This window comes from Bidens hawaiensis, unplaced genomic scaffold, assembly GCF_021521415.1.
Source record: "Bidens hawaiensis isolate Kalapana, Puna unplaced genomic scaffold, B.hawaiensis_p1.1 tig00059715_1, whole genome shotgun sequence".
NCBI classification, from domain to species: domain Eukaryota; kingdom Viridiplantae; phylum Streptophyta; class Magnoliopsida; order Asterales; family Asteraceae; genus Bidens; species Bidens hawaiensis.
In genome coordinates this window covers 1-65,000 of record NW_027506443.1, presented here as the reverse complement: position 1 = coordinate 65,000, position 65,000 = coordinate 1, and the positions used below count along the sequence as shown (strand labels likewise).

Genomic DNA, 65,000 nt, shown 5'->3' with positions numbered 1-65,000 from the left:
GAACATTAAATATAACCGGTGTAAAATGTAGATTATATATTATAACAAAATATTTGTTATTTAAAAATATTATAAAATGAGACTAGTCGTGTATGAGAAATTTGTTTAGTGATAAGAGACATATCCTTTCAAAATGGATATGCAAGTTTAATTCCTAGTTATGCCACATACTTATGCCACATCTGTGTAAAAGGGCGAATCAGAGCTTTAATCATGGGTTTTAACCTGACATGGGTGAAGATTTACGGATTTTATCTGATTCTCGTACATCAATGGGATACGATCTTACGACAGCCAGTAGTCGACCTTAAATATTTATACGTGAGATTATCTGTGGTTTAAGAAGTAAAAGAGCATGAAGTAGATGGATTGACTCAAATAAAAAGACATTTTAATGTAAAAGTAATATTATTCACAAGATAAGAATCATGCAAGTTTGGGTTGTACGTTGGGCTACAGTATATAAAAATATAAGGTGCATGTGACGATTGCAGGTCCATCATAAGACTGAAAGAAAGAACGGCCCCCAACAGATCTGACGCATAATCAACCCCAGACATCTTACCATGTGATTCCGTCACGTGTCACTGGGACCCACTTTCTTTCCTTTTCCATCGGTATTGAAAGGACACTGAAATTTCCATTTTTACTTTTTGATTTGTTGTTTAAAATTATATAAAATAAAAAATTCAAAACAGATTTATTTCACACGATTTAATCATTTATATAGGTTTGCTACATTAACTGTTGCTTTAGACCACGCATTGCGGTGAAAACTCAGTCGGTATCGTTTTTTTTATGACATCGGTTTCGGTACATAACATGTTACAAACTTATAAGATTGTTTGTGTAACTTATAAGTTGTGAGTATTATATGTAAATAAGTGTTTAAGGTTAGTTGTGTAAGTAAATGAAGTCTTTGGTGTACAAATTACAATAGGTAATAATTTGGCACAAAAATCACAACTATATTTCAAATATGCTATGGGTTCGGATATAATAAGACCATCTCCAATGGAGTAATGTGGCAAATGTTTGTGACGGTTTTTCAAAAAAAAAGAAGATGATGCGGAGGTGAGCTCGAGAGGATAGAGAGAGAAAGTAAAATCCTTTGTGAAGTGTATGAATTTGTAGAGAGAATAATGTTGGTGAGTAGAGGTGTATAAAACCGGTTTAAAACTCAAAACCAGTTCGGTTTGGTCAATAAAAGTCAAAACCGGTTTATAATCGGTTTCGGTTCGGGTTGAAACCGGTTTCTTACCATGTTACGATCCGTTTTGTTTCAGGTTTGACCGATTTCCGTTCGGTTAACCGGTTTGGAACTGGTTTTGGTGGAGAAAATTACAAACCGGTTTCTACATGCATAATCGGTTTCAAACTGGTTCGGTTTCGGTTCGATTATTGGGTCGTTTCAGTTAACCGCTATATTCGCCCACCTCTATATGTGAGTAGTGAAGTACTGAACAAAAGGAGAGAAATGAAATAAAGTAAATTGTTAGATGATGTGGCAAACACAAATGTAAAGATTTTAATCTTGCATTGGTGATCGTCTAAGAAGTTTTATTTTTCTTAAAGCCTAAAAAGCTACCATTGAACGTTATGTGTTCATGTAAAGGAGTAGGGCATAAAGGAAAAAAAAGTTAATTTATTCCCTGCATGCATATTACATGTCAATTCTCAATTATTTTAAAAATTATGTAAATTTTTATACAACATTTAGAAAAAATACATCATAAAATCGTGTATTTTTGTTTATCTTTAGTATGAATATATTATTGTTATACTTTTGAAAAAAAAAATTCAAAAAACCCATTTACGTAGAACACATTGGACAACAACACACTGAAACACATCATGGAAAACACAATACACTAAAAATACAATGATCAAAACATATAACACATTGTATTGCAGTATGAAAACTCATTTGAAAAACACAACGACCATAACTTATAACACAATTTATAAAAAAGCTCACTATTATATTTTTAATTTTATGTAGCAATAATATACTCTTATTAAAGATAAAATAAACCGTTTATAGTACAAATACAAAAATTATTGTATACAAAGTTATGACCGTTTTAAAATAATTAAGGAAATGAACATATTCTTTACGTTTGGAAAAAGAAATGTCAACAAATATGTGATATTACTTTTATACTTTTTCTCTATATTTTTCTTAAACTAATCTCAACCCTCTAAATTTGAAATATATTAGAACCCTTATTACGCTTCCTAACAAATAAAACTTAGTTCCTATTTAACCCAACCCATACGGTAGATTGGTAAAAAAAATCATTTATACCCATATTTGTCTTCTTGAGCCTTGCAGGCTTTTTATCTTCTTCACCAACGAACAAACAAAATCAAAATTATGATATTTTTAGACAAAACAAACTCTTGTGAAATGCTGTTAATTGGAACGCCTAACTAACTAGATTTACAAGATACTATATAATTATAATTAAAACTTCATTTTGGTTCTTTAAATGCAGTTTTGTATTCTCAATCGTTGTAACATTCTATTACATTTGATAGTGTGTATACACACACACGCATGATACGGTTGTAAATAGTCATCCATAGATATGATTCATAACCAAGTAATATAACAACACTATGAGAATTATATAAGTGGTGACTTTTTCTTGAATTTATGCACGTGTATAAAGTAGATAATGTATGTACATAAATGTTTAAAATTATATAATAAGTATTATATGTATGTATATTTACAATTAAAAGAATAATAATCTACATATATATGTATAATTAAAAAGAAATGATAATGTATATATATGTACATTATATAACTGCATATATGAATAAACTTAAAAAAAGGCACAAACGGTCTGTTTTTTTTAACGTTGCTTGTAGAGACACGAGTTGTCCAAAATGATTGTTAATTCCCAAAAGGTTATCGGACGATTCCAATCCTATACGTGCGTGATTACTCGAGAAAAAGGTGTAGATATAATATTAAGTACGGGTGAGTATCTTTCTGGCCTGAAACTGAAGGCAAACTTTGTGCGCTCATAATGTATGTTGTACTTGGTCCTGGAATTTTTATGTAATCTACTTTGGTTTGATCTAAGTTTGCATAATCTTAATTAAACCCGATAATCAAACATCCTTTACCCAATAAGAAATAACCTAATATAATTAGAGGCGGGAGCACATGGGAACTAGAATGCTATATCAAAATCTTCAATTCCGTGTTCCAAATAACTTCTTCGGTTTGGTATGAATCTTATTCAGTTTATTCATCATTAATAAACGATAGACAAAAGCGACTCAAGCATTTTGAGGTCTTAATTATAAGTGAAAAATATAAGGCTTTAGATTATATTTTTCCTTTTCAAATTACCTAATTCATTCTCTCGATTGTGATTTAACATGAACATATATTGGTTCGGGTTATGCAGATATCTAACAAATCAAATGAAAAATAACTTAAACGAACATGCACCGGGTCATGTTATCTTTTTTTTTTTGAACGGCGGGTCATGTTTTACTACACGGCTTTTATATATGAGTAATTAAAAATTCTATTAACTAATAAATGCCGGCTTAGGATCCTATGATTAACATAACTTCCCACTTCAATTAAAACTTTATATAAAATTTGTTGAATTAGTGGATCAATTATTGACAAATTCATCACATCACAATGGTTATAATAATTCATTTTAATTTGTGGACTCAAGAGAATCATTTTGCCGATCATGAACACGACAGTTTTGTGAATATTTGTATAGAACAATATTTTATTATCGCTTTTTAATAATGAAATTAAATTCCACTAACAATAATTAAATAATATGCCGACCAATCGTTATTGAATATTGATAGATTCAAACAACGTTTTAATTTACAAAAACTATCTTAATATAATTTGCAAACCTTAATTAGACGGTATATTTATAGTTTGCTTGTTTATTTATTTAAAACTAGTAGAGTGCCTGCGCGATGTGACGGCGGCGACAATTTACAATGTTGTAATCATTGGACATCCAATCTTCAATTGAAGTTTATGAGACGGAAACCACTAACATTTAGTTAGTTTAGGAACTCGGTCGGATAAAAGTTGAGGTTATCGCCCTCAACTTCGTAGAAACTAAAATAAAAGTTTCTTTAACTTAAAAATTGTCAATCATTTGATATTAATAAATTTTTGGTATATACTAATACGTGGATAATTTTGTGATTCCACAACTAAATAGAAGTTTATGTGTAGATTGAGTTTATTTTATTCTAATGGTTTTGTAATTGAATTATATAATTGGGTGGGTTGGTTTTGAAATTTCATAGCTGATAATGTAAAATAAAATAAGGGTGTTTATAAACATTTTATAGGTTTCTAGTTGCATAACTAAGTTGTACTTTAATGCTTCATTGACTTGTACATTATAATCTACAAATCGGTTTTGCAATTTTTTTATATCGAAACTTCGACAAAAATAAACACGTCATAAGGTTGGTTCGGTTTTTTTAAGAACATTATATATTTAAAAATATAGACGAAAGCAAAAAAAATGTAAGTTTGTCATTTTTTTTTGATAAAGATGAGGGGTAGTATGTGTAAACATTTCTAGATATTACAAAACTTAACAAAAGTTTAAGGGTATATAGTGTAAGTTTTATGGGGTATATATTGTTAATATAGAATCACAATTAGAAGTTAGTGATTGGTGTAAAGTCAAAAATGCCCTTATTTATTTAAATTTTATACATTTGAAACTTGTACATGTTGCAATATAGATTGGATCTCTTAAAATTTAAGAGTTCAGTGACTCTTATATTATATATAGTAAGTATAGATAGATAACATTACAAAGTACTTGACTACTTTCTCCGTGCATGTGTATAAGTAAAGTCCCTCTAAATGTATAATATTTATATATTGCAAATAGTTGACTAGAGTCACTAAACGGTAGATATTCAGGTAAACTCAAATTTGGCCTATTCAAAATTGACCTAACTCTCTTTTCTAACAAAAATCCATGCATCCGTCATTGTACATATATACTTAGACCAAAGGCATATACGTTTATATAATACATTAGGTTATAACCCCGTGTGATATACGGGTGTGTGTACCAAACATTTTAAAGTTATAATAAATAAATAGAAATTTTTGTACAATGTTTCATTTACAATTCCTATCTACTTCTAAATAGAAACATTTACAATTCCTATCTACTTACTCATTCAATCTAAATACTCATTCAACCCCAAAAAAGTAGTAGCAAATTATATTTTAAACCTAGAAATATATGAATGATATTGATAACTTATAAATTCCCGCCATTGATCGGTGATATAACAGTTGCGCTAAAAGTTCCATGTTTGAATTAGTCACTCCAAAGATACGTGTGTACAATGTACATACATAGTCGAATCATAATTTTGACTCAATATTCAAGGATATAAATAAACATGAGATATAAATAGCATAACTGTAATAAATATGAGATAGAAGTGGTAAACATGTAAAATTATTCAAAACACATATATGTATAAATAAAATATTTTGTAAAGGGTCAATTGTCATATTTCTGACAATGGGATTGTTCCTATCTTCGTCTATTTTTACTATTGATTAATAAAGCTAGCTGGTGGTTGTAACAAATGATCCATTATTACCTGTCACTCACAACCAAACATGGTAATAATAAGAATAAAAAATAGAATATGAAATTCATAAAAACAATACTAAAGACTAAATATACCTGATGCATTCGGTAGAGCTTACTAATAGTTCTTTCCTGCAAAGACGCAAATCTGTCGTAGCAGTTAAGTCACACACACACACATACACACACACACACACACATATATATATATATATATATATATATATATATATATATATATAATTGTAAACAAAAGGTTGTTATATAATCTTTCTGCAAATTCAAATGAACAAAAAAATTATTAAAATCTAAAAACTTAAGTGGAAATATATAGAAAATATAATGTCGCTTACTTTGGCACCTTGCCAATGTGATCAAATGCGTTGAAATTGAACTAATCCATCACATAAAAAGTTTTAAGACAATTATCTTATACAAAATATAGTTTGTATCAATTGAGGTATATAACCATATCATGCTCTGCATTATATAGCCTACACTCCCCACTATCTTGATATCATATCTTGATAACATACCTGAGTAACTGGAGCTCTAAGGCTTCTAGTATCCAAGTGTTAATTTATAACACTGCAACATAAAATTTTAAAATTTGAAATGACCAAAAATACAACATATTTGAAATAACTTGTGAATGATAACTGGTGGATATTAAAGAGTAAATCCAATATATACAGAATTGTAATATCTGGTTTAAATCGCACAAATTTTTGAAAGAACTAATTGCAAAGAGCTATACTTTATCAGCCGTTTTCATGAAAAAAAACTCCTGCACAAGCCCAACAGTCAAGATTATCACATGAATTCCAGTAACCTGTATTTGAAAATTTTATCTGTCAAAATTCCAAATTGGATGGCTGGTTAAAAAATGGTAAATAACCGTAAAGTTATTAGGGCCAGGATTAAAGGAGATTAAGAACATCTATCACTATCATGTGGTCAGCAAGATTATCACATAAATTCAAGCTTTAAATTTCCCCATACTAGTTTAGCTCCTCAAAGAGACGTTCACTGAGATCCTTAAATTTTATTAAAAAAATCAAAACTGTAATTGCCCCTGCCAGTACCGGAAGTGATAATAAAAGTGGGAATGCTGTCACTAGAACGGACCACACAAATAGGGGTGATCTATGCATAGTCATTCCAGGTCCACGCATGTTGGAGATAGTTGTTATAAAATTAATAGAACCTAAAATGGATGAAATAAATTTTAACTTTTAATACCAACAAAAGCCATACCTAAATTACAACCCACAACCCTAGAAGGCAAAATAATGGGTAATCGTGGCAAACACAACAGCACATACATCATTACCACTAACATTGGCAATTGGAATTAATCGAACAACTAAATTAACCAATTGAAACAAACAACATGTAATGTACCAATTTTGGATATCCCAAAACCACCTTATGATTAGGAGATCGATCATTCGCTTTAGCGTGGATTTATATCGCACGAATTGAAGATCAAAATATGAAAGATAAATAATTAGGGCAAACGATGATGAATGATGTGGACGATGATTTACCAATTGTACATATACACTTAGACCAAAGGCATATACGTTTATATAATACATCATATGTAATTATGTATATAGTTGCGTAACACATCCATATTACTCCGTATTATACACAACATGTCTATGCTATAGACGTTTACATACACAATTGTGCGTGGTTATGTATATAATTGTGCACCATATATATACTAGAAAGTAGAAACAATCTAAATTATAAAGAATAGAAAAACAAATTATAAATAGATTTTATTTATTAAGGGTGTAGAGCCTGAAAAAAGGGGGGAGGTGGGTATGAACCTTATGGTGGAACCGCCTAAGGTTTCCATAGGGCCTAACTGTATAAAAATATGTATATTTGTTCTAACTATATTTATAACATAAGTTTACAAAATAGGTTTTGGTATGATGGAAAAAGTATTGATATTTAAAACAAAGATTTTAGGTTCAAAAGGTAGAAGTAACATTTTTTTTTTTGAATAAAAATTTTGGAGCCCATTTCTTTTTACAAATCTTAGGGCTAAACGCAAGAGTTTTTAGAAATTCTTTGAAACGGTCCTGATTCAAAGGCATAGTAGCATTTGAAGCAGAACTTCACTTTTTCGTCACTGGTTTTTATAATCTAATAAACCATCTTGCTAAACTACCCACCCAAATACAATATAGTATACATAATAAACGTAAAGTGACATTTAATACATAGTAACATAAGTGATTTTAATTTGATAAGTGCAATAAACCACTTATATCTATTGCTTTGATCATTACATAAAAATAGTTATCTAAGTGCATAATTGTCCCACTATCTTTCACTTTATCTTGCAAGCACAAAGGTACTTGTTTAGTTTCACACTTCTTTACATAGAATAGAACATCTATGGACGTGCCTCAATTATAAAATTTTGATAAACATTATATGGCTTTTATTTAAAATAGTAAATATATATTTACATAATAGTTATTATATAAAACAATGATAAAAACAATTAAATATTATATATTACATATAAGTAAAACTTTTAATGATAATTACATATATAAATAGTTTTGATGAAGCTTTATTTTGTAATTGTATAACTGTATTTGTATCAAAATGACATGATAGTACGTGCTATTAAACAAAACAAATTTACATGATCACTTAACAAAATATTTTAATATTTGAAATAATTTAAATGGAGAAATTTTAAATTTCCAACTAACATGAAAAAATATCGTATTATTAATGCTTAATATAGAAATCTCTATATTGAGATATAAGTTCAAAGAAAAATGTCTTTTGTAATAATTATGATTTGCATCAAACTTAACTTTCATCACATGCTTGCTTTGTGTTGGTCATTAGTCATTACGCATAAACTAAGTCCATTAAAATTTCAAATATCATTATTAAGATTCGTATAATCAACATTATAAAACAGTTAACCTAACCATTTAAATGTGATTAAAACTTCTTTCACTATATCTCATGTAATTTAGTAACCTTAAAAATAGATAAAAACGCGTCAATCATTAAGAGGGTGATGGATCGTTACGGCTCAACCAAAGTTAACGTAACGTATACGTTTATGCAAGATTATCGACATGCTACCTTTTAATTCGAATTTTACACATTAAAATCTACATGGGTTCTAGTTACTTATACAATAAAAAATAAAAGATAAAGATTGTGAAATGAATTCGATTGGACAATGAGCTTTAGTGAGTGCCTTAACCTTTCACGCTATTTGGAAAATAATGCAATGGCTTTGCCTCTCAAGGTTTCGCCTTAAATGGGAAAAGATAGTATCAATAAGTGAAAGCATAATTCATACATCAAATCCAATTTCCACTCATTTCATTTTCTTCTGTTTTTTAATATTATATATTATATATAATTATTATTATTGACTAAATAACAATCATTGGATCATATATTTTTTTGTAAACATGATTTATAATTTTCTAATAATTTGTTAGAATTTTTAGTTATATATAGGAAAATTGAATATTAATAATCTCACTATCAACTATTGGTCAATAATAATCCCAACTAACAATGTGACTGGTAATAATCCCAACTATCAGTTTTGTTACCAATAACAATCTCAGTTAAATAAAACAGTTAACTCCGTTAATTATTGATGACATGGCGCATGACGTGGTGATTACTTGGCGGGAGAGGTGTACTTTTTCATTTTATTTTAAATCTTAAATATACAGATCAAATTTTGATATCCTTTCAAAGAAAATAAAGCTAGTTCTATTCTACAGCCAGCTCTTCTAATCGTTCTGTATCTTTCAATCCTATCAAAGAAAATTAGCCCGGTAATTTGTATTTATATTTTTCAACATGTCCAGAAGTTTCAGGCTTAATCCAGTTTGAACAATAACCACCCTGTTTAACAGCCACATGCCACGTCACACGCCATGTCATCAATAATTAATGGAGTTAACTGCTTTATTTAACTGGGATTATTATTGGTAACAAAACTGATAGTTGGGATTATTACCGGTCACATTGTTAGTTAGGATTATTATTGGCCAATAGTTGATAGTTGAGATTATTAATATCCAATTTTCCTTATCTATATACAAATCTACAAATCATTCGGTTGTTGTATTATAACTAAATGTCTAAATCAAACAAATAACATTACAAAAGTAAATATATTTTTACTTTAATTAGTTAACACGTTTGATATACTTCTATTGAACTTTTATTAGTTTTGTAAAGCTAGTTAGATATAAATTCATATGTGAATCAAGTTAAAGTTGGAAGTTAATTCACATGTGAATTAACTATGATATGTTTACATAAAAACATTCCTTTCAATAATTAGTGACGGAACCAATATTTCTTGTCATAACTCCTCTAACAACTAATGATTTCATAACAAAAATATTGTGAATTCTAGTGATGGTGTCAAAGATAAGTGTTTATTTAAATTTGAGACAAAGATATCTTTGATTAGGTGTATGCTTTATGATCATGTTCCCCAACTGCAAATTACACTCCAATGAAGATATGTATCAATTATTGAACCAAAGACTATATAGCAGAATCTTAAAAGAGAAAGAGAGAAAAAAAAGGGGGGGGGGGGGGTGTATAAACAGAAAACACCACATGACATGAGGTCCCCAATCAACAATGGACCATATAACTCAGCTGGTGACACCCAAGTTCTCCACTCCACATTTGATGTGATATATGTATTCATCATTTAGGTCTTAGATTTTAATGGCAGCTGTCATATTTGGTAATCAAATTCATAATTTTGATCATTGATTAACATATGTAATTGTTGTCTGAAAACTGGGACTCGGGTTGCTTCAACAGCCACGACTTAACTCGTTGGTTGGTAGTCTTTCAGTTGCAAGACAAAATGTTATGACATCAAATGTTGTTACAAATATTATATAATTTCAGTTATAGTTGGGGTGTGAATTCTTAACGCGTAGCTCGTGGATTAAACCAAGAAACGTATTTAGCTAAACGGGTCGTGTTTGGTCAACAAGGGTTTACAAGTTGACCCAATTAGCCTATTAATTTTACAATCTTTTAACATGTATTTTATATATTATAACCTAAACTTATTGGGTATTTGTTTGCCAAAATTTATAAGAGAAAATATTATCATGTTTCATAGTTAAACATAATAATTTTGTTTACATTTAATTTGCTTGTAATTTCGCAAATTGGAGATTATTATGTAAACACATAAAACAATAGACAAACAAATATACTACACGTATAAATAATATTTATGCAATTTTTGAACATCAAGAGAAGTAGATGGGTACATTGTGAAATATTTTGGTCTCCATTCTTATTCTAAAAGTCAGCCATGAAAAAGGATGTTGACTACAGCTCACATGTTGACCAGAAAAAAGGAGTATAAATATAATCTTGCAAGGCAAAGAGAATTAAGGCCATATAACAGGCCAAATGAGTGAAAATGGGCTGGGCCTTCCGGAAATGGTCTCTTTTTGTTGGCTTGCTTGACGATTGGCAATTTGGCATTATCATTGTAGAGAGTTAGGGTTGTTCACGAGCTGAGCCAAACCGAGCGAAGGCTTGCTCGTTGCTTGGCTCGTTTACAACCGAACCGAAATGAACGACTGTAATTCGAACCAAGCGTAAACTAAAACGAGCCAAAATCGAATCGAGCATTTTTCTATCGAACTCGAGCGATTTTGAGCATTATTTATTTCTTTTTCACTTTAAAATTTTCAATAAAAACAAATTTGAAGGTTGTAAATAATATTTTATAAATAAATCAGTAATTTTTAGACAAACGCGTAATATATTGTAAATTTTTATTAAAAATAAGTTTGAAGTGAGATATAATGATCATGTAAGCAAACTTCTAGTATTCTAAAAACTTGAATCGAACAAATAAAACAATAAAATTGACGGTATATGGAAAATTTAAAGGGGTAAAAATATTTGTAAGCTTATATTTATGTGTTTTGTCTATGTATTTATACATTTGTTGATATATAATTATATATAAAATAAATTAAAAATATTCGAGCCGAATCGAACCGAGCAAACCTTTATTCGTTGCTTGGCTCGTTTACAAACCGAACCGAGCAGAGCGGCTCATTTTCAATTGAGCGAAAAAACGAGCGAGCATTTTCCGAGTAATTTCGGAGCGAGCAACAAACGGTTTGGACGGCCCTAATCTAGAGACTGCTTAAAACGGCTTCAAATATTATGGTAAACATGATGAAACTCTGAAAGTGCTAATATATATGCACATGCTGACAAAATAAACGTTCGCCAATATAGAAGTCTTCTTGAACCCGAAAGGGCTTTAATTAAGTTTGTCACTCATTGCAAAGTTGTAAGTATTTTGGGTTTCGATTTAATATTTTAGTCCATCTCTACAAATTAAAGGGAAACTATTTGCTCTTGCAAAATCAAGAAACTACTATACGTGCACAAACCGACTATTTTAGGAATCGAAACCGGGTATGGTTAACAAAAGTCAAACCCGGTTCGGATAGGAATCGATTCTAGGTATAATCGGGTTTTTGACCGGGTTTTTCGGGTTTTTTTTGGGTGTTGGGTTGGGTTTTGACATGGTCAAGGTGGAACCGGTTCTTGCGGGTCCGTGTCCGGGTGCATGTCTGGGGAGAAACTCAATACCAGGTCGTACCCGCGAATCAGGTACAGGTAGAAATTAGTTCCGGGTCGGGTCCGGAATCTGGTATTTTGTGCACCTCAAGCAACTACTATTAGAGGTGCACAAATCGGGTTTTTTCTAATACCCGGATTCGGGTATGGACCAGTTTCGGGTTTGATCGGGTATTGAGAGAAATTGGGTAGGGTTCGGGTAGGATATTGAGGAGAAAAACTCAACCCTATGTACCTGGGTAGGGTATGATCGGGTTCGGGTATTGGAACCGGGTCTGTGTCCGGGTACGACCGGGCATTAATACCCGGTTTTGAGTTTATAATTTTTTTATATATTTTTAATTTGTTTAAAATTTAAATTTGCTTATTAACGTATAAAAATAATTAAACTATACTACAAAAACTTTAAATCCACTTAATTACAAATTATTTACTTAGGAATATACATTTTATAAAAACTTAAACATAAAAGTTGTGAAGTAAACATAAAAATATACTATTAAAACTCACGTATTATTTCGGGTATTAGAAAATTGGTATCGGGTATAACCAGGTATCGGGTATAGGGTATGACCGGGTCCGGGTATTTACGGGTATAAATAAGGTACGTTTCCGGGTACGAGTATTGATCTCAAAATGCATACCCTATCCATAACCCTACGGGTAGGTTCGGTTCCGGTTTCGGATATTGAATACCCTGGTATAAAAAAAACCGGTTCCGGATATTTTTTTTTAGGTCCGGTTCCGGGTAGGGTTTTTTGTGCACCTCTAACTACTATGCGCACCTGTCTTGTAAAAGATATTAATCAAACAATGCCTTTTAAAAGAATTAACTACTGGGCTGGGCCCAATCCACAAGGGCTATTCCCTGAAAAGGCAAATTAGCCTTCTTAAAATCAAACATATACAAATAGTCAAATACAACTAGCATAAAGTTCACAACTTCACAACACAATTCATCTAAATATTACGACCTAAATCAACTATCATAAACTCAACTAGCATAGAGTACTTACTACGATCCAAAATCAAACATTTATAATCAAAGAACCAGGATATACTATCATAAACCAAAAGAGCTAAAATAACATACATTCTACACTCATGATTCATAATAATCAAATACAAAAGTGATACAATCAAATTTTCAAACATTATTTGGAAACTAAAAACTTTTAATAATAAACACTAATAGTTCTTCAATAGTCATAATATAAGAGGTACATTACTAGACAACCATGGAATTCTCATGCAACGTCACCTTTAACTTGTAAAGTCAACATCTCCTTTATAGTTCAAATCAATAAAACATACATTTAAGAATGATTATCTCACACACCTTCTAATCATGCTTGGCTACTTGTAATCTACATCTTTTGCCTATCACGGCAATTTAACTCTCACCACTTAAAGACATCTATTTCAACACACTGATACTAGAAAACCCCGTTTTTCTTGTGTATAATGGTTTTTACTGATTTATATGAACACGTGATGTGAAGTCCTATCATCCTATGTGATTTTGAGCTATTAGATATTTGGCTGTATAATAACAACATAATATTATCATTTAACCTAACGTAGTTTACATTAACACGATTTCAACAACAAGAAATAAGTGCGCGCCAATATAACCTATTATCATGCCAACTCATTTTTTAATGGCAACCAATGCCTATTCATTTACACAACAAAATAATACACACACATAGGTCATTTACAATTACAAAAACATTTGCCATTAAAGTTTCCAATTAAGACACTTCCAAGCCTCTTAACTACTATACATGTTTTAATCCTAGCACTAAAAACTTTTAACACCTTTGTCTTTGTGGGTCAAACTCCACCAAATTATGAAAACATTGAGTTAGATATATTAAATAAAAAGAAACAAAAGATAGAAAACTTGTTTAGTAAGTAGTCAAACTACTAAAGCCAATAACGGTGAATGATGATTAACTCAATTTTTGTTACAATAATGGTCCAAAAAATGAATTTATATTTAAATTTTAATAAAAGAAATTCATTTTCGGAAATCTTAGATGATGAGTTTAAAGAAAAATTATTTTAGGGTATTTTCTCAAAATTCATAAAATAAACATGGATGAACTTTCTATCTAAAATTGCAATTTACATCATAGCATCGAGCAATAAAACACATTTGATTGAACATTAACATTGGGCCTGCGCAATGACACATGGGTGTTGGGATGTGACGTGGTGGGATGTGACAACCTTCATTGTCACGTATTTTTATTACACTTACAACAATGATTATACATGTAATATGGATGTTATGCGAGAAGAGTGACATGAAACAACATAATGAATAAGATTTCATATTCTTGAAGACTCGTATTTATGAGAATTAGGTATAATATAAAAATGATTTTCTTAAAGTCTAATATGCATTTCAAAATTTTCAACGACTTGCTTACTCTAATAAATGATCCTTAGACGTTACTCCTTTATGTGATAGAAAAATAATAAAAATGTGGGAAGTAATATAGAGTGTCGAAGTTTCTTTTGTTAATTAATGCGAGCACATGATGTTTGCCCCACATGATTACAAGCTATTAAAGATATGATAAAGATCTAACATTATCATTTGATTGAGTATGTCTTACGTGAATACGACTTTGAGTTATTAGATATATGTAAAGATAAATACGGTAGTACGAGTGTATATGTACGATAAAGACCGACAATGATTTGTTGCATAACACACAAATCATTTAAGACCGTAGAAGATTGTGCCCTTATTGTAGCTGATGATTGGGAATAAACTTAACAAACTGAAATAAGTCATAGTTGAAGTGTGAATAAACCGAACTGAGTAGCTTGATTGATTTCATAAAAGAGATCTGGCCAAGTCATGGTAAAATATTAAACACATGCAATATGTCGATTGCTCCAAAAGGAGAGCCCACGGATTTTGAGTAAGGTAAAACGACTCGGGTAAAGTGTCCTCTAGTTTTCATGCAAATCAACCAATGCTCCTAAGGTCTATCATCTTTACATTTCGTTTTAGCCCATTCATATACAACATCAATGATCTTGACTAGTTCGACTAATTTAGCCCATGTTCTAGTGAAATCTTTAGCTTAACGATATATGAGTTGCCTCCTTATTTCGTATCTATTTGGACCATTTTGAGGAGTAGGTAGAACACCAAAGACGACGTTAGCCGAGTAAATGTATATGTTTGGTTATATATCTGTTGACATGTAATTAAAAGTACATTGCATGATCAAGTTGAATCTATTCACAAAGTCAAAGTCAAAACAAAGTCAAAATGGAAGCAAATTGACCGTTTCTATATCTATTCACGCGTCTCTTTGTTTGGCCTTTTTGTACTTTTTCAGTTTGGTATAAACTTGTCTCTTTCTAGTTTCTAATTTCTAATGTGCCTCTTTTTAAAACCTGATTAACCCAAATAAAAATGATCATGTTTTAATTCGACCAATTCTTATTCGAACTTGTCCTGACCCATTACTGTTGGATTAATGGGCGGTTCGGGTCAAGTCAACGCGGACCGACCCGAATGTGACCCGGTATCAGTTACACTGGGGGTAATGAGATATAAACCCACTTAAATGTTAATTGTGCCCGACACAATCAATTAGATGGACCGGATGGTGGTTAAAGGCTTTGTTTTGTTAATTGGGCTCAAGCCCAATTGGTTTAACTTGATTAAACCCTAAATATGTTCTTATATACAGTGTTGCAAAAATCGCTAGTCGGTGGTCGGGCGGTGGGGTGGGGACTAGCGATTAATCGGGATTAGTCAAGATTAATCGGATCGGACTTTAATGTATATTTTTCAGTTTTATACATACACACACATTTTTATATGCAATTTTCTGTTTTATACATACACAAACATATTTTGGTAGGAAATTGGCTATAATCTCGCTAGAAGCCACTAGTTTTTGCTGCAATCTCGCCGAAAATAGTTGATTTGGGTCGGAATCTCGCAGGAAACCACTGATTTTGGTCGGAATCTCGCCGAAAATCGTCAATTTTGGCCGGATTTGACCGTTAACCGATTAATTGGCCGACTAGCCCAAAATTAATCAGTGAAGTAGGGACTAGCGATTAATCGGGGATTAATCGGCGACTAGTCGGGATTTTTGCAACACTGCCTATATAGAGTATAAGTTGACATTATTAATAATAACACCTTAAAACAACAAACCCTAGCAGCCACCTTTATTCCGGCGCCGTTTTTCGGCCAAACCGTTTTCCGACGACCCTATTCCGGCACCCAAATTGACCGGTTTTGTTTGCCACTGCTTCTGTTGCACCTTCTTTGCACCCGCACCACTTCAGCAAACCCTAGACGTGAGCCGCCGCCTTCAACAGCCGTTTTCCGGCCAAACCGGTTTTCCGGCGAACTCGTTCCGGCGACCTGTAGCTGCTGTTGTTTACTGCTGTCCGCTGACCACCATAGCTGCCGGATCTGAGCCGCGTCATCTCCTGTCGCCGCCACCCACCTGCCGGAACATCCGCCGCCGCCGGATCTTCTGTAGGTCGTTTGATTGTGTGTGTCATCTCTAGCTTGTTTCGTTAGCCTTCGGTGTCTTCCCGGTTTCGATAACCGAGGTATATCGACAAACTAACCAATGGTTGTTTATTATTTGTTTAAACGTACTCGTTTAACGTTGTAATCGGATCCGGGTCTTGGGTTTCGGTTTTGGTTCGTTTAATCGTTTAATCGTCCGTTGCGTTTTATAGTTCGTTTATATATTTATATATTAATATTGATTAATATTTATCGAAACGAAATAATTAACTAAAACGGGTTTAAAATATTTGACCGTTTTCGTTCCGAACCACCGTTGAAACCCAACAGTGGTATCAAAGCCGCGGTTACAACGTACGTGTCGATTCCGGTTCGTTTAAAACCGGATCTACATCTTAAACTTTAAATCGTTTAAAGTTTATAGATCTAGATTTATTTTCGGGTGATTTTGATTTGGTCAAAATTTTGTTTATTTTATTTGACCAAGTTAAAATGACCCGAAATTTTATTTATTTTGAATATGTAAATCCGGCCCCGACCTATGTTTGTTTGGTTGTGTTTGATTGTTGAGCTTGTTTTTGGCCATATTGGATGGTTCAAAAGTTGTAAACGGTTATTATTTATTTTTCAGTTTTCTTTTGGCCATAGAAATGGTTCAAATTTGTAATAGGTCAATTTATTGTTAGTTTATAAATTTGTAATTAAAAAGACGCGAAGATAACCGAGGACGAGCTCAAGGATTTCTTGGAGTTAGTGGGAGTTCGGGCAAGATGACGGGATGCACGAAGAAGTCCATCCTTGTGGTTGTTTTGTGTTGTGAACCCCTTGACCCGATCGGTCTCCCTGATTGGCTCTAGCGACACCGATCACCTTTTGGCCATAAGGATTTACATATTTTTATTTGCTATTGTGGTTGCTTTGATTGTTTATAATAGGATTATAATATCACCGACCTAATACCAAATAAATTTGAAAATAAACATTTTATTAACCAAGTAAGTTTTGCAAATTAAAATCGTTTTGATTTCCAAAACTAATAACTTAATAGATTCTCTATTAACTTAAAATTGGTTAGTTATATCACGACAAACTTAGTTTTAAATAGGTTATTTAAAACTAAGTGTCATGAGAGATGAAAGGTTTCATCAATTCGTCCCGATAATAAATACAGTAAAATTTGACTTTTACTCTATTTGGTAATTTTAAAATTAATCCCAATTTAAAAACCAATAGTTTATGCCAATCCTACTACAAGTCACACTTGAGGCATAATGCGAAATTTCGAGTGTTTGGAGCTACAACACCGCACTTGTTTTCTAGCCTATCCCATCAAGGTGAAAGCGTTTCGTTGACACATCCGGCCCTTTCACACGTCACTATACTAGGAAAACTATTACTTTACCCTCCTGTTACGTGCTAAAGCTGTCTGGAGACTTAAAGTGGGCAAAGATGAGGCTAAACGTATCTATACAGATAATCGTTGTCTCTATAGGCCTCATAACCGAGAGTTGTGCTCTATTCACAATTGGCAATCGTTATCAGTCTGCCTAACCACTTATTAATGTTGTGTGCTACAGCTGCCTTTAATGACTGGAAGTCGGATTCTCGTGCTCCTATTTCATTAATGTTATTGGGTCATTAATAATAGGACTACAACGTCGAAAATACTAATTAAATTTACTTTTGCTTAATTAATCAGATGTCGTCAACGAAAACTCACCCTACGCCCTTAAGACTATCCTTGAGAAGGATAAACTGAACGATACCAACTTTATCGAATGGCACCGCAACTTGAGACTTGTTCTCACTATGGAAAAACGCCTGTATGTTCTCGATTGACCTGTTCCAACCGAGCATGAAAACAACACAGCCGCTGCTCGAAAAGTTCTTGAGAAGCATAAGGATGACTCGGCTGATGTCTCCTGCATAGCCACCATGACTTCTGAGCTTGCTAAAGGCTTGGAAGACTTTGGTGCCTATGAGATGCTTGAGCAACTCAAGGGCATGTTCCAGAAACAAGCCCGTCAAGAACGTTTCGACACCATGAAACAACTCATTAGTTGCAAGATGGCAGAAGGGTCTCTCGTCAGTGCGCATGTTCTTAAGATGAAGGGGTACATCGATCAGCTCAAGAAACTTGATTATCCCATGCCTGATGAGATGGCATCTGATTTCATCCTCAACTCTCTCCCCAACTCATACGACCAGTTCGTAATGAATTTCAACATGAATGGTTGGGTGAAGACAGTACTGGAGCTTCATAACATGCTCAAGACGACTGAGATGAACATTCCTTCAAAGAACCAATCAAGTTCTGATGATTCGATCTGCTGGTGTCAAGAAGCCTAATCCCAAGAACCGGGGTTATAAGGGTAAAGGCAAGAAGAATGTTACCATTGCTGCCCCTCGTGCCACCAATGCTAACAAAGGGGTTCCAAAGATACCGCCGCCGCCTCCTGAGGAGCGCCAGTGCTACCGATGCAACCAAATGGGACATTGGATGCGAAACTGTCCCGAATATCTTGCTGAGATCAAGATGAAGAGAGCCAATGGTGAAGGCTCTTCTCGAGGTATTTCCAGATATACGTTATTAAACTTTTCACTGTCTCTAGCAACACATGGGTATTTGATACCAGATGTGGTTACCGCATCGTTAATGTCTTGCAGGAGCTTGAGAAGTGGAGGAAACTGAATAAAGGCAGCATGGAACTCATTGTTGGAGATGAGAAGAGAGTACCAGTTCTGGCAAACTGGAGTATTTCATTTCACTTGTCCATCTAGCCTGGTTTTTCTTTTGAATAATTATTTGTATGCTCCTGGCTAGACCAGCAACATCGTTTCATTTTCTTTACTGTTTGAACAAGGTTTTAAGTACGTGTTTTAATGGCATAGCTATTTCTGCTTACTTAAATGACATCTTTTATTTTGAGGCTAAACCTTGAAATGATATATATTAGATTGATGTTCAAACTAATAATAACGTATATATAATCTTTCAAAACATATCAGATATGGCATCAATGATACATTTCTATGGCATTGCCGACTTGGCCACATAAGCAAGGCAAGAGTTAAAAGACTCCAATCCGAAGGGATTCTTGAATCCACAAGACCGGACTCTTTTAACAATTGTGAGTCTTGCTTAGCTGGCAAACTCGCCAAAGACTCCTTCACTCATAAGAATGAACGAGCAAATGATCTGTTTGGACTCATACATACTGATGTATGTGGACCTTTCAGGACCATGCCTGGAAACCATGAAAGATACTTTGTTTCTTTTATCGACGATTATAGTCGATACGCTTATGTATAGCTTACGAAACACAAGCATGAAACTTTTGAAAAGTTCAAAGAGTTTCAAAACAAAGTGGAAAACCAACTTGGTAAAACCATTAAGATACTTCGATCAGATCGAGGTGGAGAGTATCTCAGCTCAGAGTTCATCACTCATCTAAAAGAACGTGGAATTGTTTCACAGCTCACTCCACCTGGCACACCCCAACATAATGGCGTGAACGAAAGGTGGAATCGAACGTTGCTAAACATGGTTCGATCGATGATGTGTAGAACTAACTTGCCTCACTCCTTTTGGAGTTTCGCCCTTATAACCGCCTCCCGCATTCGTCAAATACTACTACCAAAGCGGTTATTAATTCTTTCATCCTGATACAAATATGATTTCTATCAAGAGGAAATGCCTCTTCCTCGAGAAAGAATTTCTCGATCGAGGAACTGGAGATAACATTGTAGATCTTGAAGAAATTCAAGAACCACTATCAACCGCTGAGGAAGTTGGAGCGTCTGATCAACAAGTTGTTGTTGCTAGTACATCAGAAATGAACACGAGCGTTCGCGGAAGTAGTAGGACTTCCGTACCAAATTCTAAATACCTATGGCATTTAGATGGTCCCGAACTCTTATTAGTAGCCGAGTCTAACGACCAACCTACTAACTACAAATCTGCAATCTTGGATCTGGAATCTGAGAAAAGGCGTGAAGCCATGAACGCCGATATGCAATCTATTCATGACAATCAAGTCTGGAACTTGATTGAACTACCCCTCGAAGGTCGGGCAACAGGAGCAAGTGGATTTTTCAAACAAGCATCTCGTAGCTGGAGTCTACATTTTGATGTGAATAATCTAAGGGTTTGATTTTTCAAATGAAGATGAGCCTTGTGTTTACATAAAGGCTAGTGTGAGCACTATATCATTCCTCATGTTGTATGTGGATGATATACTGATAATTGGAAACAGCATTCCTATGCTTAAGGAAGTTAAGCACTGGTTGAAATCTTGTTTTACAATGAAAGATCTTGGAGAAGCTTCTTATATTATGGGAATCGAGATCTACCGAGATAGATCTAAGCGGCTTCTAGGGCTAAGTCAAAGTACATACATAAGCGAAGTCATGACACGCTTCTCAATGGACAACACCTAGATAGGAGCTGTTCCATTGCTAAAGGAACCGTATTAGCAAATCACAATCTCCGGAAACGGACATTGAGACAAAGCATATGCAAGCAATTCCATATGCTTCATCGATTGGCTTTTTCATATACGCTATATTATACACTAGACCTGACGTCTCGTATGCGTGTTTGGAGGAGTGGAAGATGAGCTCACTATAAGATATTACACTGACGCTAACTTCCAGAATGACCGAGATGTTTCTCGCTCATAATCTGCTTGGATGAAGAAATTCATAGCCAACCTCGATCTAAGTCCAAGTTTAGGAAAATGATCGACGTGATATGTGATAACACAGGTGCTATTGCTCAAGCCAAAGAGCCCAATATTTATCACATGGCCAAGCACATTTTTAGTTCCACTATGTACGAGAAATACTGGAACGAGGTGACATCATAATAAGCAAAGTAGACACAGATCAAAAACTAGTTGACTCGTTCACTAAGCCGATAACTCGGGACAAGCATACATATGCTATCGGTCTTAGACTTGCTGGTGTTTTATTTTGATTTAGTATTTGGATGTATGAACGTTTAATCAGTTGTACTTCTCTGTTCACTTTTGATTTAATGGTTAAATGCAAATGTTGAATAATACAACCGTGTTCATTTTAATACGTTTAATCCGTGAATATTGTATTCTAAATTATCCGTAGTCGGTCAGACTCGTGGGAACGATTCTGAATTAAGACTATTCTGATTTTGGACTCAAGCAGTTGACTTCCAAACTCACAGACCTCATTATGAATGACGTTGGATGTAACTCGCATCAAATCATCTTCATGGATCTTGATCATAAGATGTTTTGATAATAGTATGCTCATTTAGTATCCTAAGACCTGAGATAAATATTAGAACTTTCGTTTACCGAGGAATATTCTTTGATCATGTCAACCGTTGTTGCGTAACTGTCAGCCATAAAGGCATTGATTGGGAATGTTCTGGAGTTCAGTGGGAGTTGTATGTAGTCAAGATGGGATTCTGTACTCTTACATGAAAATGTAATAGTTAGACATATTGGCGCACTCGTTGATTCAAACTGGTAAAGTGTGAGGCCTCACCCAAACTTACTGTGTGTTTGAATGGACCACTTTGACTCTATATCGAGAATTACAATAATTGGACTCTTTATGAGATTGATATGATCCATGTCTCATTGTTCAATTAATGTCTAATACAGAAAGGATAGATGACAACGATTACTATAAATTCATTATTTTGCAATAAGGTATTCCAAGATACTTTGGTTATGGATTTAAAAATGTCATATTTGGTTGGGACAGCTACGTGTAGCTAGAATGCCTCTAGCTGTTAGCGTTGTGATACTTGACCCAAATCCGTCAAAGTGGGAGACTGTTGGATTTAATGGGCGGTTCGGGTCAAGTCAACGCGGACCGACCCGAATGTGACCCGGTACAGTTACACTGGGGGTAATGAGATATAAACCCACTTAAATGTTAATTGGGCCCGACACAATCAATTAGATGGACCGGATTGTGGTTAAAGGCTTTGTTTTGTTAATTGAGCTCAAGCCCAATTGGTTTAACTTGATTAAACCCTAAATATGTTTCTATATATAGTATAAGTTGACATTATTAATAATAACACCTTAAAACAACAAACCCTAGCAGCCACCTTTATTCCGGCGTCATTTTCCGGCCAAACCGGTTTTCCGGCGACCCTATTCCGGCACCCAAATTGACCGGTATTGTTTGCCACTGCTTCTGCTGCACCTTCTTTGCACCCGCACCACTTCAGCAAACCCTAGACGCGAGCCGCCGCCTTCAACAGCCGTTTTCCGGCCAAACCGATTTTCCGGCGAACTCGTTCCGGCGACCTGTAGCTGCTGTGAGCGGCTGCTGTTGTTTACTGCTGTCCGCTGACCACCATAGCTGCCGGATCTGAGCCGCGTCATCTCCTGTCGCCGCCACCCACCTGCCGGAACATCCGTCGCCGCCTCCTTCAGCCGCCGCTGGATCTTCTGTAGGTCGTTTGATTGTGTTTGTCTTCTCTAGCTTGTTTCGTTAGCCTTCGGTGTCTTCCCGGTTTCGATAACCGAGGTATATCGACAAGCTAACCTATGGTTGTTTATTATTTGTTTAATCGTACTCGTTTAACGTTGTAATCGGATCCGGGTCTTGGGTTTCGGTTTTGGTTCGTTTAATCGTTTAATCGTCCGCTGCGTTTTATAGTTCGTTTATATATTTATATATTAATATTGATTAATATTTATCGAAACGAAATAATTAACTAAAACGGGTTTAAAATATTTGACCGTTTTCGTTCCGAACCATCGTTGAAACTCAACAATTACCTCGCCCAATCTTGACCCGCACATTTTACCGTGTACACAACTCATATTCACCTAAGAAAACACATGACCATGTCTTGTATCTATGCAATCCATGATACAACATTACGAGGAATTTAAGGAGACCAAATTGCTACCCGTGCCTCGTTTCGGTTGGGCCTCCAAACTATGGGTGTTCAATACCAGATATCAGATATTTTCGAATAGTTGATATCACTATCCGAATCCGTATCCGAAATTCGGACACCCGACATTTCGGATTCAGATATTCGAAAAGTATTTAATATTTAAGAATTTAAAAAAAATATATTTAAGAGTTAAAAAAATATTTCGGATAAACGAACTATCCGAAAATTATCTAAGATTAAAAGGTTACCCGAAACATCCGAAAAATATCCGACATAACCAGATATCCGAAATTTGAATATTTCAGATTCAGTTTCGATTTCGGATTCATTATATTTTTTCACACAGTTGCTCCAAACCTAGTCCATAAAGATTCTCAAATCAGTTGAACCCGATTAAATGTTATAAATTTATAATAAACAAACAAATCAAGCATGTTGTGTATTTGGATTCATGGATTGCTTGCTGTCAAACTTTTTTACACGTGTTCATGAAATCACACAAATGGATTAATTGTAGTATTGAAATCGATGGGTCTGATCACACACACACACCCTTTCTATTATTACCCACTGCATAGTTTGTCGTCTGCACTTTTGATCCTATGATCTTTATTTTACAAAATGTTCCAGTACCCGTGACTTGTAGTTACTAAAAGTGCGAAAGTAACGATAATTAAACATATATGAAACAATAGAAAATATCAAAGAAACCCTAATTAGAAGTCGTGGAGAAAGATAAAACCAAAAATTATGCTAAATAGTAGAAGCGAGTCTAAGGACGTCTTTGAGGCATGGCAGGGTAGTCAACGGCCACATGCCCAACACCTCGCTAGGCACGAATTTTTTTTAAAAAAAATATTATATATATTTTTATAAAAAAACATGTGTATAATCAATGTTTCAACAAAATTACATAACCACTAGCTTGGTCTAATGGTAAAGCGGTATGACATCTAACCAAAATGTTGTGGGTTCTAGTCTTATTTTAGACAATTTTAAGCTTATTTTTATACAAAAGTTTTTTACACATTAAATCATAATCAAATAAGTCATTTATAATTAAATTGTTTAAACCCAACAAAATGTTTCTTTTATTTAAGGCTCGAAAAAAAGTTCGCCTGTGCCTCCAAATTCTTTTCGTTTTTTCGGAGCCGGCCATTATCTCCTTACCCTTTTAACTCGAATTGAAAAATCTTCTACCTAGATCAAATCTTTAAATTAGTATAGTCTAAAAATACTAAAATAGAACTTGTCATTATGATTTTGTTGTATTTAGTCCCTGTAATCTTTAACACGGCTTCGCTTATATACGCGATAGCATACTACATGCCTATGTGGCTTAAGGGTGCATAATTATGTTCTTCGAAAACTCACATGCATAAATGACACACACATCTATGTGATTTTTAAGATCGCATAGCCGTTAGTAAAATGCTTGAAAACTAAGAAAACATCGCAATACTATGTTAAATAGAGTTGCGTAGTCCGTCTTGTAACCTTCACACACTTTATGTAATGTTTACATGCATATGATGTTTTATCAAAAAAGTGTTGGGTTCGTAGGCATTTTGTTTTGACCCGGTTTATTAGTTGAAGTCCAAAGGGTATACGGGTGTAGGGTGGCCAGACCGAAGCCCGGCCTGGTTTGGTTTTCTTGTTGGATAAGATGCAAACCCTAGTTCAATCTATATTTAAACATCTCTATGTACTTGTAATTATTTTTGTCACTCAATAAAGAATATCTAGTTGCCACTCGTGGACGTAGGTCAGTTTAGACCAAACAACGTTAAATCTTCGTGTTCGTTTATTGCTTTCGTGTTTGTGTTCAGTTCGTGTGTGCGTTTAATCCTAACATAAAGGACACAATTATCTCCTTAATATCACATTAACTCTTGATTTATTTGATTTTCTCTTTTTAAGTTAACGGTTCTTATTTATTGTGTGATGTTGTGAGACTTTATACATGCAAATCAATATATGATGCTATCATGTATATAATCCAAAGTGTCTATTAGCAAAAGGCTAAACTTGTTTATTAGTAACACATACTAATAAATATTATTAGTCCAAAATTTTCCAACAACTTGTAGGTTTTATTGACAAGTAAAACTTGTTTAATTTATGCTAGCAAAGGACTTGGGAGGTTAAGGACTCTTTAACATCTCATGTCTAATTTAAATTATGGACACTTGCAACTTCAATCTTATGTCATAGAATATATTTACACGTGCCACCCTTCACGCTTTCGATTATTGGATATTCACGTGTTACTTTTTGTTTGATATTAGCACATATATTATCCTCTTATTTGTTCATATAATTCTATAATGCTAACTCGTATCTATAAAATATGAAATTATGTATACAAGGGATATAATGATGCTACATGCGTGTCAGTAAAGAAGAAGGAAACTTAAAAGGAGTGACTTATCCTATTTATTGTATGAATTTATTAATTTTTAGTCACTTATATAAAATTTCGAATAATTCCTTTTTAGTGCTTGCGATGCTAGGAATGGTATGTAACAAACACATAAATCTTATGCTTTTACCTTGCTAATTCTGTTTAAACTACAAAAAGGTATCATCATTGGAAAATATTTTATGAAATTCACATATTTTATAAATTATAGATATCCAAACTTTGGTTTAGGATTTTATTTCAATCTCTTCAAATTTGTTGATAGCATATGATAGTTACATTTGAGATTGAACCTACCATTGTTTGGACATGTTTACTTGTTTGGGTTGAGTTTCATTCTATTTAAATAGCTACATACACATAATTTCAATAACCAATTGCCTACCAAATTACGTGTGACATCTGCCCAATCCGACCCGACCCAGGTACCCGTTTTCGAATCCGATTCTTTTTATGATTTAAAATTTGATTATTAATCTTTGTAATTTCAACATTAAATAAATCATATATATATATGTATATTTTTATATTACTTACTAATAATAATAATTTCTTTTCCGCCGACCCGTCCCTTTCTTCCTTCTCTCCGCCGTCCCGCCCCTTTTTCTCTCTTGTCGCCGTCCCGCCCCTCTGCTTAACCCTTATGCCTGAAACCCCCTTTTTTCTCTTAACTCTTTGCTTGTCCTTTGGTTCTTCCCGCCTAAGGATGTCTGCGCAGCTCCACGCGCCAGACTCCTTACAAGGAAGCCTGCGCGAAGACCAACTGTTCCTGCGATACGTGAGGCGAAACGTTCCCGCAGCGCGCTAAGAATGGTAGTTCTTCCCGCGGCGCGCTAAGAATGGTAGTTCTTCCCGCGGCGCGCTAAGGATTATAGTTCTTCCCGCAGCGCGCTAAGAATTGTAGTTCTTCCCGCAGCGCGCTAAGAATTGTAGTTCTTCCCGCGGCGCGCTAAGGATTATAGTTCTTCCGGCGGCGCGCTAAGAATTGTAGTTCTTCCCGCGGCGCGCTAAGGATTGTAGTTCTTCCCGCGGCGCGCTAAGGATTGTTCTCTGTCTGCCTTCGCCCTCGCGCGCGCTCGAGTCTTCTCGCGCTAGACCTTAAGTCTTTTCTTCAGTTTAAGTCAGCCTGTATGCTTTTGAAATATCTTATCTTTTGTATAAGCACTGTAGGTCAGTTCCGACATCTGTCCGAAAAGCCACTTTCGGCGCAGCATGCGCACCAATCCTATTGGTTGACAGAAAAAGTGACTGACATAATCTTTTGAAATCTTCTTTTGCATGCATTGAACAGTGCTTTATCTGACACCTCCCATGCTTTGGTCTGAACCTGTCAGCTTTTCCCCATCCCCTGCAGCTGCCGGCATATCTTTTTAATATCTTTTGCTTTTGGATTCTTGTGCTTTTTGATATCTTTTGCTTGATTTGATAAGATCTTTTCCCCTTTTCAAGGGATTGTGTTCCCTTGAGTTTTCCTATAAATTAAGCTTTTTCTTGTTTATTAACACTACACACACTACACCTAAACACTCCCCAAATCTATCTCCCTTGCTCTCTGCCGGAGATCCTCAGCGACGCCTCCAACTCCCCTCTCTTTGCCTCCGTCTTCTCTTCTGTTCTGCCCAGATCTCGGTAAATATAAATATATATATTTTGTTTTAATTTGTTTAACTAACAAGAATCGATACTTACTGCTTATATTCAAGACATAAAAACCAATCGTTAAACCAATAACCTCTTATTTATAGGTTAACTTGTGCTTGTTTAATAATTGGATTCTTGCATTATCTTTCGACGCACCGTTTACAAGTGAGTAATCTCGTACTTAATCCCCGTTTATTTTTAACGTTTTGGGATGTTCATGTGATCGTACAACTTGAGTCTTAAACTTGTTTATGAAATTTATGTGCGCAAAACCCCATGTGTTATAGACGTTTACTTGGCTGTTTATTTGTATGTGTGAGTCATTAACCGCTTTGTTCGGCCTATTCCGAAGTTTTCATGGATCCATTAGATGAACACGGGAGACCTATCGTTTACGGTTTTTTTCTTGTTTTACCTACACATGCACGTATGATTTCTTGTTTTTGTGCTCAATTGGGAGCACGGATTGAACTATGAGCTATGATCTATTTAGGCTTGATCACAATCTGATTACACCCTATGTTAAACCCCAGTTAAGCACATGTTGCGCGCAGTGTTTATTATTATCTATTTATATCTATTAAACTTGATTTCTCACCGACACGCAAGTGTTGACGTTTTATTTTATCACATGTTCAGGTTTGCTGTAGCTGCTTTTGGGAATCTCAAGGACACGTAGGATGTTTTCTTTTTCTTTGGACCTAGGTTAAAATGTAACAAGACAAATTATGTTATTTGAATATTTTGAGTTATGATATGATTTATGTTACTTTATGTCGTGTTCTGCGCGTGCGCAATGAAATGTATTTATTAAATATGGACACCCAAATAGTGTCGCGAGTAATGAAACAATACGTGGCGCCCCGATGTATAATCCGCCATCGGTCGGGGTGTTACATTACGCGTCTCACGTCTTCATCCTACCTGGATCCGACTCTTTGAAAATCTACACCCAATAATCATCACCAAAAAGCACCACACACCACGTTTTACACTCTTCATCGGCACAACAATCATACATTTGAAATAAAAGCGAACATGTCATCACAAATACATAACAAATTTCACATGAAAACCTATTAACAATCATTAGAAACATGTCATCGCAAATAAACAACAAATTTCACGTAAAACCCTAACTATTATTCGAAAATACATAGATTTGCTTACATCTTTACAAAGCCGTAGCTGACTAAAAAATTTACGTCTTTACGCTCCAAGCTACAACCATTCTTTGCACGTAGCTTGCAACTTGTACGTGGATGCTAGATCATATTTTGACTAATAATATTAGCACGTAGTAGTATTATGTAAATAACTCTTCATATATAACCCTATGTTAGTTACAATCATCAACACAAACCACAATTGCGTAGTCTTTTGGTTTATTTCAACCGAACACACAACTAGGGATGAGCAAAAGAGATATTGGTATCGATTTGGTACCGAATCAGTGTCAAGTTTTGAGTTTTTGGAACCGTTATTTCCCGAATTTTACCTTAAATACAAGTACCAAACCTAACTTTTCGATACCTGTATAAAAATTTTTCAAATTTCGGGATTGTTTCGGTAGGTACAAGCTCATCACTACACAGAAACCTTACATGAACTCACACTAGGGATGAGCTCGTGATGATACCGGTACCGACCCCGAAAATTCCGATCCTAAAAATTTGAAATACCTTGTACCGATACCGGCACCGAAATATTCGATTTGGTACCATATCAATGCCAAAAACTCAAAACTAGGTAACGATTCGGTATCGAAAGTACCAAATCGATACCAACACCAGTACCAATCGGTACCGGTACAAAAAACACTCATCTCTAACTTACCCCTCAATTACGTCCACAAACATCCTATCAAAAGGTTTCCAACCCTTTAAAACCTCTATGTTACAATAAATTTCGTCTCAAACACCACAAAATTAGTTGTAAGTTGTAACTTAAACATCATCAAACTTACTTAATTACCATTACAATCACACACAAACACGCGTCTATCCAATCCACACCCAAAGTACAACTCTCACTCCACAAAGTACAACTCATAATACAAACACCACCCCAATCAGCCACGACTGCCGCACCTAGCCACAGTCAGTCAACTCCATTCCGTCTATAAATTAAAAACCCACACCCACCCTTCGCATCACCATCTCACCTCCATCGTATTCACCGTCAAATAATAATAACAATAACAACAATAATAATAATAACATCATCCCGATCTCACTCACCATCACCATGGACTCCGAATCCATCACCATCACCACCACCATTACCGAAGACATCAACAACACTCACGGCTGGCAAAAAGTCACATACGCGAAGAAACAACGCAAAGCTCCGGCGAACAAGCAGGCTCCAACGAAGGTGACGTCAGCGGCTAACGGATCGGTGACTGAGAGTGTGTTTACGGCGATAGAGAAGAAGGCGGAGGAACGGCGGAAGGCGATTGAGGCTGAGCGATCGGCGATGTACGATCCGGTGGTGGTGGTGAACTCAACGGCGAAGAGGAACGGTTATTCGGATTATGATGAGAGTGATGAGGAGGTAGGTGAGGCGAATGGTGGAGTGGTGGCGGTTGAGAAGAAGGTGAAGGCGAAGAAGGTGAAGGTTACTGTGCAGGAAGAGGCTGTGAAGATTGATGCGGCGGATCTGGCTAGTTATCTATCGGATGTCACTGTGAGTGATTTGTTTAATTGATCTGAATTGATTAGTTAGTGATTATTGATTTGAATTATGTGAAATGAGGTTGGAGGTTTGATTAGAGGTTGATTTAGGTATTCTGTGTGATTGAGTTTGATGATCTGTTGCTAATTCTTATATAGTTTTGTGAAATTGATCTCAAATTGGGATTAGTACATTAAAGTATAAGTTTAGGTTATAGATGTGGATCTGTTTATCTGTGCATGCAGCTGATATGGATAGGTTTCTGGCTGGTGTGACTACAGAGTGGTTTTGATTTGGTGTTTAATTGATCTGAATTGATTTGTTTTGTTATTAGTTAGTGATTATTGTTTGGAGATTTGATTAGAGCTGGATTTAGGTATTCTGTGTGATAATCTGTTCTTATTTGTATGATCTCATGAAACTGATCTGGAATTGTGGTTGTTTATAACAGAAAGATATTGTTAGCTTGTACAGTTAAGTTTAGATTACAGATTATGTTCTAATTATTGAGTTTATGTTGAAATTTTGGGAATAAGTATGCGGATTTGTTTATATGTGCATGCAGCTGATTTGGCTAGTTTTTTTGTCTGATGTGACGGTGAATGAATTGATTAGTTTCGATTGGTAATTTTAGCGATCTGAATGGATTCTTATTATCATGAGTTACTAATTATTGTTTTGAATTTTATGAAATGCGTTTTGGATATCTGATCAGAGCTGGATTTAGGTCTTCTGTGTGATTGATTTTGATGATCTGTTACTAATTCTTATATAATTTCATGAAATTGATCTCGAATTGAAGTTGGTAGTTGGTACATTACAGTATATGGTGATTTGCCTGCACAGTTAAGTTTAGGTTATAGATTATGTTAAATATATACGTGGATCTGTTTATTTGGGCATGCAGCTGATTTGGTTAGCTTTTTGTTCATGTGACGATGAGTGAATTATCGAGATGTTGATTCGTAATTTTAGCGATCTGAATGGATTCTTATGATTGCCAATTACTGATTATTGTTTTGAATTTTATGAAATGCGTTATTGGAGATTTGATTAGAGCTGGATTTAAGAATTCTGTATGATTGAATTTGATGATGTGTTACTACTTGTATAAATTTCAGGAAATTGATGTGGAATTGTGGTTGTGAATCACATGCAGAGTTTAGTTCATAACACTATTAAGAGATTTTTCAACTTTAAGTTATAGAACATGTTTAGATTATTTAGGTCCTTTTGTTGAAATTTTGGGAATAGATACGTGGATCTGTTATATTTGTGCATGCAGCTGATTTTGCTAGTTTCCTGTCCATTGTGATGGTGAGTGAATTATCGAGATTTCAATACGTAATTTTAGCAATCTGAATGAATTATTACGAAATGCTTTTGTTGGATTCCAATCGATTTGTTTACAGTGACACGATTAGAGCTGGTTTTCAGCTGGATTTAGGTATTTTGTGTGATTTATTTGACAATCTGTTTTTTGTTTATCTGGAATTGTGGTTGTAAATCACCTGTAGGTCTTATTTCATAACACTGTTAAGAGATTTTTCAACTTTAGGTTATAGATTATGCATAAATTAGTTAAGTTCTTTCGGTTGAATTTTTGGGAAAAAATGCTAATACATGTGCATTTGTTTATCTATGCATGCAGGCTTCATACGAGACCCAACAGGATATACAGTTAATGAGGTTTGCTGATTACTTTGGAAGAGCATTTTCAAAAGTCAGCGCTTCGCAGTTTCCATGGGTGAAGTTATTAAGAGAATCTCCTGTTGCAAAAGTTGCAGATGTAAGTTCTTTTCAGTCTTTCAGACTAAAACTTACACTGAATCTGTAATTTTCAATTGGTATTGTCTTTGTCTTATAAACTAGTTGTGAAATTTAAAGAACTGGTGTCTTTAGCAGCGAAATTCCCAAAACTCTAGTTTGATGCATAGTATTTATCCAACTAAAGTTGTGCCCAATTTTTATATCTGATGTGACTGAGCCCTGAGGGAGTGCGACAATAAAGATCTCTACTTGGATGCTAGAAAGAGCTTCAATAACATAAAAGGATAATATATAGTTTGTTGCACTTTACTGAAATGGATGATGATGATTTGTGATAATGATAAAGATCTCTACTCGGATTTTATTTTATTTTGTTTCTTCAGTCTGATTGAAAGTATGGTGCATTTTACTTTTCATGTGCACTTGGAAACTAAAATCGAGGTTACATTTTGTTTTAATCAAATGTCTTTTGGAGCTTACTACTTCATTACATTAACTTGCTTATGATCTATGATCTGGTTCATTTGCGCAAGGTATCAATGATGACTCAAAATTTTTTTGGCTCATTTTGTAGAATCCAGTGTCACACATCCCTGAAGCTGTTTACAAGACATCAGTTGACTGGATCAACAACAGATCTTTGGAATCCCTTGGATCTTTTGTCTTATGGTCCTTAGATAGCATTCTTGTTGACTTTGCAAATCAACAAGGCCCTGCAAAGGGATCCAAGAAAGTTACCCCAAAACCAGCCTCAAAATCCCAGGTAAGATTATGGGATCTCCCAACATCCTTTTTGACCCTGTACATATTTCGAGTGATGAATGTTATTAAACATAGAATTGCTTTCAGGTTGGTATCTTTGTAGCACTAGCAATGGTATTAAGAAGGAAACCGGATTCATTAATTAGTGCATTGCCAACTATAAGGGATACTTCCAAGTATCAAGGACAAGATAAGCTTCCAATTATTGTGTGGATGGTAGCACAGGTGATTCCATAACCCGATAGTCTTTTTTTCTTCTCAAAATGAACAATTATATTTTTTTCTTAAGGGTGTGCACTTGTCAGTTTGGGTCAGTTTTGGGTTCAAAGCGTATTAAATACCAAAAATTCGGTTTTAGAGGTTTTGAAAAGTGTTTGGTCCCAGTTTGATTTTACATTTGATTATCACACATTTGAGCTAAAATATTTGGTTACTCTATATGTTAAATTCATATAAATTACTTAACACATAAATTTGAAAATGTAAGTCTATAAATTTGGTTTTTATTACATGCAAAATCGAAACCGAAATTTGGTTTTTACTAAAACATAAAACCAAACCGTTGGTTTTTGTAAGGGTTTTGCTTGTTTCAGTTTGGTTTTTTCGGTTATGCATTGGTATTTTTGGTTTCACGCATTTATATGCTAAAAACTAATTTTAATTTATATAGGCATCACATGGAGATCTGGTGGTTGGTTTGTATACGTGGTCACATCTAGTATTACCAATCGTTGGAGGCAAATCGGGATGTAATCCTCAAACCCGGGATCTAATCTTGCAATCAGTTGAAAGGTTTATATGATTACTAGCCATTTTTGTTTCTTGAATCGATGTTAACCGAACAAACGCCTGACATGTTTTTTATTTTTTGATTTTTTTAGAATACTATCGGCTCCAAAGGCTAGGACTATTTTGGTAAACGGTGCGGTGCGAAAAGGAGAGCGGTTAATGCCACCATCAGCACTTGACCTGCTACTAAGAGTCACCTTTCCTTCATCTTCAGCTCGTGTTAAGGTAAACGAACCGAACAAACTCGAACGGAGCTTATTCGTATTTGTTTCTTTAACTTTAACCGAACAAAGGATTGAATATGAACAGTTAAATGAAGAGGGTTTTCTTGTTCAGTTGTTTGTGTTCATTCGTTAAGAAGATGAATGTGCGCTTATGTTTGTTGGTTAACTGTACAAACGAACCGTTCATGGACATAAATGAACGTTAAAATGTTCATTTTAACAAACAAAAATGAACACATGTCTCGTTCGTTCATTTCATGATGATAATGATGAAATGAACGAACGAAACATGTGTTCATGTTTGTTTGTTAAAATGAATATTTTAACGGAAGAACTCGAACATACATGAACTAATGATGATTATTTAACGAATGGCCTTAAACAAACACAAACCAGCGAACATAGACTAATTTAGATGTATGAATGTAAAGGAACATTCACGAATATAAATGAATGAATGAATGTATGAGACATGTGTTCTTGTTTGTTTGCTAAAATGAATATTTTAACGGAAGAACTCGAACATAAATGAATTTAGATGTATGAACGTAAAGAAATGTTGAAGAACATACAATGAACGAACGAGACATGTGTTTATATTCGTTCGTCTAAATGAATATTTTAATGAATGAACCGAAAACAAACATAAACTAAGGAACATAAACGGGTGTAGATGAACGTACATAATTAAAGGAACATAAATGAACTAAGTCATGAAAAAGACATGTGTTCATGTTTGTTCCTTTCACTTAACGAACGCATTTTTTTTTGTTCATGTTTGTTCCTTTCACTTAATAGACGAACATAAACAAACTTCCCAACGAACAGTTCATAAATTCTTCATTGAACGTTAATCTAATGGTTGCAAGACGGGTCAAGTTGGTTTGACCCAGTACACATTTTTATTATTTAACAAAAAAAACATTAAGATTCGACTCGCTTGTAAATTGACGGGTTTAAAGTATACTTAATTGCGTGATTATGTTATGTTGCAGGCAACTGAAAGATTTGAAGCTGTATATCCTACTCTTAAGGATGTGGCTCTTGCGGGGTCCACTGGAAGCAAAGCCATGAAACAGGTTTCTCAACAAATCTTGACCGTTGCTTTAAAAGCTTCTGGAGAAGGTAAACTTTTCAAAGTTAGTTAAAAAAGTCAACTTCTAGAAGTTTCTAAAAGATTCATTTTTCTTGTAGGAATCCCTGAGCTATCAAAAGAAGCATCCGGTATCTTTGTTTGGTGCTTGACTGAAAATCCCGATTGTTATAAGCAATGGGTGAGTTTTGTTATCTGTTTTGTGTTTTCTAATTCTGGATATGCTATATTTTTGAATGTTTGTAAATGTATTTTAGGAAAAGGTGTATGTGGATAATCTAGAAGCGAGTGTTGTGATTCTGAGAAGGCTTGTGGAGCAGTGGAAGGACGCATCTGTAAAACAGTCTTCGCTTGATGCTCTTAGTGAAACTGTCAGGCGTTTCAAGAACTTGGTAATTTACATATCTACCCTTACTTTCATGTACTATAGTATTTAAGGGTGCCAGTAAGGTGAGCCGAGCCTGAGCTTGACTAGGCTCGAGGTCGGCTTGTTTCAAGCTCTATATTTAAAGCTCGAGCTCGGCTTGTGAGTAGTTTTAAGCTTGACTTTTTTAATTTTTTTATTAATTAATTCATATACATCTATAATTATTAATTATAATTTTTTTTACGACGCAATATGTTTATTTTAGTTATTTTTATCATTACTTTATACATAATATTAATAATAATTTTATAAATATACATTTAATATGTATTATAAATAATAAGCTCGTTTGGTCTTAAGAGCCAGCTTGACTTTGATAAATGAAGCTCGTGCTCGTGCTCATTTACTAAACAAGCTTATTTTTAAGATCGAGCTCGTTTAAGTTCGGCTCAATTCTAGCTTTAGTGAGCCGATCTCGAGTCTTGCAAATTGCGTTGTTTACCTCTGTCTGATTACCCGAACCCGGTTACGCGAATTAAATCTGAGTGTATTAATAATATATATTATATAAACTTGAAAAAGGTTATCAATAGTATGTTGAAATTGTTAGTAGTTAAAAAATTATTAAAGCTATAGAGTTGCTATTTAATATTTTTTTGTCTTTTAGGTGAATTTATTAATTTCATGCACAAATTTTTTATTATTACAATAATAATGTGTTTTTTTTTAACGCGTGTGTACAGAACGAGAAAGCGTTGACTGGTGGGAAAATATCTGTCGGTGAACAATCAACCTACAAAGAAGCAGACAAATACTGTAAAGTGATACTAGGAAGATTGTCACATGGTTGGGGATGTGTCAAAGGTTTGGGTCTGGTTCTCATCGCGATCGGTTTAGGAATCGTTTTCGTTCCTCCAACCGTGTTGGAGTCATTGGATTTGACCAAGTTAGCTGAGTTGGTCAACTTCCCGCAATCCGTTTGAATAATCAGTTGGTTAGTTAGAATGCAACTCTAACATCGAGCTAGTTGACCAGTCAAAAGGGTTATAAGAAAGAGAATGTTTCAACTAAAAGTAGATGGTTTTTAAGCGGTTTTGTTTCTTGTTTTTTTTCGTTTATGTTCGTTTTCGGATCTGTTCTTTTTCTTACTTTCTCGTTGAGATAATGAGATGGATGTTTTCGTTTAACTTTCGGGTTTATCCTTAAGCTTAAAAATATGTTATATTAATAATATAATTTTAGTATGTTGACTGTTTTACCGGTTAGATATAAACATAATCACAATCATTATATATCAAGGTCAATGAAGCATGGCTTTGTGAATACAATAAATGTGTAATGTGCTGTGTAGACTTTAGACTTCATAATCATCAATGGTAGCCCAAGGGAACTTTAGGTAAGAGTTGCGGATTTTCGAAGGGTCTTTGGGTACAGACCAAGGGTACTTCATGTCTGGATCTCTTGGAAACTTTCTGAAGTTCATAAATGGAGCCCAAAGCAATACACTGCATAAAGCAAAATATGTCCCATGTTAGTCTCGTTAGTGGTGTAAACAAGTCGAGCTACTTGTAAACATGGGTGTTCCTCGAGTTGAAACTGGGTAGAATTTGATTTTTTCTTACTAAAATGTTCCATAACTTGGTTCTTACCATGACAAAACCTGAGTTTACCCTCAAAATTTAAGACCGAGAATCAAGCCTAGTATGCTTAATTGGTACCGTCTAGGGTTCGGTACCCGACTTAGCTGGTCCAACCTGAATCCATATAGCCTTACTTGTAAACTACTCAAATTCGGGTGGGTTACACACTTGAAAGTAGTCGGGCTTGAAATCAGCTCGAGTTTGAGACTAAATTCAACCTCGTTTGATAAACAAGCTTGAGCCCAGAGTTAATATACGGAGCTTGGCTAAACTTTCATGAGCATATTATTTGTATAAATATAATACTTATGTTCTTTTATGACAATTATACTTTTACATCATAAATATTACTCAGTTAAGCGAATCAAGTTTAAGCTCGGTGTAACTCATTGACACCCTGATAAAATGCGAATTGAAAATGGAGGATTCGAACTAACCCTGGGAAGAACAAGAAGACAAACATAAACTGCACATACATCTCCAAAAGATTTCTCTTATACCATCTTGTCCTCAGCCAGTTCATGATGAATGGCTGCAAATAAGCAAATTCATATCAACCATTCAATCCACTTATCCACAAGAACTAGCCAATTATTTTTGTTCTTTTATTTTTTTCTTTTAAAAGTTTCTCACTCACTGGTGCCACTAGAAAGTAGAAGAAAGCACATATGGCTAACTGTATCAACACCCACACAATATCCTCTTCATCATTTACTCCGGTTACCGCCAAAGCCGGTTCGCTAATAACAACCTATGTTTCTCAACCATATTCAAACAAGTTTATATATTATTGGTTAAATAAAATAATAATGAAAAACACAAACTTACAGTACTCAAAAGTGCTCCCACTTGTATTGCCAAGCTCGGTTTGGTCACATTTGAGCCGAACCCGCCATCATTCTGTTTCAAGTTAACGATGACGGGCTTGGAAAACCTGTGTGGATTGGAAATATGGGATTGTTTTCTAGTGAATGGAGTGGATAGAGGGTGAAATTTGGATTGAGGAAGAGAAGGCAATGCCTTTGGGATGTTGAAGCTCAAGGAGGAGCTCATATTGTTTTGTGATCATTTATGTGTTGTTTGTTTCTACTAATATATATGCTCACTTGTTATCCTTATTACTTGGATATCCCTTGCTCATAAATATTGATATATTTTCATAAAACAAGAGAGTTTATTACAGTCTCAAATAAATATTGAAAATAATGACATCATCAATGTAGAAAATAACAGCAACACTCAGTATAACTTATAATAAAAAATACAGCTTATGATTAAGGCCATATAAAGTTGGTTGGTACCAATTAGCATCGTTACAATGTTGATGCTAAATTCAAAAATTAAATTCGTAAATGCCAAGAATATTAGTATACCTTATAATACAATTACCCAAAAAACTAACATATTTAAAACAACGTTTAATCGGTCGGTAAAATGAATTTTGTTGGTTTCGGTTATGTTGTTACGAGAATGCGTTCATGTTTATTTAAATTTAAAACACAATATACTTCATTTAACTTTAAACTTCTAATTATTACATATTACAATTAACATGTTGCTAAGTCCTGATTGGGTCACTTGGCGGGCACCAAACTATTCCTAGCCATTTTTTTAAACGGAAACCGTCCGAATTCGCGTAAGCTCACAACCTCAATGCCCGGGACCGACAACGCTCAGAAATTTACCACCGCCCGGGTTTATCGACCAAATAAACGTCATTCTAATCTTTTTATATGTTACTTTGACAAAGACTGAATTCACGTCAACTCACTACCTTAACGTTCGGGACCGACAGCGCTTGGGTTTATCACCACCCGTGTTTTACCATAAAACACTAGTTCAGGATGATAACCGAGCTTTATTCGTTCGTCGTTAGAAAAGAAAAGCCTTTGGCGTTTGCAGTCTATTTCTAATTTCTAATTCTTTGTGGAGTCTTAAAGAAGACATTATCAATCTCAAAGGTGCAAACTTTACATCATCCAGAACCTTCAACAGCCATTACCATAATAATAATAAACTTCAATCAACTTCACTCACTGAGTAACCAGTCCACCACCATGTCATTAACCTCACCTCCATATTTCAAATTCAATCTTTCAATCCCACAAAACCCTAATCAATCAATCATTCTTCAATCCCATTTCAAATCATCCTCTTCAACCATCCTCAGAACCTCAAAAACCAGAAGCCTTCAGTATTCATTCAATTTATCAAACCCTAATTTACACTCTACATGTTCAATTGTCACAAGGGTCAGTAACAGTGGTAGCGAGTTTGATGACGTCACCTCACAACAAGTTTCTGTAAGTTGTTGAGTTTGTTTTGTTTCGGTTGATTTGGGGTTTATGGTGGTGTAATTGCATTAGTTATGAACTTATGAATTATGATGCTTGTATAGTTGTATGATAGAGTTTGTAAGTAGTTTAGCTGGTTGCACACCAGGTGTTTGTTGAAATGTCACCGATAGTTTTAACTTTTTAATAAGCTAATTGTTACTTGCTTGTTTCATGTGGTGGAAGATTATGTGTTTTTGAGTTGGTTTTGAACAGTATCTGTTCACTAGACTTGGTTTGGAGTATTGCACACCAAGTGTTTGTTGAAATGTCACAATGGTTTTAAGAAGCTAATTGTCAGTTTGTCACTCACCTGTTTCATGTGATGAAGGATTATGTGTTTTTGAATTAGTTTAAACAGTATGTGATCGCTAGACTTGGTTTAAAGTAGGGCTGTAAACGTACCGACCAAGGCCTTGCTCATGTTCGTCCGTTAAGGTTTTGCCGCACAAGCGAACGGTTCATGAAGACCTAACCGAACGGAATTTCTTGTTCACGAACACAAATGCACACAAACAATGTTTTATCTGATTTTGCTAACTGAGAATGGTCATTGTCAATGGTGCTGTCCGGCTACCAAGTTTGTGTTGGTATTTTTTTTTAAAATTCACGTTCATTTGTTAATTTTACATATAAATTAATCACATGGTACTCTTATACATTTTTGTTTTAAAGTTAATAATTTTGCTTAAATATATGGTAAGGTTAGAAAATTCATTATAAAGTATTAGAAATTTGCTCGTCTTCATTCATTTAGTTAATCGAACAAAATTTTATGTTATTGTCTGTTCATTTATCAAATGAACGGACACAAATGAACAGTTCGCTGAACTCTCGGTTTGTTTACAGCTCTAGTTTAAAGTATTGCACGTTAAGAGTGTTTGTGAAATGGTCACACTTGTTTCAAGAATCAACGTAATACTCATTTGTTTCATGTGATGATAGATAATGTGTTTTTGAATTACTTTAAACATTATGTGTTCTTAATTTGCAGGATTTTGAGGCAAGTAGGTCTGGTGACAGTTATGTTGGCTTGTTCATTAGAATGCTAGGGTTAGACAATGATCCTCTAGATAGAGAACAAGCAGTTGATGCATTATGCAAATACTCATTGGGTGGAAAAAAGTGCATTGATGAAATCATGAAATCTCGTGGTTCTGTTTTCTTAACTGTAAATCTCTTAAAATCAGACTCTAGCATTGCATGTGAAGCAGCTGCAGGCCTTTTAAGAATGATATCATCAGTTAACGTTTACAGAGATTTGGTAGCAGAAAGTGGTGCTATAGAAGAAATCACTAGTCTCCTTACACGATCTCCGTTGACTTCATTAACTTCTGAGGTATAAAATAGTATTCCTTTTTCCTTAACTATGGTTATCTTAACCAGTTCACTTAACATGATATTGGTTAATTAGGTAAAGGAGCAAAGTTTATGTGTGTTATCAAACTTGTCTGTTGAAGAGAGATGCCGGGTTCAGATTGCAAACTCTGATCTTCTGGTTTTACTTATTAAGTTGTTGGATGATGAAGACATGAAAGTTATAGAGGCTGCTGGTGCGGTTTTGGCTAATTTAGCATTAAGTGATGTTAATCACAAAATCATGGTCGAAGCAGGTGTTATCCCGTCACTGGTGAGTAAATTACTTTTTTGAGTAAGTTACTTTTTTCGTCTTTTAACTTCAGTAAGTACAAAAAGGGAAAAAACTAACAAATATAGTATGTAATTTAGGGCTAGTTGTTGGATCTCTGTATATACACGTGTACCCTGTTCTATTGGGGAGATACAAAAATATACAATCTTTTAAAGTATCATAGCCTAAGTGCTCCATACATGTCATTTTCATTCTGCTAACCTCACCTAACCCAGCCCTTCTCTAGTTCTCTCTATAAAGTCATGTGTTTTTCGTTAGATTTGCTAATCTAAGAATGGGAACTGCACGACACTATAAGCTCTTTTAACTTTGAAATCATATTTCAATCAGAATAGCCTTAACCATACACATCCATACGGGAACGGAGGTGTGGTTAAGGATGTTTTGATTAGAATCTGTGCTCAAGGTTAATGGTGTGGATGGTGCTATGTTCTTCGGATCGTAGATTAGCAGATCTAAGAAAAAAGATATTGACCTTTAGAGAGAGGAGGGTTATTTGAGGTTAACAGAAAGAGAAAGATAGGCATGGAGTACTTAGGTTCTGATATTATAAAAGATTATATATTTTTGTGTAGCGAAGAGGTCATGAAGGGTAGTGTTATCAAATTCTCCACCGTGGTCACATTGGAAAGATTTATTTCATGGTTAAATTGTGTTTTGAACATAGGCATAGAATGATAGAAATGTAAAATTTAAAGGTAGCATAATAAAATATTATATGCATGGAGTACTTAGGCCTTGATACCATAAAAGATTATATATATTTGTGTAGCAAAGAGGTCAAGAAGGGTAGTGTTATCAAATTCTCCATTGTAACTACAAGATTCAGTTAAAATATAATCCATTATTTTTACACAACGTAAGGACATCTTAGTCATTTCACGCACACTTAAACTGGACCATAGATATAATTTCTCAAAGTTAAGGACCATAAAATATGTTTATACCACAGCATCTGTCCAAGTTACTAACTCTTCTTTTTGTTATTTTTTAGTTTTTTAAATTTTTAATAATTTTAATTAACTTGATTAGTTATTAATATATAAAAGGAAAATTGGATTTTAACAATACAAACAATCAACTATTAGCCATTAATAATCCCAACTACAATGTGACTACTAACATTCCCAACTTTCAGTTTTATTACCGATAATAATCCAACTTTAACAATTTGTTAACTTTGTTAGTTATGCTCTTTAAATTGGAGTGAAATTACCTGAATACCCTTAGTTAAGAAAAAATAAATACAAAAATAAATTAGTCGTTAAAATAATTAATACAATAAAATGCATTTTATTAAAAATAAAAGGCTTTGTTGCTATACATCCCTAAAGTCTCCCCCGCCGAAGACAACCTTCCCCCACCGGTCGCCGGCCGGCCGCCACCAAAGACGACAATGGTGGTTTGAAACCTTGGAATCAACTTCAGTTCAATAATCAATGCTAACATCATCCTCCATGGAATAAATTCCGATTCTCGTAGCTCCAATCGCTGCAAATACTAAGCAAAGTCGTTCAACTGACCGGAAAATCTGGATCGGAATTTACTTATTGAGAAAGGAGACGATTAGTTTCTGGATCATGCACTTATACGCGCGGTTGTCTGACGATTATGAAACAGGAATGGCATGTTCTATTAGACCATCAGTTGCTTGGATACAGCGATAATTTTGCCGGCGACTCAAAAGTCAAAACGCACATCTCTGGCGTTTTACCTGCTTGTTTATCGATGGAATCAATCGGAACAAGAACAAGATGTTCAGAAGCTGGACTTTGGTGGTGGCCGAAGGGTTGTCGCCGGTGGTTGTTGAGGGTTGGTGAGACGGTGGAATGGAGAACAACCAGAGCATTTTTATTTTCTTTTTTAATAAAATACATTTTATTGTATTAGTTATTTTAACAACTAATTTGTTTTGCTTTTTTTATAAGTAATGGTATTTGGGTGATTTCACTCCAATTTAAAGAGCATAACTAACAAAATTAACAAATTGTTAGAGTGGGATTGTTGTCGGTAATAAAACTGAAAGTTGAGATTGTTAGTAGTCACATTGTTAGTTGGGATTATTAGTGGCCAATAGTTAATAGTTAGGATTATTAAAATCCAATTTCCTATATAAAATGATAAACCAAAAACTACTGAAGGATTAAGACATTATGAATAGTTTACTCGATAAAGATACCATATATAAAAATCCAAGACAGGTGCAGCTTTCCATTGTACATAAGTCTTATTTAGTTGTACAAGAACCTCTCTCCTCGTTTTTTTGAACTTTCAATTTTCCAATACAGGCAAAGTTTCTAAGAACTGAGACAGAAGCATCTAAAATCATCAAAAAAGAAGCACAAAATGCATTATTGTTGCTTGCAAAAGACGACTATTACAAAATCCTTATAATCGAAGAAGGCCTTGTTGTCGTTCCGTTAGTCGGTTTATCCGCGTACAAATCATTTAAACCATCATTATACTCGTGGCCTTCTTTACCCGACGGGTCCGAGTTAAATGTTAAACAAGATTTAAACACCCCATCACGGTTCGGTGCATCCGAGCTACTTCTAGGGTTACACGTTGAAGATGACAAAAGTACAAAACTAGAAGAAGCTAAAAAGAATGCAATAGTTGGTAGAACACAGCAGCGGTTTCTTGCACGAATTGGAGCTATAGAAACGGAAGACGATAAGAATAATAATAATACTGAGACGGGAAGTGGAAAATTTACGATTTTGCCATGGATTGATGGTGTTGCTCGGTTGGTTTTGATTCTTGAGTTAGAAGATGAGTCAGCTATTGCAAAAGCTGCAGAGGCTATTGCAGATGCTTCAGTTAGTGAACATATGAGGACTTCGTTTAAGGAAGCGGGTGCGGTCAAGAATCTTGTTCGACTTATCGATTGTAATAATGAATCGGTTAAATTAGGTGTTGTCCGCGCGTTAGAACGACTTTCGGTCAGGTGAGTTTGTTTTCTTTTTTGTTATAGTTTTTTTTTTAAAATATTTTTGGCCAAAAGTTGGTGGTATAGTTTCATTGGGGAGGGCTCCGGTACACATAAAATTAACCTACTAAACATACAAATAACTAGAGTATTTAATATTACTCTATAATTTTGAACTAGAGTAGTTACACTACAAGAAATAAAGTAGAGTAATAATAGTTACTCTAGTGTTTGCATAATTACTCTAGTTATTTGTACACTTCTCTCGTTTAAGAGTCATTTGTATTTGATCCTAACACTAGTTTCATTTATGGCTAAATCTGCTCTTGAGCATTTGAAAACCATTCGATTTCCGTTTTGATTTTACCATTTGGTTTTGGAATTATTGGGCCGATTTTTTCTTTTGTTAAAAAGTAATGAAATTGGATCTAAATCTTTTTGTTAGTAAATGATTTAACTGATTATTATACATTTGGGCTACACCACTTATGAATTTTCTATAAGTTATCTACCATTCAGAGTGACAAATGAAAATCCATAAATCCAGTTCAGTATTTCGGTTTTAATTAATCCGGAAAACTGAACTGAACATTCGGTCTTTACGAAAACATAAAACTAAACTGTAGCTTTTTGTTTGGGTTTGGCTGTTTCAGTTATGGATCAGTATTTATGAATTCCTTTTATAAAAATAACTTTTTTAAAAAGTAGCTTAAACTTAAAAATAATAATTACTAAAATATAACATAATTTCATATATGTTTCATTTATGTTATATAATATTAAAAAATGTTGAACATTAATAAATAAAAATTTACAGCAATGGAACACTAAATGAAACTGAGTGTTTTTTTTTAGAAAAAAGTGAGTAACTTAAGATTTCCCATTCCTTTTTAAAAAAACTTATATGAAAATGTGAGTTTTGTTATGTCTGAATGCAGCAATGATGTTTGCCAGAAAATTGAAGCGGAGGGTGTATTGAACCCGTTAATAAGATTACTGAAAAACTCGGATGCTTCTGGAAGTTTATCTTATATGGTATAACAAATATTATATTTTACACTTATATGCAATTTTTGTGTTCTAGTTGTATTCATGATATTATGAGAATTGCAGATCCTGAATATTCTTGGTCGGATTTTAGATCCCAGCAAAGAAATGAAATCAAAGGTCAGTATTGTAATTTCCCTTTTTACTGTTGATTAGTTTCTTGAGCTTACTTTTGTTGCTGTTTCAACAGTTTTTTGATGCACCGGTCAATGGATCTAAAAAGGGATGGAATGAAACAAGAACTTCTAACTCAAATTTGACTTTCAGGTTTGTTGGTTGACCTTAAAAGTCAAACTTTCTTTGTGGTCGTTTTATCTATATTATTATTATTAATTTATTTTTTTGAAAAGATCTATATAGTTATTTTTAATTTGATTTTCTTAAAGAAATGAGTTAGTAAATATTGGTGTTAAATGTAACAGTTCGCAAACCGTTAAAGAGGAAGATGTATCGGATTCCACATTTTTATCTCGTCTAGTTGAAATGTTGAAAGATTCTCCTCGGGTTTTGCAAACGAAAGCAGCTTCCATACTTGAATTCTTGACAGCTTTCGAGAGTTGCAGAGAGAGAATCATCTCACTTGATATTGAATCTGCTTTAGATTCCGTTTTCAGACACGAGTTGTTCAGTGGTATGACTTGTGGTCTTTCACTTGCTGAGTAATAAATGGATGTGTGTCTGGTCGAAACTGGACCTAACCCGAAATTTATGGTTAATTGAAACCAAGACCAGACTGATATTTTAACGAGCTGAGCCGTTTAACTTACGTGAAGTCGAGCTAACTCGTTTTAAGCTCGAGCTCGGCTCCTCTATTATTTGTTAATAATTTATGTACATTTATAATTATTTTTTATATACACTTATGATTATAACTTTTATATGTAAATAATATACATTTTTCGTTATTTTTAACCAGTGTTGTTGAGACCGGACCGGCCGGTCGAACCGGTCCGACTGGGAATCGGTCCACCGACCAGTCCGGTTCAATATAGTTCGCTCGGTTTTCAGGGAACCGGCCGGTCCGAACCGGTTCGGCCGGTCGGACCGGAAAACAGGATCGGTTGAACCGGTTTTTTATTAAAACAAATAATTTTTTTGAAAAATCATTTTTCCAACTCGACCCGTCATTTTTTGACCAAAGTTGTTCGGCCGATCCGACTGGTTGAACCGGTAGGCCGTCCGGTTCGGTTATGAAAACATTGTTTTTAACACACTTTTATACCATAATAATTATTATATAAATATATATCAAATACATTAAATATAGTTTATTTATAGAATAGTTTCTTTTAGACTTGCGAGCTGCCTCGAGCTTAACAAGTGAAGCTCTGGCTCGGGCTTGTTTATCAAACAAGCTTATCTTTAAACTCGGGCTTGGGCTCATTTAGCTTGGCTCGATCTGAGCTTTTAGCAAGCCGATCTTTAAGCTCGGCTCGTTTAAGCTTGACTTGTTTACAAATTGCACCTCAAGTCGGTGTCGGTCTTTTCAGCCGACTTGGGCCAGGACTGAATCTGGGTTGTTGGGCTTGCAAGTCTTAACTCTCGGAAGATTTTTGTTGGGCCAAAATTTGAGATTATTTTGTGGACCCATAAACAATTCTTTATTGAGATAATTCCTAATTAGAAAAAGCATAATTCCAATAGACACAATTCACAATTAGAAAAAAGTAATAACTTAAACATGCTGAGTTTTCAACCATTTTCAGGCAAAGAAGACATGGAAACCGAAGCTGAGTATCAAGAAATCGAACTACAAACCCTAGAACTCGAAGAAACCGGCCTTGCTGTATCTGCAGCGTCTCGTCTCCTCACACGTCTCCTCGACGTTGAACACTTCCGCCAAACCATAAACTCATCCCGACACACTGACACCCTCCGTAAAATCCTCACCTCGAAAATCCCACTCCACTACAAAGACTGGGTCGCAGCATGCCTCGTCAAACTCACCTCCTTATCGGGCCCCACCGACCTCGGGTCCGAAAACCCGATCAACACAGAAGTCATGCTCTACGAGACAATCCCAAGACTCATAGAACAACTCAAAGATTGTTACTCGTTTAAAGACCGTGAAACCGCAGTTTTAGAACTCAACCGGATAATATCCGAAGGGGTTGTGGATTCTACTCGGGCCGTGGCAGGTCAAGGCGGGATTTTCCTGTTGGTGAAGTTGATTGAAGAAGGAAATGATCGGGTGGTGGAAGCGGGTTTGGCTATATTGTATAATTTAAGTATGGATGTCGAGAACCACCCGGCTATTGTGGTGGCAGGGGCGGTGCCGACACTGAGGCGGATTGTGCTGTCGGAGAGGCCGCAGTGGGTTCGGGCTCTTCATTTGCTTAGAACATTGCCTACTTAAAAGTTTAAGTTGTGAAAAGTTTAAAGATGTTTTTGTAGGAAAATGTTGATCAAGGTTTCATGTGTAAACTAAATGAAATAGACTAGATACTTTCCGAGATAATTAATATACCACATATTGAATTAGTGATGATACTTAGGGATGTGCATGGGTCGGTTTCGGGCGGTTTTGAGTCAAATTCATAACCATAACCATAACCAATATGTCAGTTAATGGATATCCATAACCATGACCGATCCATTATGGCGGTTTCGGTTAATCGGTTTTGAATGTTATAACGAGTCGGTTTGGGTCGGTTAACCGTGAAATATTATAAAAAATGACATTATATAGTCCAACAAAATATATAATCCATAATACTAATACCAATTATTAAAAAAAAAGGCAACATATAATCCAATAATGAAATTCCAAGTTAATTCAATAACAAACATTGAGTCAAAACCATCAAAATAGTATATTCCGACCATATGTTTGGTGGAAGTTAGCCTCAAACATATTGTTGGTTAAATAAATGGGTTGGTTCTGTTATGACGGGTTTGGAATTATCTTTAACTAAAATCGACCCATATTTGGCGGTTTTTGAATATTCACTAAACAGACCCACCGGTTATGTCAGTTATCGGTTAAAGTCGGTTCGGTTATGTCTGTTATCGGTTAAAATCGGTTCGGTTATGTTGGTTATGGCTCGGTTAAACGGTTATGGCAGTTAAGTTGCTCACCCCTAATGATACTTACTTATCAATAAAAGGTACGTGTGTTATGGGTTGTGTTCACGAATTATCGGGTTGGATACGTTATAATGTAGAAAATTGTACTAGACACAACTTGTGTATTTTTTTTTATCATACATGATATGTTTAACTTTGAAAAGTATAAGTTCGTTTTATTTACCATATAAGACCATGCGTAGTCACAACCATACACATAGAGAAGTTTTACGTCATGTGGTGTTCAACAAGTTTTGTAGAGTTTCAAAAAAAAGGTGTAGTCAAAATTTTCCTCAAAACTCTGCAGCAATCATTACTTAATTATTATTTTTTAATACAAATAATAATATAAATGTGAAGGGAATTGGTTTTGGTTGGCCAAAGCTCTTCTCTCAAGCGTTGTGTACATGCTAATAACGCCCAAAACACTTGACTTAGGGGGAGGGGGAACGGTGTTCCCGGCGTTTTGAGTGAACACGTCTATCCAAAATGCCCGACTTCGCACGGTCTACATCTAAAAATTTCACCATTAAACTATTGCCCTTAAATTACAAAACTCATCCCTCAATTTTTTTAAGATAACATACAACCCCCCATCTCGCCTATGTGTGTTTTTTTCATTGGCTATAAGTAGTAGAGAAATATGGTATAAATCTCGTTTGCATGTATTTTTTTCATTAGTTAGTTTTATTTTATTTAAGAAATTCAAAAATAAAAAATAAAAGCAAGAATGGCTTTGCTAAGTCCCAAAGCTTCTTCGTATTCATTAAGATTGACTTTGCTATTTATTGCTCTTTTGTCTACCACTTTATTGTAATCGTTTTAAGGTTAATGAATATTGAGAAATTTACTTCAGAAAAAAAAACCAAGATTTGTACACGAAAAGTATTAGTGGGTCTACTATTAGTAGGCCGTTGAAGAAACACGGATCTACTCCCCTTGACGGGTCCTAGATCCAATGAGTCTACAGGGTAGGATACGGTTAACTGCGAGATTTGTACACGAAAAGTATTAGTGGGCCTACTGTAGGGGTATGGTACTAAACCCGGTTTTACGACCCTAAATTTATTATGTTTGGCTTATTTTATTATATGGACTAATACAATGTTATTGGGCTGAGGGGGTTTTGTGGAGGTAACCCTAACTGGGCTAGGCCCATTAGGGTACCATGATGGTGGCCATGAGGCTCTCTATATAAGGAGGTCTCCACCTCCTTATTAAGGGGTCATGCTCAATAAGAGCCACCACCATAACCATTTTTGTGTCTGTAAACAAGAGATCCTCAAGATTTCTTAGCAGTCACCTCCACACCCCCGAAAGGCCATCGCATATCTCAAGCAACCGGAGAAGAAGATCAAGACGTGGTTCGTTCATCTCGAAATCCGTGGAAACATCGTCATGGATCAGGTTAGATTCATTTCATGTTTTGACATTGGCGCCATCTGTGGGACGGCAACGAGCTACCCTTCGATTTTCGTCTCGGTTCTCGGATCTGTTCATCCATTATTCAGATCTGTTCATCCATTTTCTCCCAAGAAAAATCCAGATCTGGAAGTTTACAGAAAGATGCTTCAAGATTTGTTCTATTAAAGCTCAAAAAGATCCATAGATCTAGAAGATGCTTCCAGATCAGTGTTTCTAGAGTGACGCAGATCTGCGTTCACACACAATGGGTGCCGGAACCAGATCTGATTTTTCAGTGTTCAATGCTAGAATAAGTCCTTGATCTATGGCCACAAAGCAGAAAATTGGGAGTAAAAATAAATGCACAGAAGAATAACAGGCTGTGTACATCAGTGCTCCTCCATCACCACTAGAGCAACTAAAGTTAACAGTCTCGGAAAAACTCCGCCACCGCGGAAACCACCATGTGGGTTTTGCGCAAAAGACTGCCACCATGTGGGTTTTGCGCAGAAGACTGCCACCATGCATGCTCACCAGCGGGTCACCATTCCGCCTACATGCGTGAGCGCCCGCGAAAACCACCGCGGAAACCACCATGTGGGTTTTGCGCAAAAGACTGTCACCGTGCATGTTCGCCAGCGGGTCACCATTCCGCCGCCATGCACGCGCGCTCGCGGATCCTCACTCCGCAGCCATACATGCGCGCCCGCGGAAACCACCATGTGAGTTCGAAAGACGACTCCATGCTCTTCGTTTTACGTAGAAGACTCCAACGCCATGCATGTGCGCAACTCGCCGCCATGCATGCGCACGCAACTCTCCGCCATGCATGCGCGCCCGCGAGTCACCGCTCCGCCGCCGTGCATGCGCACTGCCAAGTTATGCGCCACCGCGGTTCGCCCGCGAGTCACGACTCCGCCGCCATGCATGTGCGAGCCTGATTTTGATTTTTCATACATGTTTCACACTTCCCTTTATTAATTTGAGCAATATGACAACATTATATTGACATCAAACTAAAAATAAAATGAAGTAAAACATACATGCGCGAGCTTCAAGCTCAGACGCGTTGACGAGTTTAAACTCTAAAACGTCAGGGCCTTAGCCCAATAATATGAGCCTTAGCTCAAATTACTCAGCATCCATCCCACGTATTGCGCAGCTGGGCCATAAAATACCTAAGCACAACTAAGGCAAAGCACATGCCAAAGCATAGTTGTTGAGGTTTCAGGTCGGGGCCGCGCATGGGGTTATAATGGATATAGGCAGAGTAACACATACTGACACGTAAAGGCTAAAAAACTCATTCATAATTCCCTATAATAAATGCACGATAACGTCGCGCAAAAGAGGAATAATGAAATGCCAAGGCACGTGTCAGCATATTCAAAATATCGCAAAATAACTTGAAATATGACAACTATTAAGGAGTATTTAATAATTTCCTTACAACCTTGTTCAAATTTCAACGTGTAAGCATACCTTATATTCAACAAGCACACGCGCGCGCCATCACGCATGCGCCACCGCGGTTCGATACACCGCCATCACGCATGCGCCACCGCGGTTCGCTATACCGCCATCGCGCATGCGCCACCATGGTTCGATGTACCGCTATCACGCATGCGCCACCGCGGTTCGATACACCGCCATCACGCATGCGCCACCGCGTTTCAATACATCGCCGCCACGCATGCGCCACCGCGTTTCAATACATCGCCGCCACGCATGCGCCACCGCGGTTCAGTACATCGCCATGAAGCAGCAGCGCGTCGCCGCGGATCACGATGCGCCGTCACGGGTCAGTACTCCGCCACCAAACATGCGCACAGTCGCGGATTAACATTCCGTCAACATTCATTCGCACCACGACAAGTGAACCTCGCCACCGCGTAAGGTCATTGCGCCACCACGCGTACGCGCCACCGCGGATAACCATCTGGCCGCCATGGTACATCCCACCATGCATGAGTGCTACCGCTATTAAGCAGCAGCGCGCCATCACGCATGCGCGCTGGCGCCGAGCACCGCACCACTGCGATCCAACACTAACCAACCACGTGCATTGACGATTCGTTTTAACCAAAGGGATGGAATTTCGCGCAACGCTCGTACAAGAAAAGAAAAAGAAAAAACAAGCCCTATTGAAAAAGCAAACTAGTCTAATATCTATCTTATCTCGCTCGCGCGAGACAAAACACATTAGACTGGGGGGGCTTGAAGGGGTATGCACCCGCCTTAACATCGAGCGGGGCGGGTCAACCCACAAGATATAGACGAGGCTCATAATCAGGATGTCATGAAGACACGAAGCCAAAACCTATGCGCGTGGCGCATATCACATATGCTCACGCATCACATATGCTCACGCATATCACATGTGCTCGCGCATCACATATGCTCACGCATATCACATGTGCTCACGCATCACATATGCTCACGCATATTACATATGCTCACGCATCACATATGCTCACGCATCACGTATGCTCACGCATATCACATCTGCGCATGGCGCATCACATATGCTCACGCATATCACATCTGCGCGTGAGAATAAAGAAGACCTTGCGCAGGCCGCGCGTAAGCGACACAACAAATGAGAATAGTCTAATCCAAATCAGGATAAGGACAACCATGATTGTACTCATCAGACGAGACAATAGTCTAATCCAAATCAACAAATGAGTCACTCTTCACTCATCAGACAACCTTCCAGAAGGTATCTTTTAAGGAATAAAGAATTTGCTGGTGTTGACAGCTGCCAATGAAGGGTGGACAACTCAGCAAAGCCCATGTGACACATGGGTCAGGTGAAATACCTTGGTCAGAGAATAATCAATGAAAAAGCACCAGGTGTCCTATGTACACGTGGCGCGAAGCAATAGGAGGAGGCCAAAAAGGCCATAATTGGGTCTGAGCCCAATCATTGGAAATCCTAATACTATAAATACTACACCACCTCAACAGTTGATCGCCACCGTGCATGCGCATCGCTAAACAACACACCGCCATCATGCTTGCGGATCACCACTACGCAATCACGTCACAAAAGAACACTGCGCCACATGCGTGGGCGCCGTCGCTTAACAACACCACGTCGTTATGAAGATCACCATGTTTATCTGTAATCCGTTCACGGCGTGTCAACCGCTTTCCCATGTGGGTAGGCAGACAAAAACAGGCACGGCGGAGTAACACACGCAACCGCGTATCACATACAAACTAGCATACCAACAGCGCCATTGTAGCGCAACAACGCCACTATAGCCACGTCGCATGCGCGCCACCGCGGATCAACATTCTGCCACCGCAGTCGCAGATCAATCCTTCGCCATGCATGCGCGCTCAACTCCCGCCATGCATGCGCGCCCAATCCTTCGCCATGCATGCGCGCTCAACTCCCGCCATGCATGCGCGCCCAATCCTTCGCCATGCATGCGCGCTCAACTCCCGCCATGCATGCGCGCTCAACTCCCGCCATGCATGCGCGCTTAATCCTTCGCAATGCATGCGCGCTCAACTTTCAGCCGCTATGCATGCGCGCCCGCGGATCACCACTCCGCCGCCATGCATACACGACCTTGGATCATCACTCCGCCTCCATGCATGCGCGCACCGCAGACCAACACTCCGTTAGGCGAACACCGATCACCGCGGATCATTATGAACGCCGCGGGTCACCTATGAACATTCGCAGGTCACTAATGCAAGTCAGTGGATAAAAACGACGCGGCGCGTGAATGTTACAGGTTTTCCAACAAAAAGGAATTAATTTTCAAAATTTCAAAAGGGCCCCTAAACTTTTGCTATTATATTTATTATGATAATAAAGTAAGGGTTTAGATATTGACATTCCACCCCCTCGGGTTACTACAAGTATAACAAGGAAACCTCCCTCAGTCAAAAAGGATGCTCGTGTCAGAGACGTGGAATACTTGTAGCCAAATCCCAGAACGCTAACAATAGCACATGCTTGGTTACAAATCCCTCAAGTAAGTGAATTACTTCACAAGTTTTTACAAAACCTCAAACTTTTTGCCTATATTGATTTTGGTTTAACAATAAAAATAAAACAAAACGAAAAGTATGAGTACATAAGATTTGCATGAAATGATACAAAAATTGTGCTTATATTAATGCAGAACACACGACTACGCGCCGAATACATAGGATTGGGAATCCTTACAAACCCACACAGCTATGCACCAAATACTAGGTTGGGATCACCTCATAATTCGCCTATGGAAGACGTCCTAATTATAGGTGGGGAATCCTTATAAACCCATACGGCTATAGAGCCAAACTTAAAGGTTGGGAATCCTCATAAACCCAAACGGCCACGCGCCAACGTAGGTTGGGCACACCTCATAATTTGCCCGAGGATGGGAACCATGCAATACATCCACTTTTAGTTGATATGTTTTTGCAGGTTCGGCTACGAGTCGCACAAGCACCTATGACATTATTATTATTATCTGGCCGTTTGTGCCTCCATTATGATTTTGAAGAGAAGCCGGGATAGTCATCCTGCGCAGAAGAGGCCCTTGTGGGCCAATCATTATCATCATATTATAGCTCGTAAGCCGCAACTCGCGCATGCTTCATTATTTTTATAGCTCGTAAGCCGCAACTCGCGCATGCTTCATTATTTTTATAGCTCGTAAGCCGCAACTCGCGCATGCTTCATTATTTTTATAGCTCGTAAGTCGCCTCGCGCGCAAGCTTTATTATTTTTATAGCTCGTAAGCTGCCTCGCGCGCAAGTTACATTACATTATTATCGAGACGCGCACTCTATCTTTTATCAGGCCCCGCGCCACTATTGTTATGATGCGTGCTATATCTTATTCATGCCAGTGCACCATCATTATCATAAGGATCACAACATGTCACCATCATGGAGAACCTCCCAAAACTCAAAGACAATAAAGACAATGCCGAAGAAAAGGGAAAAAACTGCCTCATGTCCTAACACACCTTATAAAGTCCAGCGCTCCACCTAAACGCTTGCACGCCTAGGAGCAACACTGGACTTGGGGGGCTTGTAGGGGTATGGTACTAAACCCGGTTTTACGACCCTAAATTTATTATGTTTGGCTTATTTTATTATATGGACTAATACAATGTTATTGGGCTGAGGGGGTTTTGTGGAGGTAACCCTAACTGGGCTAGGCCCATTAGGGTACCATGATGGTGGCCATGAGGCTCTCTATATAAGGAGGTCTCCACCTCCTTATTAAGGGGTCATGCTCAATAAGAGCCACCACCATAACCATTTTTGTGTCTGTAAACAAGAGATCCTCAAGATTTCTTAGCAGTCACCTCCACACCCCCGAAAGGCCATCGCAAATCTCAAGCAACCGGAGAAGAAGATCAAGACGTGGTTCGTTCATCTCGAAATCTGTGGAAACATCGTCATGAATCATGTTAGATTCATTTCATGTTTTGACACCTACTATTAGTGGGCCGTGTAGGCGATATTTCTCGCAAACCAAAAGGACTAAAACCGTATTTAACTCATAATAAAACTATAAATAGGCATTAGGGTTTTTCTCCAACCCATGCTGCTTGTTGATTCGTTGGTATTTTTTTTTTTATTTTTGTTACTATGGCTTCAAAGTCGAGCGATCGTACTATATGTTTGCTTGCTGCACTGGTCATGTTGTCGGCGGTTGCGGTTCTACGTTTACGAACCATCGAAAAACCCAAACCTTTGTTGATGGAACATGAACATGAACCAGCTGTGGATGAACATGTTGGAGTAAGATGGGAACCATTAGAAGTACGTGTTGACCAAGTCGGTGAGCGTTATAATAAGTTGAAAGCTGCTGATGGTAGTTTAAGTATTTGTCAAAAAGATCTTCCTCTTTATTACCGATGGCTGAAAGTAGGTAATTAATCTTATTGTGGTTTTGGTGCTTTTAAGGATGGCATGTTGTTTTCAGTTTTCACTAGGGCTGACAGTTTATACACGAGACATGAATACATAACACGTACCTATACGACTTTAACAGGTAACATGTTTCGTGTACTAAATAGGTTGACGCGAATTTCGTGACTAAGCAGCTGTTAAGTACCTAGTTACTTTCCTAAAGATATATTTTGTTTTCTTGTTTATTAAGTTATTATTCCTAGTTACTTTCTATATATTGTGTCTTAGCTAACTTTGGGGGTGCAAACGAGTCGAGCTACTCGAGATAGCCTCAAATAAAGCTCGTTTAGTTATTGAACCTTAGCGGACCCGAGGCTCGTTCTAGGTCTCTATTAAACATATATAAAAATTAAAAACGTATATAAATAAATTAATTAATATATAATAAATAGTTGAGCTCTCGTAAGTGAAAACGAGCTTACCTAAAGCCTAGTCAAGCTCAGGCTTGGCTACACCCCTAGAGATGATAAAGAAGAAATCATATATAGTTGCATGTTAGCTTAATCCACACTACCACAAACTTGAGATATCTCGACTTCTATCGTTGCTATAGCCCCAATTTGTCGAGATACCTGTCGTCACGACGTATCGGACGCAATATCTGGAGAAAGTCGTCAGTATAGGGATATGTACCCTATCTTGACGACTTCTCCTGGGTATAGGGTAATTAGAAAGAAAGTTCATAGAAAGAAAGTTCAAATATTCAAAAATACTTTATATTGTCACGTTATTGCTTTTATATCCTTAATTTTCTAGCGTGAGATTCGTTCGTGTTTGTGTGTTGGTTTTCCGCTTTGTCACTTGATACCTGAGTAACCTAACATATAATACGTGTATACGTATAGTACGCAGAATCAGTAACATCATCAAGATTGAAAATATCCAAAGCTGTGGAGGGGATTAGAGAGTTGGTGGCTTATATGGCAACTTTGGATACTCGTGTTAACATGATCGAGTTGTTTCTTTTCGGACCACCAGATGAGAGAGTCAAAAGTCCAGATAGAGATCCCGAGCTACCTTTAGCAGATGATCACTCACAATGTTTTCTTTCTTTGGTATGTCTTTGATCTTATGGATGTTAATATAGTTTTATTTATGTTTTTTTTAACTAATTAATGATTTTGTTTTTGTGTCAACAAAGCTTGAATTATTTGACAAACATTGTGGTCCGATTCAATCTGGATATGGCATGAAGCACATGCCAACTTTTATGAAGATATGTGATAACAAGGTTGACATGGATGTTGTTGAGGAAGCGTTTAAGGTTACTTGTAGTCACAGGATATTTGAACCAACTAGGTAACATGTCTCAATCTTTAAAATTATCAAAATATTTTATGGATTTTTAATTAATTAATTAATTTTTTTTCAGCATGACAAGGTGAAAGTCATGAGGAAGATTAGAAGAAACTGGTGATGGGCATATATGATTAGCTTAATTTTTAGTTTATTTTATTCTATTTTAATGTCAACTTTAAAACTAAGCTCAAATTTGTGGTAATTTTTTGTTACCGATGTTAGCACTATGTTTGTGAATATAATTTTTTTTTTGGGTGATATTAGGCTATTAGTTACTTATAACAAAAATTTGGAAAAGTAACAAAAACTGATTGTTTAATCTTGTTATCGGGTTATACGTACCTCACTTGGGCAACTATTGTGAAGTCGTTTGCTTATCCATATGAACGTAAGAAGCGACAAAAATGGATTTATAAAAAGCTTTTTGTGTCATAAAAGCTAAGTGTGGGTGATAAGTTTTGAATATGAAGTCGTTCCTCCAACCAATAAAAAAATTAATAATGTTTTCTTGAGAAATCATGTTCTTCAAACATCCACGAGGCTCTTCAATGTGGCACGTTTGTGGGTGTTACATGTTAGCATTATGGATGCTCTTAAAACCGTCAAACCACCAAAATGTTCACGTATATAACACACATACATGATTCCATATTTCTAAATTAGAAAACAAAGAAACAATAAATGTGACATGCTAGATTTACACGACAGTTTCAGGTTTCAACCAACAAGCCAGAACATAAAACTCTAAAACCACCAAAACTTGACTGTAACTAAACCACATTACTTTCAAACTAATCAACATGCTTCGATTTACGAGACCAACAAGGTCAACAAAAATAAGAGCAATCACAACATGCTATCCCCCCCCCCCCCCCCCCGAGGTTTAAAGAAGTTGGCCAAGTAACAGATCGGGGGCGTTGTGAAGGCAGGTCTGACTGGGAAAGCTTGCTGCTGCTGACGAATGCGAGCAAACAGGGAAGGTTGGCTCGTTCTCTCACATCACATATATATACGTACACATTATATCCATAATTTAATTTTTCTTAAGATTTTGTGGTGGTTTGGTGTTGTAAATGAAAGTGAGTTTTTTAAGAAAGTTTGGAATATGATTTCACGATTTAGCTTTAGTGGATACTAACACTCACAAGGACTAATTGGTCATTACATTAAACAATTGGACATATATATACTTTCCTCAAGATAACTTAATAATAATAATAATAATAATAATAATAATAATAATATCCTCTTCTTCTTCACTTCAATTACCGTTATATTTCAGTTACACATACCAAAACTGAACACAAATATGTTAGGGTTAGGGTTTACTTCAATCTCCATTACCAGAACTCCAATTCTATCATCTCTTTCAGACCGGCGTAAGCCGGATACTAAACCGGAAGCTTGCCGGACCAACGCCACTCCGCCGTCAGTTCCCGCCGGAAAAAAAGTAAATGTGAAGAAACCCTCAGTTGCTGAAATAGAACGGGTTATTGGAACTGGTATATACAAAGACCGCGATATTAACAGGTAGGTTAATTTGTGGTTTATGAATTATTAATCAATAGTGGCTCGAGCTTGACTTGTTTTGACATAAGACGGCTCGAGCTCGAGCTCAAGCTTAGCAATATTTCTAAAGCTCGAACTTAGCTTAGTTTTTCAAGCTTTGTGCTCGACTGTTAATTATTTATTAATTATTTTATTTAGGGTGAGACCGGTACAAATAACTAGAATAATTACAGTTTTAAATTAATGTAATTATGTTATAAATAATTACTTTAGTTCAAAAATTATAGTGTAATAATAATTACACCAGTGTTAATATAGTTACTCTAGTTATTTGTTTTGTACGTTTCCCATAATAAAAGTCATTTGTATTGGATCCAAACTCTTTTATTTATATATTGTTACAATTATTTACATATATAATTATAATTATAAATACAATCATACATTGTTATATTTGTAATTTAGTTAATTATTTTATCACAGTTTTGTACTTATCGGCCCCAAAATCGAACCAAAACCGAACAGGTTCGAAACTGATTATGTAGAAACCGGTTTGGAACTGATTGAAACCGTAGGTTCGGAACCGGTTTATAATTCTCTCTAAGAAAATCAGTTCAAACCGGTTAACCGAACCGAAACTGGTAACGATTGTAAACCAGTCAAGAAACCCAACCCGAACCGTAATCGATCATAAACTGGTTTTGACTTTTGTTGACCAAACCGAACTTGTTTCAATAGGGTTTGAAATTGGTTTATGCACCTCTATGTAAAAGTTATATAAATAAAAAAGCTCGTTTAGGCTCGCACACCGGTTCAAGCCAGAAATGTGAAGCACAGGCTCGAGTTCGAGCTCGCTTATTAATGAGACTCAGACACTCAGTAAAAGCTCGAGGTTGGGCTCGAGCTCGTTTAAGCTTGGCTTGATTCGAGTTTTTAACGAGCTGATCTTGAGTAGCTCACGAGAGTGTTGGCTCGTTTACTCCCCTAATTATGAATTATGATTTTAGGGGTTTGAATTTGAATATACGGTACTATGTCTGTTATATGATGATTTTACTTTGTTCACGATTCGAAGTTGTAGTAAATTGTTTATTTGATTGCAATTTGAATAATTTTATGATATTAGGGCTTTTGATTTGGTACAGGGAATCTGAGGAGGATAAGACTCTGTTTGATTATATTTTGTCGAATTCGATTGGGAAGACGGAAGGAGATGTGGAGAAGAAGCTTCGAGAGACCGGTGAATGGATTATTGATCGGACTGAAGGTCCTCGTCGGTCAACTGGTAAACCAATCATTCATGTTTTCTGTAATTAGTAGGGCTGTAAACAACCGCTCTGTTCGGTTTGAAGTTTGCTTATGTTCGTTTAGTAGATGAACGGACATAACCAAGGAATTTCGTTAGATTAACTATATGAACGAACACGAACATAGGCTATGTTCGTTCAGTTTTGTTCGTGAACGTTCGATAAGGTGTTCTTTTTTGCCTGTTAATATTTGTTTATTAAAGGTTTTGTATATTTTTAATAACTTTTCTTACTTATCATATAAGCAAAATTATTAATTTAAAACAAGAATATATATGAGTATTATGTATTTAATTTATACGTAAATTGACATGTTAATATGAATTATAAAAAACAGCAACAGAAACTTGGTAGCTAGACCGAACTGTTGACACTACCCATTCTTGGTTAGCCAAATAAAATAAAATGTTGTATGTGTTCGTTTGTTGAACGTGAACCGTTCGCGAACAACTTCATGTTCTTAATGAACGAACACAAACAAGAAATTTCGTTCAGTTAGGTGTTTGTGAACCATTCAACTGTCCAATAAAAGCTTAGTGGACAAACATGAACAAGACCTTGTACAGTTAGGTTTGGTCGGTTCGTTTACAGCTATATTAATCTTCAAAACCTTGAATTCACACTCATTATTTTGTTGATTATCAGGGAAGAATATTCTAAAGGCGGTTTTTATATGGATTCTTCCTATGTGGATCATATCATTTCTTGTGGCTTCTGGGGTCATAAAACTACCATTTGTATCCCAAATTCTTGATGATTTGATCATGTGAACCATGGCAACCGCTTACACGAAGTGGTTGGTTGTACATACCGCATTAGTATAAGTACGTTGATTCTGTATAATGTCATACCATACACAAAATGGTATCTTGGTTCATTTCATTATGTGATGCAGCAAACCAACTTGTTTGTATAAAGAAGGAAAACCTGGGGTCAATAAACTATATAAGCTAAGAATATGTGAACATGTGAAAGGAATTAATGTAAATCTTGATTTAACAATTTTTATTGTATGTGTTATATTAATGGTTTCAAGGAATCTCAATCACCATCTATTTGAGAGTGTAATAATTTAATACACTGGCAATGTCAGTATTATATAATGTGTATATTTATACACACATGTGTATGTCATGGCGAGTTTTCTAATAAGAAAAAAATAAACAAGTAAAAATAATGGGTAAAAAAGACAATCAGATTAGACAAATCAACTAGTAGTGTGATGATGCGTGATTTGTTTTACACATTTCATATATTTATCCACAACTTACCTTAAAATTTTATTGTCGATTATCTTTATTTAAATGCTAGAATTGTTTTTTCCCCGTAAAATCATCTAAATTTTTTGACCCAATTCGATACTGGTTCGCCAACTTGTCCGATCCAATCCGTGAATGCTAACACGACATGTGCCATATGTGTTTTATCTGTGCTTTTGATTTTTCAGAAGCTTCAGGTCTAGTCCGGTTTCAAAGTGACAGTGTGACACCCACCTCTAATTATAGATGGCAATCAGAAATCCAGAATTAACGAATATTTAATAATATTTTAAAACACACATATGCTAATAAGTGTCTTTGAATAAACATTAGCACAAAACTTAAGAATAAGCACATAGACTAAAATCTAGTTACAATCTAACAATCTTGAATTTGTATTGTCATTTATAAATATAAATGCATAACTAAAGAATAAAATTTAAACTAAAACCTTGGCCGGTGAGATAAATCTTATTTGTGGATGAACAAACAAAAGCTTTATAAATAATGAATAACCTAAAGTAAGTAATAACATAGTATATTAGAAAAAGAATGGACCATTTGGCAATGCCGGTGGCCGCCATAGCCAACCACGTTGACCATATTCTCCATAAACAGAAACTATAAAATAATAATTATAATAACAATAAAAATAATATAATAATAATAAGAGAGACCAGGGTTAGATTTCTATTCCTAAGTCCTAACATGTAGTTGTTAGATACCGGGTGATGAGAAGAGACTAGATGAGTTGGTAATTAATTTTTAGGAGACACATAATTAACTGTGTTAATTTTGGTAGTTACTTTACCCATGGAATTAAAGAACCTAAAGGAGTATGAGTCATATATTATACGGAACAATGTTCTTGCCAATATTATATGTCTTTTTTCAGCCGACTCAAGTCTGACCCGTTTGAACCCCTTAGAGGTTCTAACCAAGGAGCATACAAACCTCAAAAACGTATAGTTTCTCCTTCAAAAATGACTTCTCTGGTCGGAGAACGCATTAAATATTTACCTAAACCGGTAAGCGGATCTCATGTTAGCTCCATGACGTTGGTCTATAACTAGAAAAGTAAATGCTTGAGCTTGAGAAACTTCTGGTCCAATGTGTCCATAAAATTCACCAGGATAAGCCTTAATAGACGTTCACTAGTTGGATTGTTGGACTAAACGAGTTTGACCTCACAATACTGTCGTGCCTTCGGACGAGTGTTCACACACGTTGGTCTTTGGCGAGGGGTTTTCTCAAATATTCTGACGTAATGAATTTAGCCAGTAGCTTACTTAAAGAATTATGAGTCCGTTTCAAATAAATAAATAAAATAGTCTAATAATAAAAACCCCGTTCCTTCATTTCCATTTTTAACTTTGTTCTGTTCGGTGTACATTACAGCAGTTGTCTTCTTTTCTTCAGATCCCTTCATCACAGATCCAACACTCATCATCATCTCTAAATCCACGCCGATCTATCATCTCCACCGTCCGATCATTCCAATGGCCACGATGCAAACCTGGCGCAAAGCCTATGGCGCCCTCAAAGATCAAACCACCGTCGGATTAGCACACGTCAATAGCGATTTCAAGGTCTCCATTATTATTATTATTATCATCATCATAGTTAGGGTTTTATTTCATTGAAATAAGATAATTATAATAATTAGGGTTTTGGTTTTGTTGTGTGTGTGTATATATAATATATATAGGATGTGGATGTGGCGATTGTTAAGGCGACTAATCATGTTGAGTGTCCGCCGAAAGAGAGGCATATTAGAAGTAAGTTGTTGTTTTGTTTATTGTTGTTGGAATTGGTTTGGTGATTTGGGGGAAATGATGAATGTTGGATTGTTTTGTAGAGATTTTGGCGTATACGTCTGCGATTCGGTCGAGAGCGGATGTGCAGTATTGCTTACATGCTTTGGCGAGACGATTGGCTAAGACTTGTAATTGGACGGTACGGTTTATTGTTTTGAGTTAGGTTTTGATTATTGACGGTGTTGTAGTTCGGATAGTCGGCGGTGGGGTACTGACTAGGGATTAATCGGGATTGGGATTTTACATGTGATTTTTCAAATTATGTATTATAGAAATGCATTTATTTTTGAAATGGCAAATGTTGTGAACTGTGAGAAATGCATAATGCATTTGTACATGGTGCGCTAGAAATAATTAAAGGTAGTGGGAGTTGCAATGTGTGGCGGTTGCGTAACTGTTTTATGTATGAGAATCAAAGCACCAAGTACAAGTGTATTATGTGGTTCTTGCAGCTCTCATCTTTTTCTTAGTTTCATTTGAAAGTTATACACACACAAAAATAATTAATATATAGATATATATAGATTTTTTTTAATTTGACCGATTTTGACCTAACTTTGACCATTTTCACTGAAGTTTGACCATTTATGATTGATTTTTGACATATGTTGATCGATTTTGAGATTACTGAATATTTGGAGCGGTTTGGAACTCCCATCGGCCAAGCACCGATTTGGCATTGATCGTAGATTAATCGGCTTCTAGGCGTGATATTTACAACTATGGGTTTGATCATTGATCAAATGTTATAATGTTTTGGTTTGAATTCAGGTGGCATTGAAGACACTGATAGTGATTCATAGGACGCTAAGGGAGGGTGATCCTACTTTCAGGGAAGAACTTCTAAATTTCCAACAAAGAGGGCGTGTTCTGCAGTTAGCTAATTTCAAGGATGATTCAAGCCCAGTTGGTTGTTATCTTTTATAATCTGTTTTGAACTTATTATAATGTTTCTGAGTACTTACGTTTATAGTATCTTGTGACAGCTTGGGATTGTTCGGCTTGGGTGCGTACGTATGGACTGTTTTTGGAAGAACGACTCGAGTGTTTTAGAGTTTTGAAGTATGACATTGAAGCTGAGCGTATCCCAAGACCGGCTCAAGGTGAAGAAAACAAGGTATGCGGTGCACTTTGATGAATACATATATTTAGATGAATATAACCCAAAAAATCTGAAAGTATTGGATTTACTCAAAGTTAAACCACGTAATTAAATAGAAGCTTCAAGTAGTGCATCGATAGTACATATAGTTCATACTTCATACCTTAATGTTATCGTCAATAAATTCATATATTAAGACAAAAATAACACAATAAAGACAAAATGGACTTAGATACTAATCGCTAAAGCCTAAAGTGTAAACGCCTTACTTTGCATTTTGAATTCGAGACAAATGTTTGAATGTTCCAAGAAGTAAATATAGTTATTGGAAAATTTCTTGCATCTTTGAGTGGATATCTTGGTCTAGTTCTGGTCATTGGGCAAATGAAACTTCAAAATAAGTAATACAGTTTTTGTTAATGATTAGTGTAACAAAGTAGTTTAGCAGAAAAAATATCGATCTTTTATTCATTAGGAAAATACTAAGCATATTACTAAACAAAGTGATTTGGCAATAATAATATTGATCTATATTGTGAGTGATCATTTGTATAAATAGCATGAACTGTTTTTTACAACATGTAAGTTTGATTATAGTTGATTATATGCCAATTAATATAAACACTTTGGTAGTCAAGGGCTTTGTAAGGTGTTAATTGTATTTAGTTAGGGTTTTAGCCCATTTGGTTAGATAGAGCCCATGGGCCTTTTATGGGCTGTTAGCTAGGGTTTAGTTGTGTATATATAGGTGTAGTGGCTTATGTATTAGATACACCTTCAAGTAATAAACATTACTTTCCTACAAACCATTTCTTTACATGGTATCAGAGCTACGGCTCTCGATCCAAACCCTAGCCGCCACTTAACCTGAACCGAACCAGCCGGCCCTAGATCTGAAACCGAACCTGTACCTTCTGTCCAGTTCTCGTAATTCTTTTTCGAGAGACTTTTAGCCGTCACCGCCGCTCCCACTGTCACCTCCACCCTCCGAATAACAAACCCTGAAAAGCCGCCGTCGATCCACCACCGCACGCGCCCCCACGCGCCGCCTACACACCGCCGCTGCCACTCACGCGCCGCCGCGTGACAGCGCGTGACACCATTTCCGGCCACCGGATTTTTTCCAGGTCACTTATCTTTTACTTCCGCACCACCGTGTGTTGTTAGTTTTTCAATTCGAGGACTTTTATTTTTCTGTCTCAGTTCGTGTATTGTATTCGTTCGG

At 35.9% G+C, this 65,000-nt stretch overlaps 5 protein-coding genes across 5 annotated transcripts; 4 read left to right on the top strand and 1 right to left on the bottom strand.

Moving 5' to 3' along the window:
* The first annotated feature begins 29,959 nt into the window (after positions 1–29,959).
* LOC143617864 (uncharacterized) lies at positions 29,960–36,694 on the top strand. The gene is made up of 10 exons (XM_077090273.1): positions 29,960–30,485; positions 32,125–32,262; positions 32,818–33,006; positions 33,093–33,230; positions 33,676–33,797; positions 33,887–34,019; positions 35,014–35,143; positions 35,213–35,292; positions 35,369–35,503; positions 36,222–36,694. Exons 1-10 carry the CDS (start codon positions 30,045–30,047, stop codon positions 36,459–36,461), a joined length of 1,746 nt encoding a protein of 581 aa, XP_076946388.1. The 5' UTR covers positions 29,960–30,044; the 3' UTR covers positions 36,462–36,694.
* Positions 36,695–36,705: 11 nt separating this feature from the next.
* LOC143617865 (NAD(P)H-quinone oxidoreductase subunit L, chloroplastic-like) lies at positions 36,706–38,250 on the bottom strand. Its single transcript, XM_077090274.1, has 4 exons — positions 37,947–38,250; positions 37,756–37,869; positions 37,556–37,650; positions 36,706–36,983 (listed from the first exon to the last, which is right to left on the bottom strand). The coding sequence occupies exons 1-4, from the start codon at positions 38,169–38,171 to the stop codon at positions 36,833–36,835; spliced, it is 585 nt and encodes a 194-aa protein (XP_076946389.1). The 5' UTR covers positions 38,172–38,250; the 3' UTR covers positions 36,706–36,832.
* Positions 38,251–39,175: 925 nt separating this feature from the next.
* Positions 39,176–47,508, top strand: LOC143617866 (uncharacterized). Its single transcript, XM_077090275.1, has 9 exons — positions 39,176–39,421; positions 40,446–40,790; positions 40,866–41,081; positions 43,391–44,049; positions 44,970–45,066; positions 45,145–45,198; positions 45,269–45,345; positions 45,501–45,709; positions 46,785–47,508. Exons 1-9 carry the CDS (start codon positions 39,176–39,178, stop codon positions 47,432–47,434), a joined length of 2,553 nt encoding a protein of 850 aa, XP_076946390.1. The 3' UTR covers positions 47,435–47,508.
* A 10,542-nt stretch (positions 47,509–58,050) lies between these two features.
* On the top strand, positions 58,051–60,448 carry LOC143617868 (putative NAD(P)H dehydrogenase subunit CRR3, chloroplastic). The gene is made up of 3 exons (XM_077090277.1): positions 58,051–58,311; positions 59,436–59,575; positions 60,243–60,448. The coding sequence occupies exons 1-3, from the start codon at positions 58,091–58,093 to the stop codon at positions 60,365–60,367; spliced, it is 486 nt and encodes a 161-aa protein (XP_076946392.1). The 5' UTR covers positions 58,051–58,090; the 3' UTR covers positions 60,368–60,448.
* Positions 60,449–62,233: 1,785 nt separating this feature from the next.
* Positions 62,234–63,864, top strand: LOC143617867 (putative clathrin assembly protein At2g01600). The gene is made up of 5 exons (XM_077090276.1): positions 62,234–62,445; positions 62,565–62,634; positions 62,715–62,812; positions 63,445–63,583; positions 63,660–63,864. Exons 1-5 carry the CDS (start codon positions 62,356–62,358, stop codon positions 63,806–63,808), a joined length of 546 nt encoding a protein of 181 aa, XP_076946391.1. The 5' UTR covers positions 62,234–62,355; the 3' UTR covers positions 63,809–63,864.
* The last annotated feature ends 1,136 nt before the right edge of the window (positions 63,865–65,000 follow it).

What these genes read in the sequence shown, in the direction of transcription:
- LOC143617865 (XM_077090274.1), bottom strand. Translation starts at nt 38,171, where the DNA reads ATGAGCTCCTCCTTGAGCTTCAACATCCCAAAGGCATTGCCTTCTCTT. An exon ending in TGGGAGCACTTTTGAGTACT is followed by an intron (nt 37,870 to 37,946) that starts GTAAGTTTGTGT and finishes TGAGAAACATAG; the next exon opens with GTTGTTATTAGCGAACCGGC. An exon ending in TCTACTTTCTAGTGGCACCA is followed by an intron (nt 37,651 to 37,755) that starts GTGAGTGAGAAA and finishes GCTTATTTGCAG; the next exon opens with CCATTCATCATGAACTGGCT.
- LOC143617864 (XM_077090273.1), top strand. Translation starts at nt 30,045, where the DNA reads ATGGACTCCGAATCCATCACCATCACCACCACCATTACCGAAGACATC. An exon ending in ATCTTGCAATCAGTTGAAAG is followed by an intron (nt 33,798 to 33,886) that starts GTTTATATGATT and finishes TGATTTTTTTAG; the next exon opens with AATACTATCGGCTCCAAAGG. An exon ending in TCAGGCGTTTCAAGAACTTG is followed by an intron (nt 35,504 to 36,221) that starts GTAATTTACATA and finishes GCGTGTGTACAG; the next exon opens with AACGAGAAAGCGTTGACTGG.
- LOC143617868 (XM_077090277.1), top strand. Translation starts at nt 58,091, where the DNA reads ATGTTAGGGTTAGGGTTTACTTCAATCTCCATTACCAGAACTCCAATT. An exon ending in AAAGACCGCGATATTAACAG is followed by an intron (nt 58,312 to 59,435) that starts GTAGGTTAATTT and finishes GATTTGGTACAG; the next exon opens with GGAATCTGAGGAGGATAAGA. An exon ending in AGGTCCTCGTCGGTCAACTG is followed by an intron (nt 59,576 to 60,242) that starts GTAAACCAATCA and finishes GTTGATTATCAG; the next exon opens with GGAAGAATATTCTAAAGGCG.
- LOC143617866 (XM_077090275.1), top strand. Translation starts at nt 39,176, where the DNA reads ATGTCATTAACCTCACCTCCATATTTCAAATTCAATCTTTCAATCCCA. An exon ending in CAGGTGTTATCCCGTCACTG is followed by an intron (nt 41,082 to 43,390) that starts GTGAGTAAATTA and finishes TTTCCAATACAG; the next exon opens with GCAAAGTTTCTAAGAACTGA. An exon ending in AACTCAAATTTGACTTTCAG is followed by an intron (nt 45,346 to 45,500) that starts GTTTGTTGGTTG and finishes TAAATGTAACAG; the next exon opens with TTCGCAAACCGTTAAAGAGG.
- LOC143617867 (XM_077090276.1), top strand. Translation starts at nt 62,356, where the DNA reads ATGGCCACGATGCAAACCTGGCGCAAAGCCTATGGCGCCCTCAAAGAT. An exon ending in ACGTCAATAGCGATTTCAAG is followed by an intron (nt 62,446 to 62,564) that starts GTCTCCATTATT and finishes TAATATATATAG; the next exon opens with GATGTGGATGTGGCGATTGT. An exon ending in GAAAGAGAGGCATATTAGAA is followed by an intron (nt 62,635 to 62,714) that starts GTAAGTTGTTGT and finishes ATTGTTTTGTAG; the next exon opens with AGATTTTGGCGTATACGTCT.